Source organism: Hibiscus syriacus, unplaced genomic scaffold, assembly GCF_006381635.1.
Source record: "Hibiscus syriacus cultivar Baekdansim isolate YM2019G1 unplaced genomic scaffold, ASM638163v2 tig00006715_pilon, whole genome shotgun sequence".
Lineage (NCBI taxonomy): Eukaryota > Viridiplantae > Streptophyta > Magnoliopsida > Malvales > Malvaceae > Hibiscus > Hibiscus syriacus.
In genome coordinates, this window is record NW_024062107.1 from 3928 (window position 1) to 76016 (window position 72089).

At 33.3% G+C, this 72089-nt stretch overlaps 7 protein-coding genes and 2 pseudogenes across 8 annotated transcripts in view; 8 read left to right on the top strand and 1 right to left on the bottom strand.

The window, feature by feature from the left end:
* The first annotated feature begins 2798 nt into the window (after positions 1–2798).
* Positions 2799–6322, top strand: LOC120200976 (VAMP-like protein YKT61). The gene is made up of 6 exons (XM_039201680.1): positions 2799–2991; positions 3226–3323; positions 4131–4235; positions 4341–4406; positions 5792–5878; positions 6257–6322. Exons 1-6 carry the CDS (start codon positions 2799–2801, stop codon positions 6305–6307), a joined length of 600 nt encoding a protein of 199 aa, XP_039057611.1. The 3' UTR covers positions 6308–6322.
* Positions 6323–8892: 2570 nt separating this feature from the next.
* On the top strand, positions 8893–11334 carry LOC120200974. 2 transcript variants are annotated; one of them, XM_039201678.1, is made up of 3 exons: positions 8893–9188; positions 10577–10600; positions 10744–11334. In XM_039201678.1, exons 1-3 carry the CDS (start codon positions 8987–8989, stop codon positions 11043–11045), a joined length of 528 nt encoding a protein of 175 aa, XP_039057609.1. In that variant the 5' UTR covers positions 8893–8986; the 3' UTR covers positions 11046–11334. The 2 variants fall into 2 exon arrangements, with proteins under 2 accessions (XP_039057609.1, XP_039057610.1); XM_039201679.1 differs by lacking the exon at positions 10577–10600.
* Positions 11335–11481: 147 nt separating this feature from the next.
* On the bottom strand, positions 11482–13898 carry LOC120200980 (annotated as a pseudogene).
* Positions 13899–23425: 9527 nt separating this feature from the next.
* Positions 23426–23855, top strand: LOC120200981 (pyrroline-5-carboxylate reductase-like). The gene is made up of 2 exons (XM_039201684.1): positions 23426–23530; positions 23628–23855. Exons 1-2 carry the CDS (start codon positions 23426–23428, stop codon positions 23853–23855), a joined length of 333 nt encoding a protein of 110 aa, XP_039057615.1.
* A 14763-nt stretch (positions 23856–38618) lies between these two features.
* On the top strand, positions 38619–41013 carry LOC120200982. Its single transcript, XM_039201685.1, has 5 exons — positions 38619–38672; positions 38821–38878; positions 39135–39186; positions 39319–39474; positions 40940–41013. The coding sequence occupies exons 1-4, from the start codon at positions 38619–38621 to the stop codon at positions 39467–39469; spliced, it is 315 nt and encodes a 104-aa protein (XP_039057616.1). The 3' UTR covers positions 39470–39474; positions 40940–41013.
* A 3456-nt stretch (positions 41014–44469) lies between these two features.
* Positions 44470–47327, top strand: LOC120200979. The gene is made up of 2 exons (XM_039201682.1): positions 44470–44732; positions 46483–47327. Exon 2 carries the CDS (start codon positions 46521–46523, stop codon positions 47157–47159), a length of 639 nt encoding a protein of 212 aa, XP_039057613.1. The 5' UTR covers positions 44470–44732; positions 46483–46520; the 3' UTR covers positions 47160–47327.
* Positions 47328–52162: 4835 nt separating this feature from the next.
* On the top strand, positions 52163–54460 carry LOC120200978 (coiled-coil domain-containing protein 25-like). The gene is made up of 6 exons (XM_039201681.1): positions 52163–52379; positions 52502–52629; positions 52721–52824; positions 52909–52996; positions 53307–53368; positions 53989–54460. Exons 1-6 carry the CDS (start codon positions 52267–52269, stop codon positions 54139–54141), a joined length of 648 nt encoding a protein of 215 aa, XP_039057612.1. The 5' UTR covers positions 52163–52266; the 3' UTR covers positions 54142–54460.
* A 2293-nt stretch (positions 54461–56753) lies between these two features.
* Positions 56754–62097, top strand: LOC120200977 (annotated as a pseudogene).
* Positions 62098–63503: 1406 nt separating this feature from the next.
* Positions 63504–72089, top strand: part of LOC120200983 (protein PEROXIN-4-like) — a 9040-nt gene continuing 454 nt past the window's right edge. The window contains exons 1-6 of the mRNA XM_039201686.1: positions 63504–63520; positions 63686–63765; positions 63900–64019; positions 64412–64540; positions 65473–65489; positions 68765–68803. Coding sequence (XP_039057617.1) covers positions 63760–63765; positions 63900–64019; positions 64412–64540; positions 65473–65489; positions 68765–68803 — 311 coding nt within the window. The 5' untranslated portion in view covers positions 63504–63520; positions 63686–63759. The remainder of the gene's footprint in view (positions 63521–63685; positions 63766–63899; positions 64020–64411; positions 64541–65472; positions 65490–68764; positions 68804–72089) is intronic.

Below are 72089 nucleotides of genomic sequence, written 5' to 3' on the forward strand. Positions count from 1 at the left end.
TTATTATGTTTCAAACTCATTATTTTTCATCAAAAAAATTGACGGTTGTCTATGATGAACGTTAACATGATGGTTGAAATATGATAATCCCTTGAGATTTGGGATCAAATTTTATCATATCACAGTCAACAAGTAAACGTCCAACTCAGAATATCGTTAATTTTTTAACAGAAAATGATGAGTTTGGAACGTAATGAATAATCAGGTGACCCTTTTGTAACTTTTAATAGTCGAAGGACTCAACAAAATACCACTCTATAATTGAAGTACCATTTTATAACTTTTAATAGTCGAATGACTCAACAAAATACCACTCTATAGTTGAAGTACCATTTTATAACATTTAATAGTCAAGTAACTTAATAAATCAGTCTCCTATAGTTGAAGGACAATTTGTATACTTTACCCAAATTATTAAAAGTTTAATAGAATAAACTATCTACATGTAAAGTTCAATTAGATAACATATAATTTATCCTGTTTCTTCATCTGGTTATCTAAACAAAAACCTTTTTTTTCAGATTTTGGTGCTCTTGTGTTCAGCCACTAAATCTAACAACCCGAATGATAAAAAGATAAAAAGTGAAAAGCCATAGTTATAATCTTTGGATATTGAGTTCGAAAAATGATGAACAGTTAAAAATTATAAAATCGAATCAAATCGAATTAAAAACTTTGATAACCTTATAGCGCCATTTGATTTATCTTTTATTAAAAAATCTAAACCTAATCAAACATACCCCTGTTTTTATATTTTCTCATTTTCAAGTCATATTTTTAATGTTTGGGTAAATTACAAATTTGATAACTGAACTTTCATGTGATTCTTATTTTACTCACTCTACTTTCAAAATTTTCAATTTGCTCACTCAACTTTGTAGATTGAGTTTTTTTAGTCACTCTGTCTTTACATCACTAACATCGGGTTGACGTGACTTATTTTAATATTAAAACTAAACCACATAAGATGCCACATAAGATTTCTATTTAATAAATAAAAATTGATAAGACAAAAAAAATCTCATACAAAACCCTAACCCCTAAATCCTAGCAGATAAACATGAAAATTGAAAATTGGTTTTGCAGTTGCAAAATGAACCCTCTCACCGACGTTGTCGCAAATTGATTTTGCAGTCAATCACCCATGACTTGTGAGCATCTTATAGACAATTTAGAATCATAGTGCAATAAATTTGTGAGCTTGGTACTGATTTGGGAGAATTCGAGGTGAAATTGATTTGGGTGCTTGTGAAAATCTAAAGTTGTTTGTCAGCATCTTTTCGATGTTAACAGAGAACCCAAAACTATGTCGTTTTGGTATAAGTGTCCACGTCATAACGTTGTTAATTATTTAACGACGGAGTGTCCAAAAAAATTCAATGTATAAAGTTGAGTGAACAAATTGAAAATTTTGAAAGTACGATGAGTAAAATAGAAATCACATGAAAGTTTAATTATCAAATTTTAATTTACCCTTAATGTTTTTATACATTTTACTATAATTTTTAGTATCAATATGTATCTAATTTACTGATTAACTTATATGAATTGAGTATTATAAAGATTCATTTTAAATTAAAATTATCTTATTCACAAAACCCTGGTAGTCTTTCCTTTCTTTTGATCTAAATTTTTTCAATATTTTGTATAGTCTTCTTATTTCTCTTTAATTTTTGTTTAGCCGGCGACGACACCAATTTTAATATTAGTTGTCGACCGCTGGTAACTATTAGTTCTATTATTTTTTATATTATGTATTTTTTTTTTTTTTCTTGAATCTTTTAATTTTGAATAAGAATTTCTATCTTTGTGACATATTTTTTCCTCTATTCTTATGACACGCGTTTTCTCTATTTTTGTGGCACGATCTGTATGGTTTTTGGTACGTCTTTCTTATACCTTTTGGTCGTTCTGGTTCAAGCACAAAAATTATCACGACATTTATTTTCTGATTGATTTGTTGGGGTCACGTATAGTCAGATCCCTTCTGTCAGATTATTTAGTTCACTCACCACTCTTTTATCACTTCGTAAAGTGTCTCATTCGACAGAGACAATGAGTTTTTATGAAGTTTATTGTATTTTAATATTGGTTGTAATTCTTAGGGATGGCAACGGGCCGGGTTCGGGCCGGGTATTGGTCCCCCTGGTCCCCGTCCCGTCCCTGTTTAAAAAACACATACCCGTCCCCGCTTAAAAACCGCAGAGATTTAAACGGGGATCCTCATTGGGTAATCGGGAAAACCGCGGGAAACGGGTATTCCCGTTTAACATAAACGGTTATTTAAACGGGTATCGGGTCGGGTATCGGACCGGGTATATATATATATATTTAAATTAAATATAAAATTATATGTATTTTTTAATTTAAATTTAAATTTATTAATATTATATATATATATATATAATAATATTTTTAATATTTATCGGGTCGGGTATCGAGTCGGGTAATCGGGGCGGGGATTATCAAACCCGTCCCCGTTTAGCATAAACGGTTTTCCCCCGTCCCCGTTTAATTCGATTTTTGGTTTTTTCCGTCGGATTCGGATTTTTTTGCCATCCCTAGTCATTCTTAATAGAAGAATTTATTTTTCTTCGTATCTTTAAGTTTAATATTTTACCTTGAATATTTTATTGACTATTGTCTCTAAATTTTTCGACATTTAAAATTGCATGGTGCAGTTGGTTATTAGTAGGGAAAGAAAAATCCTCCACTTTCGTCTCTTACGGATCCGAACAAAGAAAAAAAGGATATTTCTGCAGAGAAGGAACAGAAGATTGTGATTGGTAGGAGGAAAGATGAAGATCACATCGTTATTAGTATTGAAATGCCACCCTGAAGGATCCGATCCCATAATACTAGCCATCGCTTCCGACGTTAGCCATTTCGGTTACTTCCAGAGGCCAAGCATCAGGGAGTTCATCGTCTTCGTCTCTCGAACCGTCGCCGAACGAACCCCTCCCGGCCAGCGCCAGTCCGTCCAGCACGAAGGTTCTTCGTTGATTCTTAATGCATCTGCTATTATCATCTCTGCCAATTAGATCGATAACACCGTCTTTGGATCTTTCGTGTATTATCTTGTATAATTGTATTATTGCATTGCGATCTTCATTTTTTGTCGATTTCATTTCTATTTTAGGTTTCAGACGATGATCCGGTTGATTATGGCGAGGCTATGACGAATTATGGTTATTTATTTATTTATGTTTGGTGATTTTGATGTAGAGTACATGGTGCATTCTTACAACAGAAATGGACTTTGTGCAATTGGATTTATGGATGGTCACTATCCGGTTCGAAGTGCTTTTTTGCTTCTCAACCAGGTAATATAATATCATGCGATCGTCCCTACTTATATTTGTGTCATGATTTACCTTGAGATTCAATATCATCCAATCTTATTGACTGCAATATTGGTATTTGCATTGATTGTGTATCTTTTAGTTCAATTATACAAGGTGTCATGGCCTGAGAGTGATTATAGCAGGAAATGGAAGGACATATTCATTGATGGTTATGATCTTTTATATATATATCTTCATAGACTCGATTACTGTAGAATGAGCTAAAATTTATCTGAGCAATAGTTATTGTCTTTTTGATAGTTGTTATATTTACAACAGAAGCTCCTACTCCTATATATTGGCCTAATTTCACCTGATTCAGTTACCACAAGCTCCACTCCTAAATTTACTGCACTGGGTTCTTGCCCCTTTTTAGCATGATCTGTTTATGATCCAGGAAATACATAGAAAGTGTCGATAATAGTTAAAAGTTTCCTTAAAATACTATTACCTTTTGATTTCTTTCCACTGGTAACTCATGTTTATGCTTGTTGCTTGCCACCATATATGTTGGATATGGTTGTTCTTTATGATCCGTAGATGGCTGGATTCTGTTCCTTTCTCTTTGCGTCTGATAGAAATAACTAGATGGACAGGGCCGATGGGTGGTGGTAGATGTGTCTGTGTGTATAATACATCGATAGTTGAAGTCTTTAAGATGATGTCAAGAGTCTGTCGATCGCATTCATCACATTTGGTATGCATTTTTGGTGTTCTGAAATATGTTTGTGAGATTGAATACTCTGTGGGTTTCTTTGGAAAATTTCAAAGGGTAATGTTTGGCAGGTGGTGGATGAATACCAACAAAGTTTTGGGGAATCATGGAGATCTGCACAAGCTGATAGCACTCAAGCTTGGCCCTATTTGGATGAGGCTTTGACCAAGTTTCAGGTGTCTGTTTTCTTCTCATTCTTTATGATGTGTTTTAATATGGGGTGTATAATTAAACTTTTCAAATTAATCTCACACCTTGCATGATCCTTTCACCGTTTTCAGGACCCTGCAGAGGCTGATAAATTGTTGAAAATTCAGAGAGAGTTGGATGAGACTAAAATCATCCTTGTAAGTATTTTTCTTTTCTTGTGTGTGTGCGGGGGGGGGGGGTGATTTTATGCACTTTTCTTTTAGCTTTCACCTATCATGCTATGCCATGCTCAGCCCCAATGATCCTTTTTGTTGATTATCCATACTTGAATCTTTTTTTCTTTAAGGTTTGCATATGGTTTGTTCAAGTGCATAAAGAGATTGTGTTTTAGGCCCCATTTAGCATCGTTTTTGAAGAGTGTTGGAGTGTCAAAATGTACCTTTGGAGTCATAAACACAAGGATCTAAATAGCAACTTGAGGATTACAAAGGAACTTTTGCCTGCTAATGGCTTAAATAGCAGCCTATTTTAATTCTGCTGAATTCTTTCATTGTATTCTCTTCACATGTCATGATTTCATTAGTATGCTTGTCGCCGGGCGATCCAGGTTAGGTTGATGTGTTTGAGTTACCAATTGAACTCATTTATCATGTTATCCGCCACATTATCAACCACCGTGTCATATCAGTATCGTGGACCACCATGTTAACACTGTGAACTGTCACGTCATCATTGTGAACCGCCGTAACGGTCAACGACGAAAAATACTAGTTAAAAGATCACATTAAATTTATTTTTTGAATTAGAAAACTACATTGAGAGAAAAAAATAAAACGAGAGCCACATTAGTTTTTTTTAAGTATAGTAACATTTGATGTATTTTTAACTTTATTTTATTAATTATATTTACCTAAAATTTTATTTATGATAATTCAAATACAAAAGTCTTGTGTTATTAATATGTATGTATGTATGTATGTATGTATGTATGTATGTATGTATGTATGTATGTATGTATGTATGTATGTATGTATGTATGTATGTATGTATGTATGTATGTATGTATGTATGTATAGTTTTTTTTAAGTATAGTAACATTTGATGTATTTTTAACTTTATTTTATTAATTATATTTACCTAAAATTTTATTTATGATAATTCAAATACAAAAGTCTTGTGTTATTAATATATATGTATGTATGTATGTATGTATGTATGTATGTGTGTATGTATGTATGTATGTATGTATGTATGTATGTATGTGTATGTATGTATGTATGTATGTATGTATGTGTGTGTGTATGTATGTATGTATGTGTGTATGTATGTATGTATGTATGTATGTATGTATGTATGTATGTATGTATGTATGTATGTATGTATGTATGTATGTATGTATGTATGTATGTATGTATGTATGTATGTATGTATGTATGTATGTATGTATGTATGTATGTATGTATGTATGTATGTATGTATGTATGTATGTATGTATGTATGTATGTATGTATGTATGTATGTACATGTTAACTGGGATTTGATTCATTGTTAATTCTTCTCTCAATCATGGGAATGAATGCAGCATAAAACTATTGACAGTGTGCTTGCACGAGGTGAGAAGCTGGACAGTTTGGTTGAGAAGAGCTCAGATCTGAGTGCAGCATCTCAGGTACATGTGTAAGATAATTATTTGATTTAGATTTTCTTCTTTAACCCGGTTCGATTTGGAACAAACAAGTTTCATATAAAAAAATCGAATCGAATTATAAAATTAGATGACTAAACCGAATTGAAGCTGAAGCGTAAGATAAAAAATTCAAACCGAATCAAATCGTATAGTTTAATTCGAATCGGTTTTTTTTTTTTTTTGTCAGCCCTACTTTTACTTTTTTTTCACCCCTCCCCACGTTCATGTTCTTATAGGAATTATTGTTGTCTTTACAACCCATCTTGGTTATTATTAAAACCATGTCATCTTCATCATCTGAATTGAGTTGAACAATATGTTGCTGCTAACATCAAACCTGTGTTTTGGTTGTTGGAACAGATGTTTTACAATCAAGCTAAGAAAAACAATCAGTGTTGTAGTATACTGTAAAACTTGTAGACAAAGATGGCTATGGCATTCACTTGTTCTACCATCTGAAGCGGATGGTAGGTCCATCTATCTATAAGTGTAGCATGCGATACGTCACAGAGTATTAAAATCTAGAAGGTCCAAACTATGAAAAAGATGTTACGATTTTGTTTCTAAAAGTATTCGAAAGATGACATTTTTAAATAAAATGTTGCAATCATAGAGCTGTTTTGTGACATTATATTAGTTTCATATGTTTGAAATTCTTTTTTTTTTGTTAGAAATAATCATAATATTGATAAAATTTATTTTATTATAAAATATTTTAGAAAATTGTCACTCGGTTATTCATTATATTCCAAACTCCTTTTTTTGCTAAAAATTGAAATTTATCTAAGTCGGACGTTAACATGATGACTGAAATAGGATAGTCGTACGAGATTCTAGGATCATATTTTTATCATATCATAATCAGTAATTTAGCATTTAACTTGGAATACCGTCAATTTTTTTAACGAAAAGGACGAGTTTGGAATATAATGAATAGTTGGATGATCAATTTGTAACTTTTAATAGTCAAGGGACTCAACAAAGCAATATTCTATAGTTGAAGGATTATTTTGTAACTTTTAATAATTGATGGACTTAATAAAATAGTACTCTATAACCAATGAATCATTTGTGTACTTTACATGTTATTTAGGTATTATCTATAGTATTAAATAATGAATGCCATTGTAATGTAGTAGTTACAAATATTTTAAACGTTACATGTAACTTGTTTTCTAAAAAAAATTATTTTTAAATTGTGGATGTTAATGTGGTGTCACGACGATATTGAAAATCGTTATGATTAGGGTTGTAAATGAGACGAGATAGATTGTGAGCTACTCGAGATCGACTCGATTAAGGTTCGATAAATACTCGGATTGAATGGACTCGATTCGAACTTGAACTCGACTCGAATTCTTAATGAGCAGAAACGAGCTACTTGATACTCGACTCGAAAAGCTCGTGAGCAGCTCGAAAATATAATATATTAAGATTTTATTTAAAAAAAAATTATTAATAATATTAATATTTATGTGTTGATTTTTTTTAAATACAATAAGTCTTTATATATTTATGGTTCAGGTTCGAGTTTGAGGATTCAATCTTGTTAAGTTTAAGAATTTTTTTTCATTTCGAGCTGCTCACGAGCTTCAGTTCAAGATTTCAAGTTCGAGTCGAGGAGCTTAAAAATTTTAAACTCGCGAGTTTTCGAGTCGAGTGCAGAAATACTCAAACTTGACTTGACTCGTTTACACCCCTAGTTATGATATAGTTGCAGTCGCAGTTTAATACTATGCATTGCTCGCAAGTTTTTTTAAAATAAAAAATATAGTATTATTTTGGGTAAACTAGATCTATGTCCACTTAATTATGAGTGTATTTTATTTTGACCATTATTTTTTTAATTTTGTCAATCAGACTATTTAAGTGTTGTCAATCAAGTCATCAACATCTATAGTTTAGTAGAGTAACATGTGTGGGTGTTAAAAAATTAGTATAATTACACATTTAATTCTTATATCTAATCACTTTATCAATATATTCATACTTTTAATTTAATTTAATTCAATAAATATAATATCTAATTAAATTTAGGTTTTGGGGTTTTACGACTTTTAAGTTTTAAGTTGAATTTTGCAAGTTTTGAGATTTAGAAAAATGTAAACTAATGAAGTGAACAGAGACGATGAGACAAGCTCAACGATATATTGAGTGGTTGAAGAAAACGTGTTGATTATGACGTCAATGTGACAAAGAGATGAAGTTGTAAATCTTAATCTCTAAAAAAAAGATAAAACCAAAAGATAAAAAGGAAAATATGAAATTGATGATATGTACATGTCAATAAAAAATAGTCCACTTCAACACATATGACTATTATATCATCCTTTTATTTATGATTTAATGTTCTATAGGTTAAAATATGAGTAAATTAAAATTTTAGTGATTAAAATGAAATTTTTTAAAATTTACCGACCAAAACAGGAGTAAAATTAAATTTGAGTGATAAAATTTATAATTTAATCTTGATTGTTTTTGGTGAAACCCGATTTTGAAGCTAAAGGTCTAGTACCTACTTTTACTATCTGAACTATTAGTTTTGATATATTTTAATACTTAAAATGTTATTTTTTCTAAACCATATTTAAAGTTTAATTTTTATTTCATTTTAATACCCACCATTAAAAACGTAACGTGTTTAGTGCCTAAACTATCCTTTTTGGTACGTTTTAGTACATAAACTTTTAATTTTTTCAAAACTTAATGATAAATTTTGGATGGAGTACTAAAATGAAACAAAACTAAAGTTTTTAATGATAGGTACTAAAATAAAATAAAAACTAAGCTTTAGGTATGAATTTAAAAAATTAAAAGTTTAAATACTAAAACAAATTAAAACTGATAGTTTAGATATTAAACACGTAATTTACACTATTTTATTTTATTTTTTTGGGTGAAAGAAGCTAATTTCTAAAGGTTAATGGAAAAATGACATGAGAATGAAAACATTAAAAAGCAGTTGAAGCAGTAGTTTTCATTTTTATAGTCACCAATCAATGCACCCCTGTTTAGATCTCAGTGTTCCATCAGCACTATAAGAGAAAGAGTGAGAGAATCGAAGTAAAGAGATAGAGAAGATAGTAAACCATGTCAAGGCGATCATCACCAGGGACTTGCTTGAGGCTATGCCTCGTAAAATTTGCTGTAGTTTCAGCTATTGCAGTTTGTGGACCAGCTCTTTACTGGAGATTCAACAAAACTACTCTCAAGCTCACTGATTCCAAATCTTCTTGTCCTCCTTGCAACTGTGATTGTCCTCCTCCTCTTTCCCTCCTCAACGTTGCGCCTGGTATCGCTTCCCTTTTTTGTGATTCTGGATTTACTGTCAGATTTTTTATTTACTTATGGATTGCCCATTTGAGGAATTTGAAGTTTTGATCTGCTGTTTTGTTGCTAACTTTGAATTCTGAGATTTGGGTTTGAGTTTGTTTGTTAATTCTTTGTGAAGTTCCTGTTTCTTCGATTTGGGGTTTTGATTTGTTGCTGCTGCTTGGGTGTTGATTTGCGAGTAAACCCTAATTTGAATTCGGATTTGTGCTTGCTTTGCTTAATCATATGTTGAGTAATGAACTCAATCCCACATCTGGGATCTCTTGTGGGACAAAATTGTAAGGAGTTTCGAGTTAAAGTGAACGATGATTAGGAGTAAGATTTTATGTTAGAGTGACAACTTATAATATTTTTGGGCTTAAGTATTCTTTAATTAATATTACGTTTCAACTTTAGATGTTTATTTTGATCAAAAAAATATTTTAGATACTTAAATGAAAACTTTAGGTACTTATTTGTGAAGCTTATTTTTAGTGGCGAATTTATAAAACTTTAGAGGTCGAAAATAAATTATCAATAGAAAATACAAAGAAAATATCTATAACATACGATAATTTGAAATTTTTATGGGCAACTGCTGGGTGTCTCCTCGGTCCATCACTGATGATGACTCTGTTAATATTAGTATTACATTCGTGCACCCAAACGAAGAAGATGGAACTCAGTCGGTATTGTTCTTTCTATCCGAAGAAGGTTGATCTTTACAGAATGAAAATGGCTAGAATGGGTAAGGAGAGAGCATAGGCAACCAAATAGATGGTGGTATCTGAAACATGGAAAAAAGAGTGATGGTGTCCGGAGATAGCACGGCGGTTACGTGTTGAAAAGCCGCTGATCACTTAATGAGAGAAACTATGATTACTATATTTAAACACTCACAATAACCGATACTCGATCGATGATTTCTCACTTTGCATTATCAATGGTGATCGACATTTCGAGATTGTAGGGCTTACTAACCATACAATAACATGTCGTAGAAAAGAGTTATGGTTCCCTTTGTCCTGTTATTTTGCTACTTTTCGGTATGTAGGGAGATATAAACTACACACTCTCCGGGTTTTACATCTAGGACGATGAACTGGTCTTTACATTTTCGGGTTTCTTTCACGCCTGACATTACCTCTTCTCTTGTGTTTGGACTATATTACCTTGTGATGATGATCTATCATGTCGAATCCGCAGCTTATGCATTTTCGCCATTGATTTCCTCCTTTTGTGTTTCTGCTAGTTTCGATGGCACTGGTTGTAAAAGTTTGTGTCAAGTGTGCATGTGTCTGCTACTCGAAACTGTAGTTGTCTGAGTGAATTACTCATCTTTTTTGTGCTTTTGTTCTTTTTCTGTAGGATTGAGCAATCTCTCAGTCACAGGTTAGAGTTTATTTTATCAACTCAAGTCGGTTTTACTTATGACTTATTTCTTCGAATTCGACTTTTTAACCTATATCGAGTCGTTGCCGTTTCATCTGATGAACCAGAATCATGTATGCCTGATATGAACTATGATGTCACAGATTGTGGAAGCAATGACCCTGATCTCAAACAAGAGATGGAGAAGCAATTCGTGGACATTTTGATGGAGGAGTTGAAGTTGCAGGAGGCTGTTGCCGACGAGCATTCCCGTCATGTGAACATCACCTTTGGTGAGGCGAAAAGGGTGGCTTCCCAGTACCAAAAGGAGGCTGAAAAATGTATCTCGGCCACCGAAACCTGCGAGGAAGCAAGAGAGCGAGCCGAGGCCTTGCTAATCCGTGAGAGGAAAGTTACAACATCGTGGGAGCAAAGAGCTCGACAAATGGGTTGGGAAGGGGAATAAACTGTCATACTACTGTGTGGACATATTACTATAAGATCTTCTCTTTTTCAGATTTTCTGCCTTGCATCCATGAGAAGATGAGATTACAATAGTTACATAGATTCCCGGCCATAGACCGAATGTCGGAAAACGTGGTGGACCGTAGGAATGGCAATGGAACGAGTCAAAGTCCGCCGCCGATTCATTTTTGGTATGCTCTGTTCTATTTCTCGTCTCTTTCTTGCTGAATGTTTTGAGTTCAACTTTGTAATATTATACATGAAACCCTATGAATATCGATAGTTCAAAATACGAATCTGAATCGGAGACTGCATATCTATGATCCCTATGAATTTATAAATCTCAGAGAAACAGATGAAGCCCCGGCGGCCTCTCAATGGGGGCAAGAGGATGAAACTATACGTGTTCGGATTCATGATTCCTTCTTCGAAGCACTTCACTTCGTCTTCAATCTCAAGCATTTACAATGGTTAGTCTCTGCAATGCTTGGGGGTAGACGTAAGCTCTTTAGCCGGCTTCGTGATCGAAAGCTCCTCCATCGCTTTTATGAATTTGCGTAGATGCCTAATGTACTCCGGAAACATTTCGAGGTTGCAATGGCCACCACCTTCCACCCATAAAGGATCATATTTCTCGTTAGCGAGTTCCCTCAATCTCTTTCCGTGAGAGAAATCGACAATGTCGTCTTCCGTTCCCTGCGAAGGTGAACCATTGATATCATTCGACAAAGATGGGGGACAGAGACATGAACATCACTTACATGAATAACCAGAACCGGACAGTTGACGTGCCGGATTTTGTCGATGTTCTGCAAATACCGATCGGAAAGACCTTTCAAGTTCCAATCGAATACGAAATGACATAAGGACGTGTTACGGTGAAACTTACCTTGAAGATATCGAAGCAGAACGTCATCTTGACCGGATATAAGACCCGAAGGCCGGAAAGGATGGCGCTGTGAAGAACGCCGCCACCGAGTTTCTTTAAACGATAAGCTAAATGGAGAGTCGGTTCCGCTTCCGACGGATTGGCCATACACAATCAAATCTTCCTCTCCATATTCGTTCTTCAAATAATTGTACACTGCTTCTACGTCATGATATGTGTTTACTTCAGATGGCTATATTGAAGTTGCACGAGAATTAACAAACATTTTCAAGCAATTCACAATATAAAAAAATAAAAAAAATAAGTGTTCTAAATTACTAATCCATAAATCTCATATATCATTGTCCGATCAGACATCACTGGCAATGGTCGAAATATTAGATTATTTAAGAAAAATGTAAAGATTTATTAGGTATTTAAACTCGAAATTTAACATGAATCAAGCGACTTTAGTGATTAAGGGTTGTTGTTATCCTTGAAATTCCGAGTTCAAGCACGTATGTAGGGATATGAGCGTTCATTGTCAAATAATTTAAAGTTTTTGTACAAATATTATCTTGTATTCACCCTAAATTAAAAAAAAACTCAAAACTTAAAAAATAACTTCTAATTTGTCTAATATTTAAACTTACAATGACTTAAATTGTAATTAGACCAAAAATTTGAGAACATAGATTTATCATTCTTTAGTTCGACCCTTACTTGATTAAATATTTAATATTTTTTATATTTTTTAAATTTAAATATTTATTTTTACATGAACCAAAATACTATTAAATCAAAATTATATCGAATATACAAATTTTAACATGAGCTGGGCCTCTTGGGCCCTAAGGAGCTCCATCCCTGATACAAATCTTTGACCGCCTGCTCTCTATTAATTGACATTTTTTAATGATGGTTGATGAGATTATCTTAAAATGATAGCGTAATAATGTCACGTGTCAAACAACTATTGGTTAACGGATTTTTTCTAATCACTGTAAGTAGGATAACCTTAAAATGCTCACGAAATGAAATTTTAGGTATTTTAAATGGTAACGAAAGAAACATTAGATACTTACTTCGATAAAAAAAAATAAAAAAGAGATATAATTTAGGCGCTTATTTTTTTTAATTAAATTATATAAATACAAATTTGAACAATCTTGAAAGAGTCGCTCTACTTCGCTTGTGGACAATCCGTATCCTGAATAATCATAACTACAAAATCAAAAGTAAAAATGATAATATAAAAAATAACATATGGGTAGAAGAATTATGATTATGACGATATTTTACGGTCAATTCCTTCTTATTTAAGCGTAGAGTCATGATCGATGATTTCAATGAATTAAAAAAAGATGATAAACAATGAAACGATCTTAATCCTAAGAGAAAAAGCGAGAGAGTCTTCTCTATTATTTATCATGTTCTTCGGTTCATTGATCATCGATAGCAACTCTTTATCCAAATTTAAAAAAAAAAAATAAGTCATTATATGCGATAACAATTATAATTCTCTCATCATCACAATCACGAATTTAAATAATTGTAAATTATTAGAATAAATCGTTATATAACGATAAATGTGTCGTCTACGATAATATATATTATGTCCGCGATAACAATAAATACAACTTAACTAAAAATGTAGTCGTAATTGAAATTTAAATCCCTATCGAACCTCATGATATTAACCCGAAGGTGGGACCTGAGCTCGTTGAAGAGTTCATGCATCTGCCCTAAATCAGCAGCATTTCCATGTGAATACAACAACGTTAAACGAGCGGCGAGGTGTTTCCGAAAGGTGGCGACGATCTTATTACCACCTTTGGTATCGAGCAAGTGAACATCCATGTTCTTGTCGGCCGGCACGCCTTGAAGAACCAGCCGCCCATCTTCATTCTTGATAAACTCGTACGTTGGTGGGTCTGGTGGGAAGAATGCAAATCTTGCCGCCACGTTCGACTTCACATTCCCCATGTAAAACCAGACCGACCAGAAGAAGAAGAAGAAACCAAAGTTGTTTGTTTCTGTTTTGTTCAAGATTTGGAATTGGACAAGACATGCAATGAAGATGAGGGTTCTTGTTTTTCCAATGGGGACGACGGTGAGAAGAAAATTAAGGAATGGAAGAGAATTGGGATCCGATATAAACGGGTGTCCCTCCAACTGTGCTAATGTCATTGACTTGAGATTATCATCTAAAAGTTTGGTTTTAATTCAAACTATAGGGTAAACCACCTATTCGGTATTTGATCTATAAATATATTTGTTTTGGTCATTCAATTATTTTTTTTAACAATATCGTATATAGGGAGGGACCCATGTTACAGGTGGGAGGGCAATGGTCACTCCAAACTTTGATGGTCTAATTATCTTTAAGTCATTAATAGTTTTGAAACAATTGCAATTATTTTTCGGGTAAATTATACCATTGATCATTTAACTATTTAGCCCTTTTACTTTTATCACTGATCTTTCAATTTATCAATCAGCCCACTAAATTATTTAATTATTCTCAATCAAGCCACTTGCCGGTAAAAGTTAACACATGGCACTGCAGTTGGTCCATGTAATTTACATATTTTCTCAATTTATTCCAGTTTTTAATAAAATAAAATAAATTTAATCCTCCAATCGAATGATGTCATGTGTTGTGCCACATGTCACCATTTTGTTGGAGGACTAACTTTATTTTAATTTATTAAAAGTATGACTAGATTGAGAGAATATATAGATAATATAGACCAAATGAGTGATTATACCATAATTTTTCATTGTCACCTCACCTATTCTATTAACTTTTACTGGCAAGTGGTTTGATTGAGAATAATTAAACAGTTTAATGGTGTGATTGACAAAATTGAAAGATCGATGGTAAAAGTAAAAGGGCTAAATAATTAAATGGTCGATGGTTAATTTACTCTTATTTTTACACTATTTCAATTTTGACAATATGACCGCATAACTATTTAAGTAATTTAAATGTAAACACTTATTTTTGAAAACAAACTACGTAATTGATTCGACAATTATTGATTAACGACAAGTCAGAGGTTCACATCATCTGCAACATTTGCTTTTAATGATAAGGGAATGCATTGAAACCATTTAAATAGTCATATGGTCATATTGCCAAAATTAAAATATATCGGTCATATTCACATCAACCCGTAATTAAATGATCATTTGAATAATTTACTCATTTTTATAATAGGTGAACACAAATAAAATATTAAAACGTACACGTCAATAAAATAAATAATAACAAAAAAATCAAATTTTTAGAATAAACACGTACTAAAATCATTTACTTTTTAAATTCTTTTATGTATGGTACTTACTAAAGATTTAAATTAAAATTATCGTCGTGTTTCGTTACGTTTCATTTATTAAAGGTAAAAAGGTAAAAGAAGTCTCTATACTTTTAAAAGAAAAAAAAAAACATTGTGACCTTTTTGTATAATTTTTTTTCATTGTTACCTTCTAGATCAAAAAAGATTTCAGTGTGGTCATTTGACCAATTTATTCGTTATTGACCAACAATAGTCTTTCATCGTTAGGATGCTTTAAGCCAACCATAAGTTTATGCAAAAATCATCTCCTTGATTTTTCCCCTTCCCCTTCCCCTTCAACAATTGTTCATACAATTGAAATCTGATTATTTCCGTCTCTACCAATAACCACAAGCAATATTCCATTTGTATTAGATTAAAAAATTTATTTGATTTATTCGACTCAAACTTGAAAATTCATATACTTATTACTAAAAAAATTGAGTTATTCGAGTTGTATTTTACAACTCGAGCTTGAAATTTTTTTAGTCAAGTCGAGTTTATGAAATTACAACTCAAAGTCATTTCGAGTCGAGTTTTTTTAATCTAGTCGAGTAAAAAATATACTTTTGAGTCGAATCGAGTTTTACTCACCTCTAAACAAAATAATCATTGAAGAAAGTAAAAGAAAAAAATTAATCATACAATAAATAAAAATTTAATCAAATTAGAAATCGAGTAATTTCAATGGAGAATTTGGTATAGAATCGTGGGTTAATGAAGGATTACCGGAAGTTGGTTTTGGGGTTGCCCTTGCGCCATTGAATCCCGTCCGGTGACCGGGCCGACGATATCGGACTCTGGGGCGGTGACTTACACGGATATGTGAATTATATTCAAAGATAAGTGGTGCAAGTGGTAAGATTTTTAATAGTATAATTTTGGTTTGGTCCCCGAACTAATAGATTATTTAGAAATCGGTCACCATTTGTCATTTGAAAAACATCTCGACACCATGCAATGGCGTCGCCACCACATGTTAAAGCGGCTTATTGGTCACCATGGGAGACAAATTTCCCTCCAGCAGTCATAGATAAAGTTCGGCAGTTGTCGAATTTTACCACCACCCTCCGTCATAAGAACCCGCCGTCGAACCCTTTACTATATCGGTGGCGGAGGTTTCGATTCCCACCTGTCCGTTCGCATGGCTTTGAGCGTAAAATATATTTGAAACCTCGTACTTTATTAAACATGAAAGATATATATAGTTCAAATGACATATCGCTCATATTGACTATAGCCTTATTCCCCTTTATTGAAGATCAAAGCACATGGGGATTTACACGTTGAGTTCTCCCCACATGTCCACCCCGAACAGCCTGATCTTCCTCTTGATCTCAACCTTGAACTTCCTCTCAGGGCTTTCACCTTCGAGTCGAGGCCTATCCGTGAAAATGACTTCATCATTCTCTTTAAGCCCTTTCTCCATCGAAAACTGCGGCCAACTGATACAGAAGTAGTTCCCCATCTCTTCGTTTGCATGGAATCTGCAGAGAAATATCCACGCCTGCCCTAAACTGTCCTTAACGTCCATGAAAAACAGCCGACCTTCTTCGTACTCGAAGAAGGCCGCCACGGCGAGAACCGGTAACATCATCATGCGTCGCTGCACTTCGCTTCGGGTCAACCGGCTCGCGAAACTGATCTCCCTGCCATGCCCCCCTTGGTTCTCCATGTCTCACAAAGCGTTGAAGACTGATCTTTGAAGGTGTTGTGTTGAGGATCACGTTAAGATGAAATCCGTTTATGTATTTGACGAAGAAAGATGTCTTTTGGACGTATAGGTATACTCAGATGCCCACTTTTCGTCAACCGGTGAACAAACACTACTTTTCGTCATCGTTCTTTTAGTTTTAAACGTTGAACCTGCTGCATTCTATATGATATCTTGAATTAATATGAAAAGTGATGACGTGCAACGGGTAATACGATGGTTTAAAGTTGTTTACTGGGATGATAACGGTGATGAATTGATACATCGGTTGTAATTCCTTCTGTTGTAGGTGGAGGACTGTGTGTTCGGTAAGATTTTGATTGAGATGTTTTTGCAGTGAAGAAGAAATAGAGAAAGGGAAGATAATAAGATCTCTTAGTTATATACTTACATAGATATTCACTTGCAGGATATCAAACAAGTTTATATCATTTAAATAGGTCTCAAGTTCGAAAAATTATTTGATGAACTTGGTTCAGTGCACGTCATCCGTGGTCCAATGAATGACACCCACAAATTTTTAAATAATTACTCAGTTATTATTTATATGTAGGAAATATGTGATGAGTTACCTTAAAAAATAAATGATATGTACAAATATTATTGGTTGAGACCACGGATGATATGGGGAACCGAGACCATATAATAATTTCTCTTCAAGTTCATAACCTTGGACGAAATTATGTGTAAGGTTGGGGCGCCATTGCCCCCCCTAATTTTTATTATTAAAAAGTATATAAAGATAAACATGTATTTAAATTTTTAAATTTTGGTTTATTTTAATTATATCCTCTCAATTTTTATTGTTACTTACCTTACATCTCTTGGATTAGAATCTTGACTCCGTCCTTAAGGGTGAGCATTCGATCGAGTCGAGTCAAAAAATTTCGAGTTATTCAAGTTGACGAGTCTTATTTTACAACTCGAACTTAACTTGAAATTTTTTCGAATCGGGTCGAGTTTAAAAAATTTGAGTCGAGATATTCGAGTTTCTATACTAATTTTATTATAATTATTTACAGTATTGGCAATGATTTGTTCCAATTTTTTTGACTTTATCTAAAGCATTATATATATATATATATATATATTATTCTTTCATATTATAATTTTATTTAATATATCAAATACAATTTAAAATTATGATATATTCATAATATTATATTTTAAAGAAAGTATTTTGAGGGTAAAATATTGAAGAGAGTATAAACGAGTCAAGGAATTGATGAGAAGAAAGAATTTGCAAACAATTGTAGTTGAAATACCAAGTTGAGTAAAATGCAAAGTTTAGGGACTAAATAAAAATATATTGTATCTTTAGTTAAAAAATAATTCCCAGCAGATTCTAATAAAAAGTGACTTAAAATAAATCACAAATTAAATGAATAAGGAGATTATGAAAAATTGAAGGACTAAATTGAAAAATAAAAAAAATTGTTATCAAAAAAGGAATTGAAAGTACACATGTATTCTACTATGGCTTAGGAGCATATGGCTCAAATTTGATAAAAAAACTTAAAATAAATGTCGAATTTAAGAAATAAGAAGATTATGAAAAATTAAAGGAATAAATTAAAAAATTAAAAATTATTATCAAAAAGATGAATTAAAAGTACACGTGTATTCTATTATGGTTTAGGAGCATGTAGTTCAAATTTTGTAAAAATAGACTTAAAATGAAGAGGAATTGAAGAAATAATGAAATTAGGGACTAAATCGTAAAACTATCAAAATACTGTGTCAAATTTTTGGTTTTTCAAGTAACTCAAAAATTCAAAATTTCAACTCGACTTAAACTTGAAAACCAAATTTATAATTCAAATTAACTCGAATAACTCAAAATAAAAAAAAAACAGTTTTTGAGTTGAGTCGAATTTTACTCCCTCTTATATATTCTTATCTAAACTCTAAATAATTTGGAAGATTAACGGGGCACCAAAAGAGATACCAAAGAGAAAGAAGAGGTAGACAAGTTCTATTCTATTGAAAGATAATGTTATAAATCATTTAATTATCTTTTATTCCTATTTTGATTATTAAAATTTAATATTTTTTTATTTAATAGCTCAGTTTTTAACCATGTTTATATGGTACTAATTAGCTTATTTGAGTTTGCTTTTCATTAGATATGAATATTTGATCGAGTCTAGTTTAAATTTTTTGAATTAGTTGAGTTTATGAGTCTTATTTTATAAGTTAAATTATGTTTATACTCTTGAGATTGTTGTTATCCCTTGAGGTATTGGATTCGAGCACCGCGAATGTATGGGTATGAATGTTCATTGTGAAATGATTGAGAGTTTTTGAATAAATATCACCTTATGTTTATCTCGTAATTATAAAAAATATTGAGTCGAATCAAGTTCTTCAAGTTAAGAGATTGGCTCGAATTTCAAAATCATTCCACTAGTGACTAATTTTTTTTGAATTATTAGAGTTGTATTTTATACTTACATTTTATTTGAAATTTGTAGAGAGTCCCAAAAGATGAATCTTCCATCATATCATCCTAAACCCGAAACCGATTGAATCTTTCATCAAGTGATTACTTTTAAACCAATCTTTTCTTTTCTCAAACCAAAAGACCCAAGCGTTTCATATCCTCTCGCTTTCGCTCGAGACCATCGTTCCTCTCCCATTGGTCTAGCTCTATTTCATACCCTCTCGATCGGACTGAACATGAACCCATTCTTAGATGGATCAGTGCATTTGGTGGTGATAAACTTATCATGCTTAGAAGGTGAATGTAATCTTATATAACGATAATGCTTGAGCTACCTTCGTTCCTTTCCTCTACTCTAGCTTGCATCCGGTGCAAAATACTCTTTGCTACTTGCTTGACAGTGACAGAATCGTCGAATTGACTATAAAAATTCCTTTTTCTCCTTGTTCTTATTTGTCTAGATAAGATTTAACCAAATGGCCATACTAGACCACATTGTATACTCCTTGAGACTCTTGTTGTCTTCATGTGCAATTGTAGTGTTAGATACTAGACTTCATTTCAATGAAATGCTATTTTTATTTTGTTCAGGAATGGGTTGGCCATGGTCGATCTATCTGGGTGATGCCTATTGTAACATCCCAAATCAGGGTCGGTGACTAAATTGCAATTTTTGAAAACTATGTGCTCAATTTCAAAATAAGTTAAAAGTTCATAGATTTAATTGAAGAAATTTGATGTTGGATTTAATAGTAAAGTTGGAAAGTAACAACGATATTGTGGTCTTTTCTAAGAGAAGATTTTTATTCTCTCTTTTTAAGGGATATAAAAACGTGAGAAATGAGGAAATGTATCTAGAGTTTTCTTCTTCAGTTTCTTCTTCTCCCCATAAGCCTCAGTTAAAGGTGAATTTAATTTCAGCTGTTTAATTCTTGGATTTATAAGTTGATTTTGATTCTTTGAGTATTATATAAGCTTAAGAAAAGCTTATATAAGCTTAAGGAAAGCTTATATAAGCTTTAAACATCAAGAATAGAGAATTAAAAAGGAAATTATATAAAGGGTGTAGAAATGAACTTTTGTTATAGAAAGGTTTTTGAAGTTTTAAAGATGGATTTGACTTGTCAAATGGTTAATTAAGAAGTTAGAAGTGATAGAATTGAATTTAGAACACATGGAAATTTTGATGAAATTCTTTTATTCAAGAATTATGGTGAATTATGAGAGATGGTGAAGTGTTATAGTGTTATAAGAAGGTTTACATATGTATAGATAAGTTTTAAGGTATAAGGAGGGGTTAATAAGTAGAATTTGAGGACAAAGTAAGAATTTTCGGGCTCAAAATGTAATTTCTGGGTTGTGTGCATCGATGCATCTTCAATGTGTATCGATGTACTCTCAAATAAATGAACATCGAATGCAAGTAGTGCATCGATGCATAAGGAGTGCATCGATGCACCCCCTTAAAATGAAAACATCGAAGGTGATTGGTGTATCGATGCATGGGTAGTGCATCGATGCACATGTTAAAGAATGCATCGATGCACTGTAGAATGTATCGATGCACTTCAAAGGGGAAACAGAAATATACCTTTCTTTTGGTATAAGAAATGATAGATTAGAGTATATCAATTGGATATTGATATGTATCAATGTGTGATTGTGTAGATATCGACTGAGAGCAAGTTCCGTAATGATTGAAAGGTTAGAATTGATCAAGAAGAGAAAGAAAGCCATAGGAGTAATTGATAGCAAGTGAGGCCAAGGTGAGTGCATCTTATTACATCGAATTATATGGAAATTGACTTGTGATAAGTCTATTTCCGATAGTATAGTGCATGAAGTATGTGATTAATATGAAATGTATACATACTTGATTGTATGAGTGTATATATATATATGCTATGTGAATATATGGTTATGGAATAAAGTATATAATAATACAATGTTATTTGAGTTACTTAACAATGAGTTATAAGATTACATGCATATGTAACATAAATTATAAGATAAGAAAATATGTGCTTACATGTTTTTGCGGATATATATATATATATATATGAATAAGATATGATATATGTTTATGTAAAACCATGCAAAGTGATATGAGAAGTGAACTACACGATTATGTGATCATATGAGAATGAGATAAAGAGTCATGAGATATATGAAAGAGAAAGTATAGGTGATACGTGAAAGTGAATCATATGATTATACGTATATGGATGACATGAATTGTATGTATGTACGATTATATGTGACTACATGTATATGTGAAAGAAGCTATGAGATTATATGAAATGTGATATGAAAGTGTATATATGAAATGATATAAAGATAAATGCCCATGGTATATGATACGAGAGCGATAGGTATAGTTGGCATGCCAAGATTCGAGGGTTTACCTATGTTCTACGGAACATATGGACAGAATTACCTATGTCTTTCGAGACATATGGACAGTATATCTATGTTCTAAGGAACATATGGACAGTTGTCGAGGTTCTTTATGACCTCTGGATAGGTCATTCGAGACAAAATTTCATAGCCCTTAGTGGGACCTCATACGAGCTGTGGTGACAGCATAGTGCACAACCTCTATAGACTCACATATCTACAGTTCTCACAGGTGTACATAGACTCACATATGTATTTTGTGATATGAATTATATGATATGATATGTGTGTGTTATTATTGTATATGTTATAAGATATAGGATATGAACATAATGGATCATATAAACAAGAGAATATAAATATGAATAGTGATAATATGATAATGATAGGAAAGAAGATAATTATGTATGTGTGTATTTGATATATATATGAATGGATATATGTTTGGGTATGATGTGATAGCAGTAATTGTTCATGCATGATTACAAGTTATAGTTTACATTATATGTTTATTGCCTCACTAATTCATACACTTAGCGTGTGATTGTTTCACACGTAGGTTACAGAAGCGAGAAGAGAAGTGAAGAAGAGCAAGACAGGTCAGCATCTCCCTTACAAAATTTCAGATCAGAAAATTGATGATTTAAATGTGTTTGGTTAATTTGAATATAGTTGGCATGTACTAATTGATTGAGTTGAATATGCTCTGATCGATTTTAGGTAATTTCGTCAATTATGTAAATAAACCGCTTTTATTTTAATGAAAGTTTTAAATTTTCTTTGAATTTTGTCAAGAATCAAAGTTTGAAAAGTCAATGTGACACCTCAAACTCGTATTCGGGTCGAGTGCGGGTTGGGGGTGTTACACCTATACTACAACAAAAACAGAGTTTTAGCGGTGTTTTTTGAGTCCTATAGCGGCATTTTTAAGCGTCGCTAAAAGCACTTGTTGCGATACAAAAAACGTCGCAAGAAGCACTAGCCATACTTGCGCCGCAATAGGTAAAAATCTATAGCAGCGTTTTTGGAGCAAACGCCGCAAAATGTCGATATCTATAGCGGCGTTTCTGATCAAACACCGCAAAAGGTCACTATTTATAGCGGCATTTTTGGAACAAATGCCGCAAAAGGTCAGATCTATAGCAACGTTTTTGGATACAAACGCCACTAATTACCATTCTTTGGCTAAGATTAATAGATTTTGCATATCATGTAGCTTTATTTAATTAACAACAACCATACATTTTAATTAAGACACAAGTTATGCAGAAAATACTTAACAACAAAATAAATTAAAATTTATAAACATTCAAATTAAATGTAATGTACTTTTGCATTGTTCTCTAGAATTTAGTCTAGGTTCTTTCACTTTCAATTAAAAAATATTGTTCACTAGAATTTATTAATTCTTGGTTGCGGTCCACTTTTCCCTCATTAAATGCTTATAAGCGAATCAACTCTAAAGTTATAGTCAAGGATTCAAATAGCGGTCCACTATCGGAATATGATTCTTCTAAACCCACAAGTTTTTTTCGCAATATTTTGTCGTATATCATCTTAGTGACCAATGCATGGCAATACAAATATGAAATATCTTATCCTTTTCGAGTGTACAGTTATGAGCTTGGGAGGATCTGCAACAGAACAGGATGGGGTATTAGTCGGCAAATTATTCGGATCAGTTGGCATGATATGGAAAGCTGATGAGAAGCTGTTTGATGCTGTCACTGGCCTTAGGTATCAGTAACCTATACCATGCCTCAGTCCCTGCATGCTATTATTCGATGCAAACCCTTTCCGTTTTTTGTTTTCTTTTGCAGGTTCTTGGAGCAGCTTCCATGGCTGTTCAGTCCGGGAAGCACCCCGGTCAGCTGAAAGACGATGTTACATCTCCCGGTGGGACGACAATCGCCGGCATCCACGAGTTAGAGAAGAACGGCTTCCGGGGAACATTGATGAACGCGGTAGTGGCTGCCGCTAAGCGTAGCCAAGAACTTTCCCAAGAGTTGAAAAGACTCCGACCTATCAAAATAAAGCACGTCTCATGAAAGTCATCCATATAAAGCACGTCATGAAAGTCATCCATAAATGGTAGTTGTTTAGGAGCTGAGTTGTAAATGTGGCCGGGAGCAACATCGGTAAACTGTTAACCACCACATGCGGTGGTGGGCTCTCTAAATTCGGATAGTCGGTTTAGTTCTAAAGGCTGAACAGTATATAACTATCTATACCTATTAATATCCATTGACATACAAGATTGCATTTATCCAAGAAATTATTAATCATACTATTAAGGGTAAATTATGTGTTTAGTACCTAAACTATTAATTTTAATCCGTTTTAGTACTTAAACTTTTAATTTTTTCAAAACCATACCAAAAGTTTAGTTTTTTATTTCATTTTAGGTTCAAAACTTTTAAATTACCCGATAAATATAGTTTAGGTTTTAAATGCATTAAGTTTTTAATTTCGGGTACTAAAATGAAATAAAAATTAAACTTTAGATATGATTTTAAATTTTTTAAAATTTTAGGTATTTAAATGAATCAAATTTGATAGTTTAGGTACAAAATATATAGTTTACTCTATTATTAAACATGCTTGATATGTCCATATTGTCTTAAAAATAATTATACATTACATTAATCAAGATAACATGACAACTTATTATAATGATACTTGAATATGTTGATTCACTTTAGTGGTTAAAAAGAGTATTATTGTCTTTTAAGGTATTAAATTTGAATAGATGCGTCTGTAAGGTATGTGTTCGTTGTCATATATTAATTATGAGCAAATATTATCTTGTAATCAATAGGGGTGCTTAATGAGTTGAACTGCTCGTGAGCAGTTCGAATTTGACTTTGTCAAAATTCAGTAAAAACCTGATTTGGGTTGATTTGACTCGAGACTTTAACGAGTTGAATCAAGCAAAGCCTAATTTGACTCGATAAGTTCGCGAGCAGTTCTTTAATTTTTTTATAGTATTTTAGTAGTTATCTTAAAAAATGATTTCATTAAAAAATATTAAGTTGCTGATAAATAATAAAAAAGATGACAAATTATTAATCTATTAATTTTCTAATAAACAAAAATAAAATATTACATTTTTAATTAATATTTTAAGACATTCAAAAATCAAATCTTATAGATTATTTTAATGTATTTTTGGATTATTATTTTGAAGTTTAGACTTTAAAATTGTTTCAAGCACCGTTTTGATAATTTTTTGTTAAATTTATTGATTTACGTTTATATTAAGCTCTATACAGTACTAATAGATTTTTCCTATACTTAAAAAGATGAGATAAAAATTTCAATGAGCTTAACGAGCTTAATGAACAACGAGTTTAACGAGTCGAGTCAAACAAAAAGTTTTTCTAACGAGCACGAGTCAAGTGAAAATTCAACGAGCTAAACGAGTAACGAGTCGAGCAATAAAATTGTGGGTAAACTACACATATAGTATCTAAACTATCGGTTTTGATATGTTTTAATACCTAAACTTTCAATTTTTCAAAATTATACCTAAAATTCAATTTTTATTTCATTTTAGTGTATTGCTGTTAAAAACAAAATATTTTTAATACTTAAACTATCAGTTTCGATCAGTTTTAGTACATAAACTTTCAATGTTTTTCAAAAGTTAACGTTAAAACTAAATTTTAGGTATGGTTTTGAACAGAAATTAAAAGTTTAGGTACTAAAACAGATTAAAACTAATAATTTAGCTACTAAATGCGTAACTTATCCTAAATTTTTTAACGAGCATGAGTGAAATATTTCTCAACTCGAGATCGACTAACTCAATAAGTACCCCTATATTAATCACTCTAACCTGTTAAAAAAACTCTTAAATTATCCTATTTAATATTTATTATTTGAATTATCATATACAAAAATTTAAATGCTTAAATATATCATATTTCATGTTTTTTCTTTTTATAAATTTATCGTAAATATAATTAAAAAACTCGAGATTCTTTAACAATAAAATTCACGTGCGATATTTTTCCAAGGAAATCCTAATCGAAACTTCCTATAAATACCCCTTTCGTATCCTTCATCTTTACCCTCTTGATTTCTTCGTTTCCTTCGTGTATCCGCTGTAAATGAGACGAAGCAGATCGCAAATTACTCGAGATTGACTCGATCAAGGCTCGATAAATACTCGGATTGAATGGACTCGAGTCGAGCTCGACTCGAATTCTTAACGAGTTGAAACGAACTACTTGATACTCGACTCAAAAAATTCGTGAGCAGCTCGAAACTATAATATATTAAGATTTTATTTTTTTTTAAAAATAAATTATTAATAATATTAACATTTGCGTTGATTATTTTTAAAAAATACAGTAAGATTTTCATGTATTTAAAATTCATGTTCGAGTTTGAGACTTCAATCTAGTTAACTTTAATATTTTTTTTTCATTTCGAGCATTTTCGAGCTGCTCACGAGCTTCAGTTCAGGATTTCGAGTTCGAGTCGAGTTTAAAAATTTTAAGCTCGCGAGTTTTCGAGTCGAGTCGAGCTCCATTTCAGAGTTTTCGAGTCGAGTCGAACTCAGCAATAGTCGAATTCGACTCGGCTCGTTTACACCCCTAGTGTATCCAATGTCAACCGCCGTTCTCCGCACCGAAGGCTGTCTCCGCCATCGGTTTCGCCGTGAAACCCTCGACTTGGACCGTCCAATTAGATACCTTAACCTTAGGATGATTAAGGCGAAAAACCGAAAGGGGAGTCCCCGTCTAGGGTTTCAGTCGAATAACAGAAGGCGATCCGAATCCATGGTGGCGAAATCGCCGGGTAAGAATCTAGTGATGGGCCAGGTCAAGATCTTGTAAAGCGGGGAGACCTTGACCACCTAGGCGGAGAAGAAGACCGATCTCGGAAGGATCAATAGATCGAGGGTTGATGAGGAGTTCGATTTGGCCTTAGGTTCGACGAATCAGTTGGGTCCAGATCCGGAAACGATGCAAAAACAAATCAAGCTAAAGGAATCCAAGATCGGCGGTTTTTTTGCCGGTTCTTCCCTCGTTTCCCCGCCGCCACCCAGCTCGGTTCCGGTCCCCGGTTTTCTGGGAAGAACCGCTAGGGCATCGCCGTAATTTTGCATACATCGTCGAAAAGCTGGATTTAGCTTCACTTCCATCGCAAAATCCGAATCCTGAGTTGAACATATTCTTCCTTTGTATTTTTTCCTGAAAGGAAGAATGTTGAGTGCAAGCCAAGGCAAAAGAGTAAGAGAAGCACTGTACTAGACTACCTGTACTTTCTCTTCTTCTCCGGCCGGGTAACCGTCTGATTATCGGAAGGAGGGAATTGGGTTTCGTGTTCTTGTTTTTCTTCAAGCTTAAGGTTAGTTAGAATGCGAAAATTGTTCCAAAACTCTTGGTTTCGAGCAAGATTTTCCAAAAAGATTAGAGGGTTTTCAGATTTCTATATGTACCGCCAACAATTTCGTTTTGGTTTAATGACCAACGATTTCGTCATATATTAACATTGTCGCAATCGTCTTTCGGTTGGGCCTCGGAATTGGACTTCGACTTAAAAAATGTAGATTGTAGTCGCCACCGATCATTTATTTAAAGATAAATGGGTTGATCGGATACCCTATTTCTTACCTGATCTGCGTCTTACCAGAAATGTGGCGGGCTCGGGAGTCGGTTACGGTCAAGGAAGGATTAGCACCCTTGAACCGCCCTTTCGGTACTACGTAATTTCCAGTTGTCTTAATTAAGAAAAATAACAAGTTAAATTAAAAGATAAAATAATGATCCAAAATTACTTACCTTTGACGGATTTACAAATATACCCTTTAAAAGTCAAAATATGAGTTAGAAGAGATGAATAAATGATAAATAAAGTAAAACAAATAAAATAAGGAGATTAAGTAAGAAATAAAATAAATATAAAATGAATAGAATATATAAAATAAAAAACAATAACACTAATATATGCACAGCAAACAACTAAATAAAAATAAAATGATAATGCAAATAAATAAATAAAACAAGTAAAAGAATATAAAAACATAAAATATAGGATAAATATAAAAATAGATAAATAAATGAGTAAAATATAAAAAAAAAAGTATATATATAAGTAAAATAATAATAATAATAAAAAAAGAAAATCAAAAGTAATATATATATACATGTAAAATAGGAAATATATAAATATATATATATATATAATAACACTAATAAAAAAATATACATATATAATAAAATTAATAGAAAGTAATATGCATATATAACAAGAATAATAAAGTAGGAAAAAAATGATTTAGGGGGGAGAATTAAATATTTTAAAAAAATGAACACGCCTCGGGGGTAGATCTAGGTTCGAAACTTCAAAATTCCACCCTTTTTTAGTCATCGGCGCAACCCACTTTTTGGGTTATTCGAACCAAATCTCAAGAAAAATAACGTGCACATGCGAGAAATGAACGAACCAATGTAAAAAAGATGCTACATTTTATTTCCTTTTCGAATCGTTTACAACAACTTTGCCTTTGTATTTTTCGTGCTTTCCTCTGTGTTTTGTGTGTAAATCGTGTCTTTAAATGGTGAGTTACAATGGCTATTTATAGTGCTTGTGGATCCTATCTTTAGGAATTTAAATAATAGTAGAACTCTATCCTATTTTTAGGAGTTTGAATCCTAGCAAAATTTTATCCTATTTTTAGGAGTTTGAATCCTAAAATTCTATCATATTTTTAGGAGTTTGAATCCTAGTATGACGAAAAATGTGTGTTGACAGCTGCCCCTCTTTGCCCATAGTCGTGTAACGGGGATAGGGCAAAGATTAAAAGACACACTTTTCGTTCAGTGGAGTTGAAAATTAACTCTGATGTTTCAATAACTCCCTGTCGAATTGAGTTACGGATGACTCCTCCATCGTGAAGTCGAGTTCATCTTGAAATGATATGAAATTAAAGCCGTAGTTCGGAATTTGAATCGGCACGTGGCTTCCCGTTACCCTTCGGTCTTCTTCTCGGTTTAAAGACCTTGGATCGGAATTGAACTCAGAAATCTTCATTGACAGATAGCTTTTTCTTGACTTAAGCTATGTTGTTTGAAAATGGTTGCTTGTCACTAAGGCACGGCTAACCCAGGTCCTCTTCTCGACTTGAAAACCTCGACTGCAACCGGAAAGTAGTGCGATTGATGTGTCATCGAGCTGAATGGAGTCGAACTCGACAATTTTGATGGCAGATAATCCTTCTTTGAGTTGGATATCCTTCGTCGTGAAGTTGAAATCCAAGTAAGTAGCATTGTTCCAAGTCCAATATCCTCCGTCGTGAAGTTGAAATTGGCTCTGGAACCGGGAAATTGTTTGTTGACAACCAGCCGTCCCTTCGTTGTGAAGTTGAACTTGTGTTGTCTCGAGTCCAATATCCTTCGTTGTGAAGTTGAAATTGAATCTGAATGAAATTTTGTTGACAAGCAGCGGTCCCTTCGTCGTGAAGTTGAACTTGCGTTGTCTGGAGTCCAATATCCTTCGTTGTGAAGTTGAAATTGGCTCTGAGATTGGGAAGTTGTTGTTGATAAGCAGCGGTCCCTTCGTCGTGAAGTTGAACTTGCATTGTCTGGAGTCCAATATCATTCGTTGTGAAGTTGAAATTGGCTCTGAGATTGGGAAGTTGTTGTTGACAAGCAGCGGTCCCTTCGTCGTGAAGTTGAACTTGCGTTGTCTGAAGTCCAATATCCTTCGTTGTGAAGTTGAAATTGGCTCTGAAATTGAGAAGTTGTTGTTGACAAGCAGCGGTCCCTTCGTCGTGAAGTTGAACTTGCGTTGTCTGGAGTCCAATATCCTTCGTTGTGAAGTTGAAATTGGCTCTGAAATTGAGAAGTTGTTGTTGACAAGCAGCGGTCCCTTCGTCGTGAAGTTGAACTTGCGTTGTCTGAAGTCCAATATCCTTCATTGTGAAGTTGAAATTGGCTCTGAAATTGAGAAGTTGTTGTTGACAGGCATCGGTCCCTTCGTCGTGAAGTTGAACTTGCGTTGTCTGAAGTCCAATATCCTTCATTGTGAAGTTGAAATTGGCTCTGAAATTGAGAAGTTGTTGTTGACAGGTAGCAGTCCCTTCGTCGTGAAGTTAAAATTGCGTTGTCTGGAGTCCAATATCCTTCGTTGTGAAGTTGAAATTGGCTCTGAAATTGAGAAGTTGTTTGTTGACAACCAGCCGTCCCTTCGTTGTGAAGTTGAACTTGTGTTGCCTCGAGTGCCACGATATCCTCCTTCGTGGAGTTGAAATCGCAGATGGCCCCTTCGTTGTGAAGTTGAGCCTTGACTTGAATATCCTTCGTCGTGAAGTTGAAATCCAAGTATTGTATGTTGCGGGTGGACACAATTCCCTTCGCCGTGAAGTTGAAACCATGGAGACCCCTTTATTGTGAAGTTTGGCTTCGAGCTAGATATCCTTCGTCGTGAAGTTGAAATCCACTCTCGAGCAAATCGTGTCGCTTTGAGTTCAATATCCTTCTCCGCGAAGTTGAAATTGACTCTAGCTAAAACCTGAAAAAGTTATGCATATATGTGATGCTATGGATGCAATGCTCTTAGGTGTGCCTAAAATGCATATGCAACATATGTTATCTTGGGGCTCTAAAGAGAAATCTCGATCTTCAGTTGTCTGTCTGGAATCTTGATTCTTGAATCTTCAAATTTTGATCCCTGATCTTGAATTCTTCAAATGTTCAAATCTGATGTGCACATTCTATTTTTGATTTGAGAAATGCTTCTCGACCATCTCAAGTATGTGCCTGAGCTGAGTGTAACGGTTCAGATGATGCTTCAAAAGAATTTGTCTTGAAAAAGATAGAATTCGTTTCAAGGGAAACGATCTCAAAGATATCTGTTGTTTCATGAGAAACGGTCTCAAGGGAAACAAAATTATGTTTTAAGGGAAATAAATTTGAAGATTTTGTGTTTCAAGAGTAACTGTCTCAAGTGAGACAAAATTTGTTTTAGGGGAAATAAATTCAAAGGTTTTGTTTCAAGGGAAACTGTCTCAAGATAGACGAAAATTGTTTCAAGAGAAACTGTCTCAAGAGAGACAAAACTTAGTTCCAAAAGAAACTGTCTCAAGGGAGACATAATTTGTTTCAAAGAAAACATATTCAAATATTTTGTTTCAAGGGAAACTGTCTCAAGAGAGACAAAATTTATTTCAAGGGAAATTGTCTCAAGATAGATGAAATTTGTTTCAAGAGAAACTGTCTCAAGAGAGATAAAATTTGTTTCAAGGGAAATTGTCTCAAGAGAGACAAAACTCTTCTAGTGAAAACGGTCTCAAGCGAGACAAATCTTGTTTTAAGAAAAACAATCATGAGTGAAATAAATCTTCTTTCGAGTAAAACAGTCTCAAGTGAGACAAAGTCTGTTTTAAAAAAGCAATCTCAAGTGAGATAATCATCTGCATTAAATGAGACTGTCTCAAGCGAGACAGAATTTATATTGGAAATGTCGAATCTGAAAATGAATGTCGATCTTTCTGTCTGTCGAGTTGGTTGAAGTGTAGTTTCTTGCTGCTGAGCTAAGCAACCGACATCAATCTGTAAAGGTGCTTTTGAATCGAGTATCCTTCGTCTTGAAGTCGAACTTGACTCTAAAGCTATAAAAATTATGTACGTGGAAAGAAAATGATAGATATGACGCTCTAAAATGTATGCATAAGATGCATGTAACATGAATTGGTTATATTTTATCTCCTGAAAAAGGTCTGATAATTCGCATTAGGATGTTGAATCCCCAAAGATGCCTCAATATCAAAAAAATACCCCAATATTTGATGTTGAATCTTCAAAGATACCCCAAATGTTCCTCATTTCTTGCTTCATCATTGATTCTAAGCATGAGCTTTGTGTTTGAGAGTCACATGTCATTTACCAAGATCCACTCTAGAGAGACTGCCTTGTTTGAAAAAAAATGTTTTTCTTTCTCTTTTATTTTCAAAGTCATGAAAATATCAATTAAAAGAGTTTCAAAAAATGTTTAATCTCAAGTTTTAAAAATATTGCCCCTATCACGGTTTTACAATTGAGACGAATCATAAAACTAGAGTTCATCGGATATCAAAGAATTAATTACAATGTTAATCCTTCAATAAATTATAGCTATTTGACAACTGCCAAGATCCAAGCTATCTTTGGGAGATAGTCAAGTAAGGAAAGGATAAAAAGTCTCAGGTTATTGTGTTTGGTCAAAGGTTTGGCATTTGATGCTCAAAGGTTTGACATTGGATGCTCAAAAGATTGATGGGGTAGCTTGCAAGCTCCTCTGCTGGAAGTGTTCCCTGACTCCCAACCTTTGTTGTCACACTCGGATTGTGCGATGCCTTATCAAGGAATTTACGTGATCGCCTTAGTTGCACAATTTTTATATTCGAGCCGCCTTTTCAGGTTTTCAACTCGAACCCTCCTTTGGTTTCAAGACGTTATTCAGGATTTACGTCTTGAACCGCCCTTTGTTATTTTTTCTACCATGCATTAATTACATTGTTTTTTTGCAAACAAAGATTAATCCTGATGGGCGGGATGAAATCTGAAGATAGTATCTTCTGTTTAGAAATCCATGTATGATTAGAAGGGACTTTTAAGGCATGTAATGTAGGCCAAGGCTCATGGTTATGAAAGAAAAGGATAAATAGGCCCAAACAAGTGTTTCAGGGTGTTGAACCAAGGATCAATTCATTCTGATGCCTTCAATCCTGTCTTGCTCAATTGGATCTGCTCATATGTGTTTCTCTGGATTTTCTCTGGATGTTCCATGATCTTTGAGTGAAGTGATTCAGAGATTCGGGAATGATTGTGCTTGATCAATCTCATAGTTTGAAGCTTGATGTGCCATTTGTCTTTAGGGAATCTTTGCATGTGCTTTTTGTCCCTTTTTCTTTTTGATTTTTGCTTTTTTTTCTTTTGTTATTGTTTCTCTTTTTCTTTGTTTTTTGCTTTTTTGCTTCTTTTCTTTTTTGTTCTTGATTGGATCTTCGCACTTTCCATTTGGTCCACCTTTTGGTGTCTCCTTTTGATTGATGTCTTCACTCATGTTAGCAGATTTCTTCCACCTTGCCCCCCAATGTGGAGGGTGATCCTTGGTTAGGGTTGAATCAGAAGAAAAATACTACAGGCTCAAAAGGGGACACAAGCGATATATATTTTCTCCTGTTGTAAAGGGATAAAGAAAGAAAGCCGTTCATCATTTCATACTTGGAAGTCCTCACAGAAGAGGTATCCCCAGGGGGATAGATTTTCAGGATTAATTTCATTCACATGAAAACAGTGTAGTTAATGCGTGATAGAATTATTTCGAATGAATTGTTTTTTTGCTCCTTGCTCCCAACATATCTCAATGTTCAGGCTCCCGGCGAGATGCCCCAAATTGTGTCTTAGAAGAATGCTCATGTTCAAATGAACAACTCAATGCCTTGGGTATTAAAATTTCAATTTTGAGTCTAATGGTGTGACTTTATTTGACTCAAAGAAAGGTATGGGTGTATAAAAAAGATAAAGACAATGTTCAAGAATTTCAAAGGGAAGTTATGTCAAAATTTGGTCTTTTTGGTAATGATCAAGGTATTTCATTTTGGGGTTTGAGACATGATAAGAAAGGTCTAATCTTTTCATATGTCAAAAATCTATAATTCTTGAAGAGTTAAAAGAATCCTTAATTCATTTAATATTCGAAGAACTAAAGATTAAAATTTGTTCAATTGCTCCACCTTAGAAAGTATCATAAATTCAATCGTTTAAAAGATTAAGCAAACATGAAATATCAGTGACGTGTTCAAACAAAACAATCCTCTAAGTGCAAATGGTATATGCCATGCCCCTTCTTCGGCTGTCAATGCCCCTGAATCCATCAGGTTTTGGATCTTGCGCTTCAGCGCCTTATAGTTCTCAGAGGAATGTTTGGAGCATCCTATGTGGCAACTACAAATAGCTTCAACATTGTAGCCCTTAGGATATGTGGACTTTTTTCTCAGATCATCTTGGCAGGTTTAGTCGTACAACCAGCTGATTGGGCTCATTCGTTGTGATAGTTTTTTATGATGTTACAATCTTGCTTCTATGTGGTGTCATGTGGTTAAAACCACTTCATCGAATTCTCCATGAAGAGATTTCATGATTATGAAAATACTTAAAAAATGAAATGTATATGCAAAATGCAAAAATGCATGAAATGTTCGAGGCATTGATCCAAAAACATGTATGTTATTGTAAATAACCTTTATTGGGACAAAAGGGTTTTATCTTTTAAGAGACAATAAACATATTTAAAGGTACATCCGTACTAAATCCTCTAGGCCCAGAACCGGTTGACTAGTCATTTGCCTTCGTCTTTTACCGGTTGAATAACCTGTCGAACCGCTCCGTCCTCTCTGGATGAACCATGAAAATGTTGAGTTTTTTTGTATTGGTTCCCAAAAAGTGTCGAATGACTTCATCTCTGCCTTTCATCCTTTGCTGAATCTGAAATTCCATTGAAATCCTCCATCAAAGGGATTATTCGAAGTTCATTTTCTTGTTTCTTGAATTTGTCGACAATGACTTGCCATCTTGTTCTTGTTGTCTTTGAATGGACTCTCGAGGTCAGTAACCTTTTTCTCGTCTTGCCCCTGCCACCTTTGTCAACCCATTTTTGAAAAGTTAACTTTTGATGTACTTGATTGTGGGCACCATGAATGTGACACATAGTTGTCTTGCAAATTGTCCTCATTTTCTTTCTGAGCCCTTTTCGGACCATAGCCGGACCCCTGCGTTCTTATCTCTTGTATTACAACCCCTTTGTCCATTAATGCAGATTATTCATGTTTTAACAAACAAGTTTTTGGTGGATCAACACCTCTTTTAAATGATGCAAATAATGAAAACAAAATAAAAGAGAACAAAAGTAAAATAGAGTTAGTGAGATAAATCAAAACAATAATAAAAACGAAAAATCCTACCCCACATGATATCTACCCCGCATGCTTTAATTCCTACCCGGACATGATCTCTATCCCGCATGCTAATTTCACACAAATCCTAACCGCATATTTGTCTAGTTCGCATGCTTTGAACAGAAAGTAAAGCAGGAAATAATTCCGGCATCCTAGGGTTTGAAATGAGGTTTTGGGGTGGGCTCTAATTCTCCATCATCTCCCGGTTTAGGTTCTAAAAAAACGGTACCCGAGTTCTTCTTGTTGGTGCCCCCTTTGGCTTACCAGACCCTTAGTCCTAAACCCATCACAGGCTTGTATGGACTAAGTTAAACTCGAGAGGAAACATTCCCTTATGCCCACACGGAGAATAAATTCACACGAAGGCATAAGGTATATGTATCCCGAAGGCTACTTGCTAGGCCCACACGGTGAATAAATTCACACGAAGGCGTCGCTTTCACCCCCACTTAAAAGGAATTGGAGCTCGGGTATAGAGCCTTAGATGAAAAAAAAAACTTTGAAGGCTGAAATCATGAGAAAACGATTAGTCCAACTATTTACTCGAAAATATAATCAAAAGTAAGTAAAAAGGATCGAAATATTACCTTAAAATTTAAACTTACCCTTTTCGTTAAAAAGACAACTGGAAATTACCTTAGCCTGACTCACTTACATGTGTCCCCAGCGGAGTCGCCAAGCTGTCGCAACCGTCTTTCGGTTGGGCCCCGGAATTGGGCTTTGACTTGAAAAATGTGGATTGGAGTCGCCACCGATAATTTATTTAAAGATAAATGGGTTGATCAGATACCCTATTTCTTACCTGATCTGCGTCTTACCAGAAATATATCGGGCTCGGGAGTCGGTTACGGTCAAGGAAGGATTAGCACCCTTGAACCGCCCTTTCGGTACTACGTAATTTCCAGTTGTCTTAATTAAGAAAAATAACAAGTTAAATTAAAAGATAAAATAATGATCCAAAATTACTTACCTTTGACGGATTTACAAATATACCCTTTAAAAGTCAAAATATGGGTTAGAAGAGATGAATAAATGATAAATAAAGTAAAACAAATAAAATAAGGAGATTAAGTAAGAAATAAAGTAAATATAAAATGAATAGAATATATAAAATAAAAAATAATAACACTAATATATGCACAGCAAACAACTAAATAAAAATAAAATGATAATGCAAATAAATAAATAAAACAAGTAAAAGAATATAAAAACATAAAATATAGGATAAATATAAAAATAGATAAATAAATGAGTAAAAATATATAAAAAAGTAAAAGCATATATATATAAGTAAAATAATAATAATAAAAAAAAGAAAATCAAAAGTAATATATGTATATATACATGCAAAATAGGAAATATATAAATATATATATATATATAATAACACTAATAAAAAAACATATATACATATATAAATAAAATTAATAGAAAGTAATATGCATATATAACAAGAATAATAAAGTAGGAAAAAAATGATTTAGGGGGGAGAATTAAATATTTTAAAAAAATGAACACGCCTCAGGGGTAGATCTAGGTTCGAAATTTCGAAATTCCACCCTTTTTTAGTCATCGGTGCAACCACGTTTTGGGTTATTCAAACCAAATCTCAAGAAAAATAACGTGCACATGCGAGAAATGAACGAACCAATGTAAAAAAAGATGCTACCTTTTATTTCCTTTTCGAATCGTTTACAACTTTGCTTTTGTATTTTCCGTGCTTTCCTCTGTGTTTTGTGTGTAAATCGTGTCTTCAAATGGTGAGTTACAATGGCTATTTATAGTGCTTGTGGATCCTATCTTTAGGAATTTAAATAATAGTAGAACTCTATCCTATTTTTAGGAGTTTGAATCCTAGCAAAATTTTATCCTATTTTTAGGAGTTTGAATCCTAAAATTCTATCATATTTTTAGGAGTTTGATTCCTAGTAGGACGAAAAATGTGTGTTGACAAACATGACAGCAGATATCGCAGTTCATGTTGGTCACATTAAGTAATTACAACATGAATAATGGAGAGGACAGTAAACGAGGTGAGACATATAGTTATTTGACACCGATTCGATCTACCTTTCGATAAATATTCGATTTGAATGAATTCATCGAGTTCTTAACTAGACGAAACGACTTATTTGATATTCAACTCAAAATATTTATATATTAAAATTTATTTTTTTAAGAAATTAAATTATTAATAATATTAATATTTATGTGTTTATTTAAAAAATATAGTAGAATGTTTTCATCTACCTAAATTTTAGTTTTAGGTTGGAGTTGAACTTCAATCGAATTAAATTCAAGATTTCTTTATTTCAAAGCTTAGGCGAGCTTTTTTTTTCGAATTTCAATTCATAATTTTGAGGACAGATCAAGCTTAAAAATTGTAGCTTCACGAGTTTTCAAGTCGAGTCGAACTCGATATTATCACATAATTATATGTCATTATTCTATTTATAACTTAACACTTAAATAATTAAAATAAGATTGAATTAACAATTTAATAAATTAATTAATAAATCTTAAAATTTGATAATCAAAATAATAATAAAAAAGTTAATGATAAAATTTAAGATAAAGTATTTAAATGGTCACTCTATTATATAGTATTACTTTGTTAAGTTTTTCGATTATTAAAAGTTGCAAAATGATATTTTGACTATAATACGTTGATTTATTGAGTCTCCTAAATGTTAAAAATTATAAAATGATCATATGACTATTTGTAAGTTTCAATTTCATTATTTTCTATTAAAAATTGACATCAGTCTGAGCTAAACATTAATTAATTAATTGAGATATAATAAAAATATAATCCTACCATCGTAAACGACTATACAACTCAAACATATCTGAAATCAAATTTTATCATATCCTAATATATATGTTAACCTCTGCTTAAACAATAATTTTATCATATCCAAGCATCGCAAACAACACCCTATAATTAGATTTCACTATTTTATAACTTTTAATAATCTAAAAATTCAATAAAACAATATCGGAAAGGATATTTTTGTATTTTATCCTAAAATTTATAATTTAGTCCTAAATATAAAGTCAGAGCCTGAGTAGGGATGACAAACGGGCGGGTCGGTGCATATACTCCTCTCTCATCCCCATACCCACCTAATATTTTCAAATCCACCACAGCCCACCAGCCATGATGGATAAAATTTTTCAAATCTACACCCGCCCAAGCGGGTAAATTCTCAAATTCATCCCTGCACCCACTACCTAACTGGATACGTACCATGCTAGACCTGCCTGACAGCAACCTTAAGTTATACATAAGCAACAAACATAAAACAAACACGTCCATTAAGAAACTTAATAAAATAAACAAATGATTATCTGAGTTAAGTGTTAACATAGATCTTAAAGTGCATAAAACACTATAATATAATACATAATTAAAGCCTAGAAACATAAATGATAAACATATAATATTTTTGTTTTTTGACACACATAAATGACAAACCCTAAAATTATACCTAAATTTTTCATGGTTTAAAATTTAATGGGTATTTAGTGGGCTTGCGGATGTGGGACGAGTAAGGTCTCAAACCCATCATCCGCCTACTAGCCGCGACGTGTAACACTTTCTAAATCCACACCTACCCATTACACATTAAAATTATATCCATCTTTGTCCTAATTGAAACGGATATAATACGAAATTTACGAAATTATACACATTTGTCATCTCTAATCCCTAGAGGGGAAAGGACTTGAAAGGCGTAAAGCGAAGACATTTGCCGCGATATAATTTTCAGTATTTTGAATTGGGCCTCCTAAACAAACCAGAATTTACGTACCAAATCAAAAGCAGAAAACTCCCTATTCGAAGCTCTAATCCAAAGCAATGGCTACTTCACCATCTCAGCAGGTTGACACTTCGTCTCTTCCTCCGCCTGCGGCAGAAGAAGCCGAATCTCCCCTCTCTTCCCTCATTTACGATTAATTCTCTTTCATCTGTCTCACTTTGTCCGGTTATTACTTTTTCTCCGCTTATCATTCCAAACTGCTTTCCGTATTCTCTTTCGTTACGTGATTTCTCCTTTCAGCCATCGCATGTTATAAATATTCGCGTCGAACAAATGCATCTCGTTATTGTTTACCAGCGTGATTCAAATCGTTTATGAAACGTTGTGAAAACGTGAAGTTCTTGGCCTGAAGCGGTTTTAAATTGGATAATTAATTGTTAATTTCTTGAGATCGTATGTCTTCCTCGTATTTTTTGTGTGGATTCTGGACATTTTCGAGGATTATAATTGAATACACAAATTTCACTTCCATGAACGCGTCCTTGCAATGCTTTTACGATTTTATTTTCTCCGATCGTGTTGTTTTCCTTATATTTGTTTATGCTCGGTTACAGATTTGTCACAAAATGTTCAGATGACAATGGAGAATATGCTTAAGATGATAAAGTGAGTGAATCGTTCTTGGTCATTTCATCAGTAAATAATAGCAATGTGGAACTTAATTTGGGAATAATGATCAAAACTCTGTTATTTCTCCTAACATTATATTCTTTTTCCCTTTCAAATAAATTTCTGCAGTGAAATTGATCAAAACTCTTCGGGAATAATGGAAGAGGTAGAGAAGTGCAAAGTCTCTGCTCTTGAAAAGAAGAAAAGTTTGGAGGAAGAGAAGGAACGGTTCCAGAAAGCTGCATTCACTGTTTTGGACATGCTGAATAGCAGAGAATGAGAACTGTAAGCTCTATAATTTCCATCACCACCTTCATATTACTCTTATGGAAAACCTGATAACCGAAGATGGGTTAATATTGGGCATAAATAAATGTCACTCTACCATTATCATTGAAGCTAAAAACACAATGGGTAAATATGCATTGCCTCTGTCACAAACAGTGGACATATACAAGTATCCATTCATATGACACATGCAACTGTCTTGCAAAAAAAAAAATCTTTAGAAATGTCATGCGACATAGCCTACATAGGTAGAATAATCATCAGTTAAACAGATCAAAATATGGATAACTGATAAATTTTAGGGAAAATTACGCGTTTAGTACCTAAACTATCAGTTTTAGTTCATTTTAGTACCTAAACTTTCATTTTGTTCAAAACCATGCCTAAAGTTTAGTTTTTGTTCATTTTAGTACCCATTCAAAATTTAATGTTAAGTTTTAAAAATATTGAAAGTTTAGGTACTAAAATGAACCAAAATTGATAGTTTAAGTATTAAATGCGTTAAGTTTTTAATGGTGGGATACTAAAATGAAACAAAAACTAAATGTTATGTATGATTTTGAAAAAAAAAAACTAAAAGTTTAGGTGTTAAATGGATCAAAACTGATAGTTTAGGTACAAAATGCGTAGTTTACCCTAAATTTTATTTTAACATTTAGACAATGAATAAGTGATCATTTTCTCTCAAAGCATTAAGTTCTTCAAGTTCTGAGCCATCTGCCATAAGAATAGTGCTCCCTCTCTTTCCGAGTTTCTTTTCTGCATTAACCAGATATAACCAAATTCAGCGTCCTTCGTTGATGATCACTTATACCTATTTTATTTTTTATTCGTTAAGTGTAGAGTATTCTGGTTTCCTCTCAATTAAGGGGTTGTTTGTTTACTTCAGAATGATTAAGCGCTGAATCATTCAGAATGTACTTTGATACTGAATCATTCAATACCGTTTTGTTGAATCAGTCAGCACTGAATCATTCAGAGGTGCGAAACAAACGTGCTGAATACTGAACGGTTCAGCATTCAACACTGAATGATTCCATTCAGAGCCAAACAAACAGCCCCTAAGTTTACTAACTTCCCGATCATGTATTGATGAAATTAACTTCCTCTTAAGTGTTTTTAATCTATGCTCTATATTGTTGTGATGTGAAATGAAAATGTTCTTCCCAAATAAATCAGGTCGAGTTTTAGAAGATGGAACCCGTTAAACACGGGTTGGGTCGGTCATAAAATCCAACCCAATCCGATTCATGTATATCTCTAATTCAGGTCTATTGATCAATGATCAGAATGTTCCTTCATGGTCATATCTATGGTAGATATGCATCAGTTGTTCATGTGCTTTCTTTAGACTAGAAATAAAAGAGGTTGATAACCGAGGTTCTAGTTAAATTATTGATCTCTCTTTCCTAGATTCGGTATATTTTACTTTGGAAAATTAATAGTTTCATACTTACTGTAGAATTTTGTCGAATGTATAAAATGATAAGAGTCAAATCCGTCATCTTAGAGAAATCGAGGCTAAAGGGAGCAAATACTTACGAACCTATCACTATCCCGAGACATTATCTTTTAGGCTATTTGTTTGATACAGAGTGAAGGATATGTTTTTACTATACTCTCTTCCTATCCAGTTTCAGATTGATAATCAAGGCATCTTCGTTGCTTCTATGTTTTTACTTTTAGGGTAAACTACGCATTTAACACCTAAACTATTAGTTTTGATCCGTTTTAGTATCTAAACTTTAGTTTTTATTTCATTTTAGTACCCGCCATTAAAAGCTTAATACGTTTAGTACCTAAATTATTAGTTTTGGTCTGTTTTGGTACTTGAACTTTTAGTCTTTTTAAAACTTAACATTAAATTTTGAATTGGGGTACTAAAATAAGTCAAACTAAATTTTAAGTATGATTTTGAAAAAATTAAAAATTTTGATACTAAAACAGATTAAAATTGATAATTTAGGTATTAAACGCATAACTTACTCTTCTTTTAAGTTCTCCGATCATTATGAAATATATTCTCGTAGAAGAAATATCATATCTGCTCGGTTCCATGCTTTGTTATATCACCTTTAGATTTGTAAATTTCACGAGATAAAATTATAGTGTGTTAAGACTTAATAATCGAAATTGATCAAAGAATTTAATTTATTTAATTTATTTGTTCGATGCTTAATATTTAATTTATCAATCTAATGGATCAATTTGGATATTCCGATTATCCAAACGTGGTATTATTGTTATTGTGGGTCCAATGAGTGTATACAACTATTTGTTAAAGGGTTTTTCGCATGGTTTTCAGAACCGGACCGGTTAGCGAACCGGACATGCTATCGGTTCACTGGTTCAATCGGTTGAACCGGTCTGACCGGTCGAAAGAACCAGACGACGTCATAATTATTTAAAAAATTAAATAAAAATACCAAAAATATTTAATAAAAAATAATTTTTTATATCACAAGTCATATTCAAAGCAAGTCATAACATATATAAGTTAAAAACCATAAAATCAAGTGAAACAAAATGATTCAAATTAACTACAACATAATATTTAAGGTAAAACATATTAAATAATAAATATAATTATATAACTATAATTAAAAAATAAATTTGGGGCTAAAAATCATAACAAAATGATATTGTTTGTTTAATTTTTTTTTAAAAAATAATCTCACATTGCTAAGAAATATAGAAGAGCATCCCAAAAGTCTAAAGAGTAAAAATATGAGAACAAAACAATCTCACATGGCTAAGAAACATAGAAGAACATCCCTGTTGAACTATGTTTCGATATAACAATTTAAGGCAAAATGATTTTTGGACTTGAATTGAATTTACAAAATGTATTTGGACTTAATTGAATTTATGAAGGGGTATCGATTCCCTATGAAGGGGTACCGATTCCCCCCCATTCTGGGCAACCTTTTTGAGTATAAAAATCATCCCCAAACGGCTCCAAAACATCCCCAACGGCTATATACGACTTCAAACTCATTCCAAGCTATAAATACAAGCTGAGGACACTTGAAGAAGGAAGAGAACAACTATCCAAGCAATCAAACACAAGAGAAGAGTTTTTCAATCTTATTTCATCTTTCTCTTGTAAATATTTTGTTCTTGTGAGCTCAATCTTGTAAACACCTACCTTAGAGAGGTTTTCTTGTTTACATTTCTTATCTTTTGTAAAGGGGAAAGGTTCTAGCTTAGCCCGTGTAAAAGCTAGGGAAAGGTTCTAGTTTAGCCCGGAAAAACTAGGGAGTTTGTAAGGTTACTCTTTATCCTCAAAAGAAAGAACAAATTAGTGAATTTGTTGGAAAATCCTTGGTGAGGAGCTAAGGTAGTGGACGTAGACTTTGATTGAGAAAGTCGAACCACTATAAATCGTTGTGCAATTCTCTATCTTTCAATCTCCTTACTCCCTAAACACAAAACCGTTCCGACTCCTCTTTGCAAATCGTTCCGGTTGTCGTTTCGAGCTTCCGAAAATCCTAACAATCCCAACTAACTTCTATAAATAATAGAGGTAATTTGGCATTCAAAATCATGGAGCCTTTTGGTGAGCATTGAGTGAATTATTCTTTCACTTCAACCAAGCTCGAATTTTAGGCTTCAATCGAGCTTCTAATTTTTTTTTGAGTTCAAGCCTTTTCGAGTTCAAGTTTCAATATTATATTTCGAGTTCGAGTTGAACTTGATAATTTTTAGCTCGTGAGTTTGAGTTGAGTTGAGCTTACTTTTAAAGTTTTCAAGTACGAGTCGAGCTCAGCAATACTCGAGTTCGACTTGGCTCGTTTAACAAATGACGTCATTTGGTTTAATTTAAAAAAAACAAAATGGCGGTTTTTCTCGGTTTTTCCGGTTTTCAGCCGGTCTGGTTCGAACAATTCAACGGTTCCGCCCGGTTTACTAGTAGCGGTTCAACCGATGTAGATTGAACTGGACTAGGCAATGGTTCCCGGTTGAACCGGCCGGTCCGGTCCGATTTTCAAAACAATGGTTTTTCAGATATTTAAATTATAAAAGTTTAACTCGATTCATACTCAAAAAATATAAGAAGTTAGTCAAGTTAAATTTGAAAACTGAATAACTCTATTTTTTACAGAAATTTTTTAAAAAAAAAGCCTTAATTATAAAATAAGTATCTAAATTATAGTTCTTTTCATGAATAGATGTCTAAACTATTTTTTAAATGGTCTCAGTGTATTAACGTTACAAACATTACCACTTTAGGCAATGACTTTAATTTCCTCTATTAAGTGACACGTGTCATAACCTGATAATTTTAAATTTTTTATTTAAAATCAAAATTTTAAAATTATATATTTTAAAAAAAAATTAAAACACATAAATTTTGAAATAACTCCAAAACTTTGAAAATCTTCATTTTAACCGCTAAACCCATGTCGGCCACCGCCCTTTATCGTCAATGAAGCTCCACTTGACCTCACCTCCCTTCGACGACCAAAATCCCTATGAAATTGTGATCGATCGACGACGAATTGACATTTTATACCCTATGAACCCTAGGATGAAAATCGTGATCCCATGCGATTCTGATGGTCAATTAACGACAACTACGACGTATATGGAAGTGACTACGTTGGCGGCAGTGTCGTGGCTAGAAAGGGCAGCAGCGTTGTCGTGGCCAAAAAGGGTAGCGATTACGGGTTAGGGTTAGGATTTGAGGATTTAGGGGATTTTTTTGTAATTTAAGATAAATTAGGTTTTGTTATAAATATAATAATATTTTAAATAATTAAAAAATAAATAAATTTCAAAATTACCAAAACGCTATAGTTTAGGTACTTATTTCATATTTACGCCTTAAAAAACATTTATCGATTGAGTGATTAAAAGAACTAACTTTGAAAAGTTAATAATGAAATTGAAAAAAAATGAAAGTTAAGTGACTGAAGAAATACAATCAAAGTTGAATGATAAAAAAGTAGTTTACCCTTATTATTATCCAAATCAAAAGCAAACCGAATTGAAGCATTTTATTGCTCTTGGTCCGTTTGAGGTCTCCAAATTTCAAGATTTCAATAGACAGCAGCCGTGAAAGCATGGCAACAAGCAGCGGAGAAAGTCGGCGCCGGAAAATCCTCGAAAGAGGATCCGATCGCTTGACTTTTATTAAGGGTCATCTCCAAAACCTCCCTCCTCATCCTCCTCACTCTGAAAACCAAATCGACATCAGCCCTCCTCCGCCTCCGTCGGCCCCCCTCCACCCGACTTCCCAAGTCAAATCGCCGGTACTCTTTTCTCGCTCCTCGCCGTTTTCATTTTTATTTATCTTTTCAGTTGATTATGTCTATTGAGGATCAGGGTTTTGTTGAATATTAGCAATTGAAAGATTGAAATGTAGGATGGTAGTTGGAGTTAGGATTTGGGAAATCTAGTCGAAGTATCTTCTATGGTTTAGCTTGTTGGGTTCTGGAAAGAATTGAGATTACTTCTAGTGTTAAGCATCCTTGATTAATGTCTGAGGTTCTGAAATAACGAATAAATGTTCTGAAAGATACTAATACCTATGTTTTTTGATGGATTCATGTTCCTTTGATTCTAGTACCAATAAATATTCCTCAATTCTTATTTTTATGTATCTTTTGAAGGATTGTACTCGATTCGGTTTGTTATGTCTTTATACTTTGATGGGTCAATTAAGAATGGAGGTTTAGTTGAATCCTAGCAATTGAAAATTTGGTTTACAAAGGTAGCTAAACTTTCCAATAGGAAAGCTAGTCAAAGTTTCTTCCAAGGTTTAATGTTTTGGGTTCTGGAAAGCACCAGACTTGCTTCTCATATGCACCATCGAATATTCCTCATTGGTGTCACCAAGTTACTGAAATAACGGATAGAAGTATCGAAAAATGCTAATACCAATGATTTTATTGATGGATTTGTGTTATTTTGATTCTATTTCTAGTGCTGATAAATATTCCTCAATTCTTATTTTTATGAATCTTTTGAAGGGTTATACTCGTTTCGGTTTGTTATGTCTTTATACTTTGGTGGGTCAACTAAGGATTGAGGTTTAGTTGAATCCTAGCAATTGAAAAATTGGATATATAAAGGTAGCTAAATTTTGAAATAGGAAAGCTACTCAAAGTTTCTTCCAAGGTTTAGCGTTTTGGGTTCTGGAAAGCACCGGAATAATGAATAGAAGTATCGAAGTTTCGGGTCAAAGTTTCTTCCAAGGTTTAGCGTTTTGGGTCAAATTTCCTTCATTCATGTCACCAAGTTACCGAAATAATGAATAGAAGTATCGAAGAATACCAATACCAATGGTTTTGTTGATGGATTCCCTTTTCTTCTCCCTTCCTCTATTCAGATTTTTATTCATCTTTTGGAGGTACGTTTCAGTTTATTATGCATTGATAATTGGATGGGTCTGTTAAGGATTGATGTTTAGTTTGATTCTTGCAATTGAAATTTTGGATTTAGAAAGGGAGCTTAATTTTGCAATTGGGAAAGCTAGTTAAAGTCTCTTATGAGGTTTAGCTTTCTCGGTTCTGGAAAGCATTGAGCTTGCTTGCTTCTCGTAAGTGCCACCAAGTTACTGAAATGATGAACAAAAGTTTCGAAAGACTCAAATACTGATGGTTTTTTATTTATTTTTCAACGGATTCCATGTTCTTTTGATTAATTGCTTTCGGGTTTTTGCTAATTCTCTTCTTCTCTCTCCTTCCATACTGATTTTTATGCATCTTTTCAAGGGTTGTTTCAGTTTATTATGCATTAATAATTGGATGGGCCAATTGAGGATCAAGTTTTAGTTGAATCCTGGCAATTGAAAATTTGAAATTAGGATGGTAGCTGAATCTTGCATTTGGGAAAGCTAGTTTCTTCTCAGGCTTAGCTTTTCGGGTTTCCTGAAAGCATTGAACTTGCTTCTCATAAGCACCCTCAACTATCCTTGTTTGATATTACCAAGTTACTGGAGTAATGAAGAAAAGTTTCGAAAGATATAGTACTTTGCTTTCGGTTTTTATTGCTATGCAGTTTCTCCCGATGTCCATGATGAAGCCTCTACTTCTGTGATGCTAAAACATAATCCTTGTTCTGATACTAATCAGAGTCAGCCCAGTACTTATAATGGAATTGGTGAAGGATCAACATCCCACAGACGGGATAGAAGCATCGGGCCTTCAAATGATTCTGCGTTGAATACAAACGGTCAAGTGAATTCAGTGCCGGTTCTATCAGATGATCAAATTTCATCGATTTCCACATCAAGGACAGTACATCGTTCAGAAACACCAACTCGAAAACATAATTTTTTCACCCCTAAGCAAATAAGTTCTGCAATTGATGCATCTGGACAAGCACGCCTCTTATGTTCAGTGATTGTGGTCGTCTTAGTTGTTCTGGTACGTTTGGGGTTTCCTCTTCTAGGAAACAGATCCATAGGGGGCGTTATCAGCTTCAGGCCAGTTTACTTCGTTCTGTTGACCAACATAACACTCGTGATGGGGCGACTTCTTTCCGGTGATCGCGTAAGTTCTCGAAAAGTCATTGCGGGAGAGAACAAACCCTCCTCCGCCGATGACAATAATTGGGCCGAGCAATTAAGCAAGACGTTGGAGGTAGGATTGGTGGCAAAGAAGGCGATCGATGCATTGTTCATGGATTGTAGTGTGTATCTCATAATTGTCGTATGTGGCCTCTCATTCTCGTGACAATTTAGCGAAGCATGTTTCTTTCTGTTAGTTCCTTTATGTGTTGGGGATCATAGTGTATCCTTTTGGCCATAGTGTTCTTTGGTGTACTTGCCAGTTGTACTTTTGTATTTCAATGCCATCGTAAATGCAGTTTAGGGTTTCATTTCCTTTGTTTCCGATGATAAATCGAATGATGCATTTAGTACCTAAACTATTAGTATTTTTAGAGTAAACTATACATTTAGTACCTAAACTATTAATTTTGATATGTTTTAATATTTGAACTTTTAATTTTTTTTCAAATCATACCTAACGTTTAATTTTTGTTTCATTTTGGTATCCCACCGTTAAAAACTTAACGTGTTTAGTACTTAAACTATCAATTTTGGTCCGTTTAGTACCTAGATTTTCAATTTTTTTCAAAGCTTAACGTTAAATTTTAAACATGAGTATTAAAATGAAACAAAAATTAAATTTTAGGTATGATTTTAAAAAAATTGAAAGTTTAAGTATTAAAATAGATCAAAATTGATAGTCTAGGTATTAAACGTTAATTTACCGTAATTTTTATATTAAATTTATCATTAAATTATTAATTGATATCATTGTAGTTCTGTAGTTCCATTCCACCCGGTGATAGACAAGATCCATGAAGTGTTTAAGGAGATGGAGCGAAGAACGAAAGAACTGGGCCAATTCGTTAGGCGAAATTCGCATTGCGTGATGTAAACGAAGAGTCGAAAGTCAAGAGCTTGAGGGTTTACAGTGAGAAGTTGGCAATCAGATTGGTTCTTCTCCATGGTGGCTGGGATGAACCAAGATTTAAGTGCTTGTCGAAGATCGTCGAGGTTGTTTCAGTGGTGAGGGATGCTAACAGATTTCACCAGATACCGATATGAACGATCAATTGAAGTAATAACTGGTATCGATACGAACGGTGAAATTGTTTCCGGTGAGATTAAAGACGGTAACAATGACACTGAGATCGGATGCGATATACATTTAGATTCAACAACAATCGTTCAATCACAAACCGTGCAGGCCACTGCCCCAAGGTATGAGCCAACCTAAAAATTTGGTTCGAACTCGTTGGCCTTTGCCTTTACCTTTCACATAGGGATGGGAATAGTACCCGAACCCGGCGGGTTCCAACCCGACCCGACTCGATTGGGTCGGATTTTTTTAAAAAAAATCGGGGTCGGGTCGGGTCGTTTTTTTATGTGACGTTCGGGTCGGGTTTGGGGTGAAAAATATTACCCGACCCGACAAATATATAATTTTACCTTATATATTTAGGAATAATTACAATAATACCATTCTATATATTATTTTTTTCCAATTAAGTCACTGTTTTTATTGAATAAAAATAATTTTTTATTATTTCTGGTCGGGTTGGATCGGGTTTTTAAGTTATATATCGGGTCAGGTGAAAACTTGTTTTGGTCTGGTCGGGTGGACCGAAAACCCGACCCATGCCCATCCCTACTTTCACATCTAATCCTATCTACAAAATTTTGATTCGGATCGGTTTGGTTCGGGTTTTATCTCAGAAAGTCAGGTCGTATTCGGTTCGGTTGTAATCCACTCCTAAACTTGGATCGGATCGAATTTCGGGTGGAGTATATATATTTTCAGGTCGATTAGATTAACCGAAAATCTAACCTAATCCGACCTATACCCATCCCTACTTGCATGTGATCAAGGGAAGAGCCAACCTAAAAATACCAACATTTGGTTCGAACTCGTTGGCCATTGGCAATAGCCTTTGCCTTTGCCTTTCACATCTAATCCTATCTATAAAAATGGTGGGATAAGTCCCCTAATTTCTCCTTTTATTTGTCTTTTCATTAACACCCTATTTGCTTCATCACCATTTGCTTTGGTGGAGATTTGTGCCATCCACTAATTTAAAAAGAAAAAGAAAATTAATTTTGTCGATTATTAATTAGTCTAATGTGACCTGAAAAATTTTAATTTTGTGACCTAGATCCGATTTATTCAAGTAATTTTTTTTAGAAAATTATTCGATTTTTTTAGATTTTATTTGGCGGGTCGGGTCAATCGGGTCGAGTAGTTTTGTACACCCTTATATAAACCTATTCTCCATTTTATGTAAGGTATAATGTTAAAATTATCCTCTTAATGTTTATTAAAATTAGGGGTGAGCAAAACTCGACTCGATTTTTTTTTTAATTTTGAGTTATTCGAATCGATTTATTCAAGTGATTCGATTCAACTCGAATTTTCAATTCGATTTTTGAGTTCGATTCGAGTTGAGATTTTAGAATTTTGAGTTACTCGGAAAACCAAAAATTTAAATAAGTATTTTGATAATTTTACGATTTAGTTCCTGATTTCATTATTCCTACTTCATTTTAAGTCTATTTTTTTACTAAATTTTAAATACATGCTCCTAAATCACTGTAGAAAACATACGTACTTTCAATTCCTCTTTGATAATATTTTTTTTTAATTTAGTCCCTCAAATTTCTATATTTTTCAATTTTGAGTTCGATCTCGTAACTTTTCTTCATGCCCTCGAGGAATCTAGCCACTCTACACAGGTAAGCCTTGATGAAACCGTGGTGTTCATGCTGTTAACGACATGACGATGGAGGATGTAGTCATCAATGGCGTCTTCAATCCTGAAAGCTGTTTCTCTTACAAGCTTCACCCATGTAATAACACCGGTGGAACCCTAAAGATCTCTGGCCGCCATTGCATCTGCTTCTTTTAAGAAACATGTGATGAACTCGAGCTCGACCTTGAAGATGTCTTCGACTTCTTCGTGGACGCCTCTGAGCAACTCGACGTCTTGACTCAGGAAAGTGGTTAGCTTCTCCGTCGCCAAACTCGCCGCCACCTCGGCCATGGAAATATCATTCAGATCTTCGATGAAAAGTTTATGATTTTTGGGGTTAAAATTGTTGAAACGAAGACTCTGTGTACTGGAAAATGATCATTCTTTTGGTGTCTTCTAGTATTCCTATTTTCTACTCACACGTGGATGAATTTTTCTTAGTCCTTTCCCCACTCCACAAGTTTAGAAAATGGTCATTTAATTATACATATAATATTATTTTATTGAGTATCTCGATTAGTAAAAGTTATAAAATGATTATTAAAATATTTATTAAGTTCCAAACTAGTCCTTTTTATTAAAAATTGACGGTATTGTGAGTTGAAAGTAAACTTATTGATTAAGGGTGTTGAAAAATATCCGATCCGGTTGAGCCGACCCGTCAATCCAAGCCTAAAAATCTGAGTAATTCTCTAAAAAAAATACTCAAATAGGTCGAGTATCCGACCCGTGATTTTTCTCGGATAATTGGGTCAGGTCTGGACTGAAATTTGTTCATAAACAGGTACCCTGCCTGACCCAATAATTTTAATATATACAATTTAAAATTAAATTTAAATTCGTAAATTTTTCTTAAGTTTGTATTATGTATTTTTAAGTTTTGAATTTTCAAAAACATTTTATCAATTTATCAATATGAGTTTAAAGAATGAAAAAAAATCACGATCGATTTTAATATTTTGAATATTTTCTTTTTGATATATATATCCTTAAAACTAATTTTAAATCATTAATTTTTATGTATAGATTGTATATTATGAATTTTTAAATTTTTAAGTATTTTCTATGTGCTTTTTTTAAATAAATTAAAAAATAATATATATATATATAAACTGGGTACATGTAACTCGAAAATATGGGTACTTGAATTTTAAGGGTATTGGACTTAACGGGTCGGGTACTCGGCTTTGAACACCTCTATTGTTGATTGTAATATGATAAAATTTGATCCTAACAATCATGTTAACGTCTAGCCTTAGTCCACTGTCAATTTTTAACAAAAAAAAACGAGTTTGGAACATAAAGAATAGTCTAATGACTATTTTGTAACTTTTAATAGTCGAAAAATTAACAAAGTGACATTATGTAGTCGAAAGATTATTTTATAATAGTCGAAAGACTTAATAAAATAATACCTTATAGTTGGAAGATCATTTATATACTTTACCCTAAAATTTATACAATCTATATATTATATGATTTACTTTCGACATTAAACGTTTACACCCCTGACATCTATGGTGTTCGAATCTAAGTCAAAGACAATCATCCTAAACCAGCTTGTTCCATTTGCAATCGTTAGAATTCGAACTACTTAAGAGATCTAATATCTCGTTTCACTAAATCAACTAATTATTGAAACATTATTTTTGAATTGAGAGACTAACACTTGATTAAATTATGTTAATTTTGTGCATAAATTTAATTCAAATACGACGCAACTCATGAATACTTCTCACAAAAGTTATAATTCTTTTAAAACATTATTTTATTAAAATTAACCTATACATTTTCTATCCACTTATTCTAAAAAATAAAAATAAATTCTAAATGATTAAGGGTAAAATATACAAATGATCCCTCATCTATAAGGTATTACTTTGTTGAATCTATCAACTATTAAAAATTATAAAAATGATCCCCTAATTATTGGATGTTGTTTTGTTGACTCCCGACTATTAAAAGTTATAAAATGATCACTCGAGTATTCATATGTTCCAAACTCATCCTTTTCTGTTTAAAAATTGACTATCATCTGAGCTGAACGTTAACTTGTAGACTTGGATATGATAAAATTTGATCCTAGAACCTGTTGAATTGTACTTTATTGATCGAATCTCTATTTACATTATGTCGTCAAGTCAGTACTTGAAAGCAACGACAATGTTAGTAAACATCATTAAAATATAATTTTATCATATCTCGTCAACATGTTGACGTCCAATTCAGACCAGTCAATTTTTAATGGAAAATGATGAGTTTGGAACAATATGTCGGGTGAGCATTTTGTATCTCTTAATAGTTGAGGGACTCAACAAAATAACACCCTATAATCGGAGACCATTTGTGTACTTTACCCAATAATTAGTCAAAGTATAATCCCACGGCATCAATAAATATAGTACTTAATTAAACTTTTCGTGGTATGAGATAGGCTGGTAGGCGTTTGCAGTTCCTTAACCGAAAGGGAAGGGAGGCAAACCCTAATCTCGTCTCTGTCTTCCCAAAAGACGAATCGAAAGGGGAAATCTTGAAGGGGAAAAGATGGTTTTTTACTTCAAATCCCGACCAGAAGCCGGCGATTACACCATCTTCATGGGTTTAGACAAGTACGAAAACGAGGAGCTCATCAAATACGGCTTCATCGAAGATATCTGGTAATTTGCTCGTTTGATTTCGCCATTGTTGCTATAAAAGAAAGTGAATTAGGTTTCTTTTTCCCCTTCCTTCCTTTAGAATTACATATTATCGGATTTTTCTTCTTTTTGTTTATTTACAGGTTTCATGTGGATAAAATGTCTTCTGCCCATGTTTATTTGAGGCTTCAAAAGGGTCAAACCATTGATGATATAAGTGAAGGTTTGCTCGAAGATTGTGCTCAGCTCGTCAAAGCTAATTCCATCCAAGGTTTATTTTAATTTCATCATTCTTTTTTTCTTTTTCTTTTTTGTAGAATTGTAATTTTAATCTGTTGCAATACGATTTTATGTGAGGTTAGGGAACAAAGTGAACAATATTGATGTTGTTTACACTCCATGGTCCAATTTGAAGAAAACTCCTTCCATGGATGTTGGCCAAGTTGGCTTTCACAATTCCAAGATGGTAAACCTTCTTTGTTACATTGATTATTGTCAAAATATTTTGTTCTTGTTTAGGTTTGTTTTCTGATTTCATCATGCGATTTAGGTTCGGACAGTGAGAGTGGAGAAGCGTATAAACGAGATAGTTAACAGGTTGAACAAGACTAAAGTCGAAAGGAAACCTGATTTGAAAGGTATGTGAATGCATGCGGTTTCATTTTCTTCTATGAAAGATACTCCATGTAATCCGGGGTCTGGAGGAACCTGGAAAACCATTTGATGAACTGAGGGAAAGTGTCCCTTTACGGTTTGCCTAGGGAAAGTGTCCCTTGCTTTAGCTACATCGTACCCTCAATATTTTGTTCTTTGATTGGCATACGCAGCAATGTATATTTTGCCTTTTGCATCTTCAATTCTACCACTCATTTAGTATATCGAAGTTATAATTCTTTTATTTCTATCTTTCAATCAAACTGACGCCACTAATGTACTACGTTGTTGCAGCTGAGAAAGAAGCAGTGTATGCAGCGGAAAAAACAGAGAGAAAGCTACAGCTGAGAGAAAAAGTGAGCCCCTTTTCTCTTTGATTACCTTTTTCCTTGTTTTGTCAATTTGATATTGGCTACATTAGCTTATGGTTTGTACGGGTATGCTATCAACATATCCTTACTGGTTGTAGCATGAAAGCAAAAATTATCCTACTCGATTTGATATTGGCTGCGTTAGCTTATGGTTTAAACGGGTATGCTATCGAACATGGTTATCCTTACTGGTTGTAGCACGAAAGAAAAAGTTATCCGACTTGATTTTTCTCCAGGTGAACAAATAGTTAGCAGACTTGTGACGCTGAGGCAGGAGTGAGATGATCCATAAAGAATAAAACATATGGAGACATAAGGTTCATTTAGTTAAATATGTGCACAATAGTGTAGTTTTATATACATGGTAATATATGTAGATTTTTGCTAGCATACAAATATAATAAAAGGCTTGGGGTCTGTGATACAATATTCGGACTTGTGTTCGGCACCTTTTTTCCCTGACTGAATAGTTTAGGGTAAGAATTTCTTGTGTTTGTACTCTTTGGATTTGATGTTTTACAATTCATGCACCCTATTCTCGTGTGCACAGATGCACCCGTTTTTAATTGCATATTGAAAATGAAACCATTTGATTTCTTTGGCAGAAACGACGAGAGGAGCTTCAAAGGCTTGAAAAGGAAAGACTAGCAGAAATAAGAAGTTACAAGGGTCTGATGGTCTCTGAAAAGATGACATCAAACAAACAAATTGCAGGCACAAGCAAGTCTCTCCAGGAACTAGAGGAGGATTTTATGTGAAAATTATTGGTATTTCATCACCGACTATGAATTCTTATAGCTGCCAGATACTTGCCGTCCTTCAAAGAAGGGTGTTTTCTGTTACCTCATTCGGGTTATTACCTTCATCGATTTTGATAAGAAAAAGGAGAATGCAAATTGTAGAACGAAGTCAAGCTCGAATGTGGGTGAGATGAACTTCTGCAATAGGTGCCATGGATTCTACTGAACACTATTCGAATATCCATTGTTGCTTAGGTGTTGCTTCGTTTTCAATTTATGTTCTATTCTGAATGCAAATTTGTGCATGATCATGCTATATGGTAGCATGGATTTGATATTCTTGTTCTTGTGACGGTTTTACACCATAAGCTCACTCTTGTGCTTATGGTTTTCAACATTATTTTTCTTGAATTCGTTACTTGGGAGTCTGCCGGTTCCGGTAACTGGATACGTGTCGTCTGAGCTAATGTTGTGTCGTCTGAGCTAATGTTGGGTCGGCTTGATGAAGGGTGTGTTTGGTTTAACTACATCTAGGTCCTTATCAGTTTTGAAGTTAATCAACTTCAGCCTTGACCTCCTTTCCCCACCCAAAAAATCTGGTTTAATTTCCTTTGGTTTCAAAATTAGTTAAATGAAGCAATAGTGGTCTTTTTAAACTACTTATGATGTCCTCCTAGATTTTGGAATTAGACAAATTAAGTTTCGGCTCCCAATTCGTTTTTAAATCAGACATATCGTAAGTTATTCGAGATCGATTGATTCAAAGTTTGATAAATCCTCATCTTGAATTAACTTGAATTGAGTTCGAACTCCACTCAAGTTCTTAACGAGTAGAAACAAATTACTTGATACATTCGAAAAGCCCGCGAACAACTTGAAAAAATAAACTATTAAAATTTTAATTTTTTTTGAAAAAATAAATTATTAATAATATTAATATTTATGTATTGATTTTTCTAAGAATACAATATAAGGTGTTTATGTACTTAGGTTCAAGCTTGAGCTTCAATTTAAGAAATTTTTTTTCGAGCTTTAATTTATGATTTCGAATTTGAATTGAACTTAAAAATTTTAGAATCGTAAGTTTTCAAACCGAGGAGATAGACTCAATAATACTCAAACTCGACTAAACTCGTTTGCATCATTATACAAAAGAAATTCCAATTAATACAATCTTCGCTACAAATTTTAGTGGTTGAGATTATATCATTATTACCTTTTATATTATCAAATTTTATTATAAAGATTCAAGATATATAATAGTTTATCATATCATAATAAAAGATGAAATGTTAAATCTACTAAATAAGGTTATTAAATCAAATTATAATACTATAAATAGAGTAAATTAAATTGAGATAATCATTTTTATAATATTAAATTTGAATTAATTAATTAATCAAATATTAATGATTATAAAAATATGTCAAGACACATATATGACCTAATATAATATTATGATCAGATCAGGTTTTTAGTTAGTTCGAATCTAATTCGAGTATTATATTCCTCCATTTAACACATGATTTGATTTGATTTAGAGAGATTTAATTTGATATGAAATTCAATTCGAAATTTAAAATTAAAATTCACTTTTGACTCTATAGAAATATAACATAAATTCTATTTTTATTTAGTAAAATAAAATTGTAAATGAAAAAATAAAAGAGATATTATAATAATTATTCTTAAATATATAGAAAAAAACTATATTATTATTTCGAGTTAATTTTTTTAACCTAAACTCAAATTTGACACTCATCATTAACAATACTCAAATATTAATAAAATATAAATAATGAATGACACATCATATATAAATATTAATAAAATAAGTCACGATGATTAAAATTGGAGCAATTTGATGATTAAAATTATTTTTTTTTAAATTTAGTTATTAAAATGAGAGAAAAAAGATAGTTGAGTTATGAATGATGTAATTTTCCCATTTATAACAGTATTAAACAGAGTCAAAGGGTCACATTGAGTTATTTTGTGAGTTCGAGGGCCAAATTGAAAGCTAAAAATATGATTTACTTGACGTGTCACGTCAGCACAAAGAAATGGAGACATTGGTCAACGATAAAAAAATGTTAGTCAAATAGCTACATTAAATTCTTTTTTCGAGTCGAATGACGACATTGATCCAAAAAAAACATTAGAGGCCACATTAAATTGTTTTTGAAAGTTCGGGGGCTTCTAATGCCTTGAAGCCTAATAAATATATACCATAGAAACATCAATCTTAAACCAATTCAATTACTATTATATTTGAATTAACCTTAATTTTTAGAATAAACAACTGTAGATATTTTTACTGATGTTAGGATTAATTAATTACCTCAATCATTAGAAAACAAACAAATTAACCGTACAGTTAAAAAAATCTGAAAAACGACATCGTTTTTCATAAATCACTGAATACAGTTATAAAATATAAAAACTTAAAAGGAACCGTCGGATGTAAGGGGTCAACAAATCGAACGGTATCAAGAGAATTACATCTAGAACGCGTGGCAGATGGTGGTTGGGCTTTCCTTTTTTTTATTTCACCTCCCAAATAATTGAAAAAAGTATATAAAATAAAAGGAAAGTGGATATTTTTTCAACGGAAAAAGGAAGGAAAAAAAAACACTATTTGGTTTGATCTCAGAAATTAAAGGTTGAAGGCGAGAGAAGCGAGGAAGAAAAGGAGAGACCTGCGGAGTTTGGATTCTTTGGTTTACTTGTTAAAAGATAGCTTTGAGTGTTCCAGACGGTGACCGGAATCAGCCTTCCGTTCGCTGCGATCGCGCCGGACGGTGATCGGAATCAGAGTAATTTTGTTTCTTTGTTTTCGGTGTGTGAGTGAAGATGGTGAACTCTATGGTGGAGAGAGCTACGAGTGGCTTGCTGATCGGGCCTGATTGGGCTCGGAATATCGAGATCTGCGACATGCTTAATCACGACCCTGGGTATGCGTCGCTCTGGATTCCAAATTTCTCCTCTCTTCTCGGAAGTTGTTATTGCTCTTTTGATTCAATCGATGATTGCGTTCAATTTGATTATGAATAATGAATAATGAATAATGAATAATGAATATGAAGACTGTGAATCTAGATTTATGTATTCGAGTTGCTTTTACTTTTACTTATTTTAAAATAATTATCCTCTTGTTCTGCTAGTAATCAGCACGTAAATTTAAAGGGAGAGATTTGGTTCAGGAAATTTCAGGATTGATTAGTTTGTTTGCTTTTTCCTTCTTTGTTCAACCTGTAATTTCTTTCATGGATGTATTTGATAATAACACTGCTTTGAAGTTAGGTTTGTTGATTGATAAAGGATTTAGTTCCATGTAAATTTGACCGGTTATAGAGCTCAGCTACTTCGAAGTGAAAGCTTACTGGATTTTAGTTAGTTTTACTTGAGCAGCGTAATGGTAATTATGTTTTATACTGTTGTCTTCTGTTAATTATTTTTGGTCGCTTTTGCTGGTTGCTTTTTAGTCATCGTGACTTCTTTGAAAGTAGAAAGGCCTATAAGTTTAGTTTTATGGTTTTTCTCCCTCCAGAGGATAAACACTAGAGGGCAACAGGGTTTATATCTTTTAAGTTTGGATATTTTTTGCTTTCTTAAATCTAGTGGTGAAATTTTATGATTATTATCAGGCAAGCAAAAGATGTCGTGAAAGGAATAAAAAAGAAGCTTGGAAGTAAAAATCCTAAAGTTCAACTCCTTGCACTAACTGTAAGCTGCTAATAATTTTTTCATTGATTTCCACTAGTCTCTGGATATAATAATCACTTCTTTTTTGCCTGTTATGTCACCATTTCTGTAATTGAACTAAAATTGTTTAAATTTGGTTGACTTTCTATGTTCTAGCTGCTAGAAACTATCATTAAAAACTGCGGGGACATTGTCCATATGCATGTTGCAGAGAAAGGTGTTCTTCATGAGATGGTTAGAATAGTCAGGAAAAAGGTAGGGGTCCCATATTGTAGTTATTTTCTTCTTGTAAAACTTGTTCTCAGTTTTTTGTTGTTCAATTGTAGCCCGATTTTAATGTTAAAGAGAAGATATTGACTCTGATCGACACTTGGCAAGAAGCTTTTGGAGGTGCAAGGGCAAGATATCCACAATATTATGTTGCATATCAGGAGTTGTTGGTATGTCTGCTTAGAGGCCTCTCATCTTAAGTTGTATGAGTTTATGACACATGCTGCATTTCTTGCGATGCAATTCTTCATATGATATTCTTCATTTGCGACTTACTCAAAACACATTGATATGCAATGAGTACTTCTACATAATGTGGCCTTTTTCCTTTTCCCCCCTCTGAAGCAAATTGGTTTATTGTTCAGCGTCTTGGGGCAGTATTCCCACCAAGATCCGAGAGGTCTGCACCCTTACTTACTCCTCCTCAAACACAACCTTTGTCTTCTTATCCTCCAAACATTCACAATTCTGATCAGCAAGACACAGCTGGGTCATCTGCAGAGTCAGAGTTTCCATCCCTGAGGTATTTGCATTGTTGTTCCTCAGTTTCTTAGTGGTATAAAAGCATGGTTGTTTTTGTATTTTGCAGTATTCGTATTCAGCTTCATGATGGCCTAGGTGTCTGTGTGTGCGTGTTTTAAACTTTCTGGATAATGACTTTGTAGAATTTGTGCTGCAGTAATATGGTTATGCCGAAGGCTGCTGCCGTACTAAATTATTGTTTGTCTAATGAACAAATTACGGGGCTTACTGAAATGTGCTTTTGATAATTGCTTCATAAGGATAAGAGTCCATTTTATTTTCCCATATGAATTATTTAGTATTTTCTCTGTATTAAAATAATTGTCAAAGCGAACTCTTTATTCACTCCTTAATGTATTGGGTGAAAAACTTCCTACTTTTTTCAACTTCATTTTGGTCATCACATCAGTGCTCCCTGTCCTTAGCTGGTAAACATGACTGTGGTGTTGTCATACCAAGGATTATCCATGTCTCCTAGAAATAGAGCAGTCGGGACTTTCCACAGACTAGAGCAGTTATAATAGTTGAAACTATATGAATGTGTCATATTAATGGTAGTGAAATTACATTGCTATACTTTTAGTCTTTTAACAGGAGTTTCATTTATCAGTTTGACAGAAATTCAGAATGCACGAGGTATTATGGATGTCCTTGCAGAAATGCTAAATGCAATAGATCCAGGAAACAAGGAGGTATTTGTTCACAATTTGATATGTATGAAAAATTTGTTTGGCTGTGCTCATCTGTGTAAACTTATGTTTTTCCAGCTCTTATGAAAAATCTTATCTAAAGTTTACATGAAGTTTCAAGCTGCTAAATCTGAAGATATAACACTGTTGTGATTTCTGTAAGTTCATTTTCTATTTGCATTTTTACTGGTCTTTCTTCTACCATTTCAGGGACTTAGGCAGGAGGTGATTGTGGACTTGGTGGAGCAGTGTCGTAATTACAAACAAAGAGTTGTACATCTTATTAATTCAACATCGTAAGGAAACCTTCTTTTACTTAAACTTCCCTGGGGCCCTTTGTACTTACCATAAGTTGGTGACTTGATGTTATATTCTTTTTCCATGGATGTGACATACTTTTCTGCATGGAACTCTCTTTTTATTTTGTGGTCCTTAAGGCGTCTGTGTTAGTATCATTTGTCAAAATACATTATCAAAATGAGATAGGGAAATCATGTGTTGAGGTCAAAGGACTTCATTATTTTATTAAATTGTATTCTATTTGTTGCTATGGTGATTACAAGCTGGAGTAGTCTAAAGGAATTCATTTATTTATCAAAATCTTTTTCCCTAATCTATGCCAATGAGTTTCTTTTTGGGCGTCTTTGTATAAATTTGTGTGATATTTTCAGTTATTATGCCATGTATTCTGTATGAGTTGCATAAGTAGTTAGCTTCTATGCTCTATGGAATTTTGTAAGAAATTGTCTGAAATACTTTTTATATTTAAGACACATATCACCTTTTGGTTAACTATTGTAGGGATGAGTCACTTCTATGTCAAGGTTTAGCATTGAATGATGATTTGCAGCGCTTACTAGCAAGGCATGAAGCAATAGCTTCAGGAACACCTTCTCAAGCAAACAATCCTAAGCTTGAACCTGCAAGAGAACCTGTAAATGTTGACGGTCCACTAATTGATACTGGAGACAGTGGCAAGCAGTCCGAGGGGAGGTAATTAGGCTTCTTTGAACTGGATTGCTTATGCAGGGATCTGGGATTAAAATTATTGGTATTCTGTATTTTGTTTATTACAGCAAATTTTAGGAATATGCTTAGAATTATAAGTTCTGTATCTTACATATGCTGCATTACACTTCTTTTCCTAAGGATTACTGGTGGTAACCAGTCTTTTTCTCAGCATCTCGGAACTTGGTTACAAGTTTCTTTCATATATTTGAATCATTGGTTTTGAGGAATCCTCGGTATGATTTAGTTGCTGGGCTTTTTGAAATAAATTGCATGATCGCAGGTGTCTGGTTATGTTAAAGTGACAATCTTTTGAACTTTTTAGATTAGAGTGATTAGTAGTGTATTTACCTCTATCGGGAATGACTGAGTTACTTATCAAATGTTAGGTTGCCATGATTGACATTGAAATTCATTTAATTTTGGGTTATCTAAACCCTGCATGGCTGCATCTTATATTTTCAGTAGCTCGAGTTTAATTAACAGGATTTTTTCACAGATCCACTTCAAGCACACCATTTAATCAGTTACTGCTTCCTGCTCCGCCTGCAACTAATGGTTCAACTCCACCCGCTGCCAATCCCAAAATGGACTTGCTTAGTGGCGATGACTTCAATTCACCAAAGGCAGATAATTCACTTGCCCTTGTTTCTTTGGGAGAACCACAACCACAACATGCAAGTCCTGCATCGCAGCAAAATGCCCTCGTTCTCTTTGACATGTTATCCGATGTTAGCAACACCTCTAATTCCTTTAACACCCGGTCTTCAGGTTTGGCCGGACAAACCAACCTTTGACTCTCAAATTCAGCAGCAGCAGAATTTTCATGTGAACGGAACTGCACCAAACATGGCATCACCTCAATATGAGCAGACATATGCTCAAGGCACAGTTCCGGCCTGGAATGGTCAGCTGGTTCAGCAGCAGCAGCCCCCGTCATCTGTCAATGGTTTGTTTCTAATTATAATAGGCTTCTTATTGCACAAGTATATCATTTACTTTCATCACAAATCCCTAGGGGCGGACACATTTAATCATGGCATGCCACATGCCATTCTAGGAAATTAAATAATGACATTCTAGGCATCTTTGGGTAGGTTTAACTATATTCTTGCTTCCACTACATTATCTTATGAACCTTTCTTTTCTGCACGCGGAGAAGGTGCCCCGGGTAGTGATTCGCTTCCGCCGCCACCCTGGGAAGCACAGGTAGCAGACTCTAGCCCAGTTGCAGGTGCTCAGCATATGGGAAGTGATCAGATGGCGGGTATGTACATGCAGCCAACCACAACCAGTCATTTACCGACGATAAATAATCATGTGGCTCCAGGATACCAGTTTGCTGGTTATCAGCCACAGCCGATCCAGGGCACACCACAGTATATGGGCATGCTTCCGCAGCAAATGCCAGCGGGCCAGATGGGTGCAATGTACCCCCAGCAAATGCCAGCGGGCCAGATGGGTGCAATGTACCCTCAGCAAATGCCAGCAGGCCAGATGGGTTCAATGTACCCTCAGCAGCAGATTTACGGCAACCAAATGGGAGCATATGGGTACGGTCAGCAACCGTATCTCGATCAGCAAATGTACGGGCTATCCATCAGAGACGACAATGCCTGAGGAACTCTTCGTACCTGGTTCCCACTTCATCTTACACTCCACCGAGTAAGCCGTCGAAACCCGAGGACAAGCTGTTCGGAGACCTCGTTAACATGGCGAAAACTAAATCGACAAAACCACTCCTGGAAGAGCTGGTAGCATGTAAACCTGGGTTAGTTTCTCCCTTTTTACATATTTTTTTATGACTAACTCGTTTCTTCTTCTTTTTCCCATTTTCTCTCCTTAAATATCTTTCCTATTTATATATTTGTTGAATGTTTGTCACACTCCCTGTAGAGAAAAGAAATTAAACATTTAAAACGTGTTTGTTAATCCTATTAAATTTTTATTTAGTATAGATTTTTTAATAAAAGTGTTGAATATGATGCATATATGGATTTTTATTTTAAGATTCCGAGTTCGAGTATCGTTGAAATGCATACTTATTTTGGTTTAAGTCGTCTATTCGGTTATAGGATTTTCTTCCGGTTATCAATTCGATTGTACATTGAGCATGGACCAAGTAACTTTAGTGGTAAATGAATTGTTGATATTCTTTGAAGTATTAGGTTCGAGTATCAAATATGTTAAGGGTGTGAGCATTTAATGTCAAATGATTAAGAGTTATTTTAAGCCGATATTGTTTTGTACCTCATATTGATAAAAAAAATTTTGATTGTATATTGTAATATTGTAATGATAAATTTAGGTGGTACATTTTAAGTTTTTATTTAAAAATGATGATGATTTTTATTTTTAAATATATCTTTTAATACTATATATATTTTTAGATTATTTATTCAATTTCATATATAAGACAAAAATAATGCATTATCACATGGGTTGTCATATTAGTGTATGGTGTAATTTTTAACAATTTCGTTAAATCTTAATTGAATTTATTCCAATTGACAAAAGAAAAGAAAAATATTGAAGGTAGATTAAATAAAAAAGTTGGGTTAAATTGATAAAATTATAAAATTAAGGACCAAATTTGTGGTTGTGGTTATTTTTTTCTAAAAAAAAAGTTAAGCAGAGAAAGTTACCATTCCATTTAATTTAATGGCCAATGCTTTGATCGGTCTTTGATCGAACTCGAATCCGTTTGGTTGAATCGGTTTTAAGTAAGAACCGGTTCAATCCATGCTCAAATTACGGATAGATATTTGATTCAAACTCGATAAATTTTGATCGGATTAGATTTTATAGGGTCAGATTTTTTAAAGTATCAGGTTCGAATTAGATTTAAGTTTAATATAAAAAATTATTCAATCTAAAAAGATTAGTATAATTTACTTTTATATATTTAAAAATTATTTAAAAAGATTAGTAAGTTTAATATAAACGTGACACGTCACTTAATAGTTTTTTTAACAGTATACGCATAAAAGTGTAACAAAAAAAATATTAAGCACCTATGTTTAACAAAAAAAAATTTAACTACAACCGAACTCACTGAACCGGCGGTTTTTTTATATTATTCTTTAACCCATACAACCAGAACCCACTGAACCGACCGTTTTTTTTGGGCTCAAATCTCATCATCAAAATCAAACCACAGACCGATTCACATTTCATTCTCTCTTCTCAGGGAACTTCATCAGGTCAGATTCTAATAAGCTCGATTTAATCTTTGTTTTGTTTTTTTTAATTATCTACTTGATCTGATCTCGCAAACCCTTAGGGCTCGATCTCAAACAGTAAAAATTTCTATCCATTTTCAGTGGAGAATTCTTAACATAGTTGCTTTTCTATTTTCAATTTTGCAGCAATCTGCCAAATCGATTCAGAAATATATTAATTTTTTTGAAGCATCTTTGGATTTCCTGGAAAGCGACGTGAAATGCAGGTTAATCGATGTTTTGTAGATTTTGATCTTGATATTTTATGGAATAGATGGAGATTACCTAAGAATTCAGTATGGGTTCTCCTTCGAAGAACAATTCTCGCCTTGATTAATTTAGTTGAAATCTTTGTATGAAGGCATCAAGAGCAAGATTGTTTAAGGAATACAAAGAGGTGCAGCGAGAGAAGGCGGCCGATCCCGATATTCAACTTGTTTGTGATGATTCCAACATATTCAAGTGGACTGCTCTTATTAAGGTTGTTCCTAAACTAAAAATGGAGGAAAAAGGAAAATTGTGAACATTATTGTTGACTATGTTCACTAGACGATTTTTTCGCATTACATATTCGGATATGAAACAGTTTTCTTTTAGAATTGAATATACTTGTGTCTAGAGACATACTTGTATTCAATATTCTCCTTTGAATCCTGGGTACATTGTTGTTTTGATTTTTTCTGAATTATGTAGCCTTCTTTTGTATAGGGACCGTCGGAGACACCGATCGAAGGCGCAGATATATAACAGTTTTTTTTAATTGAATATACTCATGTCTAGATACTTACTTATATTCGATATTCACCTTTGAATCCTGGGTACATACATTGTTGTTTTGATATTGTCTGAATTATGTAGCCTTCTTTTGTATAGGGACCATCTGAGACACCTTACGAAGGCGGAGTGTTTCAGCTAGCTTTTGCCGTTCCTGAGCAATACCCTTTGCAACCCCCTCAAGTTCGGTTCTTAACAAAAATATTTCACCCCAATGTGCATTTCAAGGTACGATTTCCTTTATCTACCTGAATATTGATTGCATAAAAATGAATGAAAGAAAGATGTGCTAATGCTTAAAGATAGCAATAGCATCTCAGTATCTGATTCATATTCGATGACTTTCCATTCTATTTTTCGGGGGTAAATTTGAGTACTTACTTGGAAGCCATAACAAAATAAAAGAACTTGATGAAGTATTTAAGGTTATACACCAAAATATGTATTGGTTTTTGCAAAATTGTGCGTTTACTATGAATGTATTTCTTAATGGTAGTATTCAAGGTTGTCAATAAGAACCGGTTCTCTCCTAAAGATCGTACGAGGCTAAAAAAGATTCTGCTTTCATTTAGTAAACTTTGTCTTCTCCAAGTTGGAGCAAAACCTTAGTTTTCATCTATGACTTTGTTTTATGGGTACCAGTGTTAACTGAAATATGCTCAAATGATTGTTTTGGTCACTGAACATTCAAAAATTACAAAATAGTCATCAAATTTTGAAAACGGTTACAAAATGGTTGTTAAATTTATCCAGCTGTTATAAATCATCATTAAATTTTATCAAAATGGTCATGAAATTCATAATGATAATTTTGTAACTTTTGAAAGTTCAGTGACCAAACGATCCTTTGAGCAATTGTTCAGTGACCTCTGGTGTACTTTACCCTTGTTTTAACTACCAGATTTCAAGGAGTAATTTGGTCATAGTGTCAGAAAATGAGAATTAAATTCGGTAACGTTACAATCTTCTATATGAACAAATAATCTGCTCGAGAACTTGTTTTACTGGTGGAAGAAGGTCGAGCTTTGTCATCCATTTCATTGCCATATATATTATTCGAATCCCCCTTCCATTAAGTGTACATATTATTAATATGTAAGATGTATAACTCCATGTTCAATTAAGAATTTGGTCCATATTTGTTAATATGGCTTCTACAGACGGGAGAGATTTGCCTGTATATTGAAGAATGCATGGAGTCCTGCTTGGACACTTCAGTCTGTTTGTAGGGCTATAATAGCTTTAATGGCTCATCCAGAACCGATAGCCCGCTAACTGTGATTCAGGTAAGTTTGTGTTTCTTTCCTGTTTTTAACATATGAATTTACCTAGGGTTGTAAAGATTACTTTTAATATCAAATTGTTTTAGGAGTATTCTTTGACTACCTGAGATGTGTATGTATATTGTTCTTCTTTCTGATGGGCAATGGGAAAAAAATGTAAAGTTAACCAAATAGCATGCCTATGCTGAACTGAAGAAACCGAAAAGCGAAATGCATACCTTATTGACCCACCTGAGAACCTCTCAACGGTGTCCCGTTTTCTTTGTTTTCCCGTCCCATTCCTATTTTTCCTCCGGCCTTCCGAGCAATCAGTAGATATGACCGAAATAGTTAGTGTTTTCTTGGGGTTTGATATATTAGTACCTGTATAGGCTATATAAATTCTGTGCATGTTTAAGCTGCTTTGATGCTCGATATCATCGATGAACACTTTTCCTACTGGACAGGCAATCTTTTAAGATCCGGTGATACGAGGGGATTCCAGTCCATGGCAAGAATGTACACCAGACTTGCTGCCATGCCCAAAAAAGGGTGAACCCTAATGGTGGTGCTGTGAACCGTATCAACCGTAAGAGCCGGTTATTATCCGCGATTCACTGTTGTACTTTTCGAATGTGATTTTAGGTATAGTTTCTCTCTGTGGAGTTTATTTTCTGAGGATAATGAAACAGCACTGATGTGTTCATTTATGTAGGTCATCAAGCAGGCATTATCCCAAGGGAAATTGAATTGTGTCTGAAATCTAAATAAGATTGTTGCAATTGCAATTCTAGTTGCATACATTCTACCTTTATAATTCCATAAATTTAAATCTTCATATTTAAAAATATTTTAATTTAATCTTTTTTTACGATATTGTCGAACCAAACGAGGTCATATATAAACTGTTATTATACCGGGAAAGTAATATATAGTATTTTATAGAAGAATAAAACTTAAATTGATAGAATTCTTGTTCTTCGATTAAGTTAAGGTGATTACAAACTAATAAAATTTTTAAATATAAAGAGTTAAATTAAATTTATTCTGATTATAACCAAATTAATAAAGTCTATAAATGTTTAGTTTAAAATTATTTTCAAGCCAAATTAAATCCATATAATATTTAATGGTTAGTGACATGTTTATAATAATTTTTTAATCGAGTGATTAAAATGTAAGTTTAAACTATACTCACCCACTAAAATCAGGTGTTCGATCCGGATCGGTTCGGATTAGTCAAACTAAAACCTTAAGAACCAGAAGGGCAACAAAAAAAAGATGCAATAAGTAAAATGTCCCCTTATCATATGAAAATTGTTAGTTGATTAATTGTCAATGTTTCATACGAACGTGACAAGTCCATATACGATGCCACTTCAACAAAAAAAAATATTTTTAGAGTAAATTATAATTATAATTAATCACACATATATTTATAAAATTACATTTAAAAATAGTTCAAAACATTTTATGATGATGTGGCATCACATGTGAACCTGTCACGTTAATAGGAAACATTGATCGTTAATCAACTAACGATTTCCATTCATTCAGGAAATATTTTGTTTCAAAATAAAACCCTTGAGGGACTAAAATACTAAAAAATATAAGAGACAAATAATTATTTATATAAATGTTGGAGGGTAATTTTGTCATTATGCCTACTATAAATTACTATATTCACTAAAGCAAAAATACGGACGCATGCATGCAAAAAGAAAAAGAAGAAGAAGAAAGTCACCGGAATTGACATAAAGCTACAAACAACACTCTCCGGCCTAAAATATATATTTGATTATATCGTGTTATGGTGATTGTTGATATAATAGATAATGATGTAGAAAATTTAAAAATATTTAGGATTATAAATGAGACGAGATAAAGCGTGAGTTATTCAAACTTATAAATACTCGATTCAAATGGACTTAAATTGAGTTCTTAACAAACCGAAACAAGCTACTTAATACTCGACTTGAAAAATTAGCTAGTAGCTCGAAAAATAATATATTAAAATTTTAATTTTAAAAATTAAATTATCATTAATATTAACATTTATGTGTTGATTTTTTTTAAATATAATATAATATTTTCATGTACTTAAGATTTATGTTCGTGTTTGAGCTTCAACCGAGTTGAATTTAATAGATTTTTTATTTCTAGCATTTTCAAGCTTTAATTCATAATTTCGAATTTAAGTTAAATTTAAAAATTTTAAGCTCGTAAATTTTTTACCGAGTCGACTCGAACTCAACAATAATCAAAGTCCGCTCGACTCGTTTACAGCCGCTTGTTACTGGGGCAGATTAGCTCATTAAAAGAACATTTATTTTGAGTTTCACTGTCTAATTAGCAGATTAGCTCATTAAAAGAACATTTATTTTGAGTTTCACTGTCTAATTTGATACATAATTGGGTCTTGTGTGTGTATGGCTGTAATGGGAGAAAAGGAGGGGATGATTTTTTTCCCCTGATGTATCCCTTTCCGGGCTTGAACGATAATTTTATGGATGAGCATGAGTCGGGTTGAATAAGATTTTTGGTTCATCCGACCCGACCTGAAAATAATGACTCCTCCATCCGAAATCTGACCCGACCCGCACAATATATACTCTCCATCCGTCGGGTTTAGATCTCATGCCCATCCCTATATAATTTCATAAAGTCGACTCAAAAATTTTTTAAATCAAATTTGAGTTATAAAAATATGATTTGAATAACTTAATTTTTTTTAGTAATTAATATATTGGTTTTCAAGTTCGAGCCGAATCTCTCGATTCTACATGATATATACATATCACATACGAAAAGATATAGAATAATATATGTGTATATCATATATGACTTTAGAAAGCTATTTAACCTGAAATCAATTAGTACCGTAACATTATAAATATTTACAATTAAATTTAAACAGAAAGTCGAACAACTTGAGTTATAAAATATGATTTGTCAACTTGACTAACTTGAAATTTTGTGATCCGATTTGACCCGACGAAATATTCATCTCTAAAATGTATCCGAAACACAAAATTATTTAAATTGAATAACTTTAAGAAAGAATTTTTTTTTTAAATGATCGAGACGTAAATACATAATAATATATGTTAAAAAACTATTCATATTTATATGTACTTATAAATTATAAGCAGAGAGAAGCATATGATCGATAAGATTTTGTCCATCCAAGTCATATATTGCATGTAACAGTGTCATCACATGTGTCCTCGTTTGTTTAGACTCGTACGAATCAAATTACTTTAGTAGTTAAAGAAATTATCGTTATTTATAAAAATCTCGAATTCGAGCACTACAACCGAGGTGATTAAACGTTTATCGTAAAATGAAAGTGACAAGCAACTAACATTGGATATATGGGGAAAGTGTATATTTGGACACACTTCCTTTCCAAATCGACTCAATATTATTTAATTTTGGAAACAACAAATGGGATTTAATATACTTATTCTACAAGTAAAGGCTTCAACTTTTATTTATTTATTTAAAGACTTCAACTTTTATTTATTTATTTTCACACCCAACACGTCACAATTAACAAAAGCGCTTATATTGACTTATTCTATGTGGTAATTATCTTACATATTAGTGGTAGATTTTCTTTTCGCAGACGAGATTTTAATGTTGTCATGTATTATATTTAAATAAGATACGTAATAACGAACTAACTTATCTCAGTGGTTAAAAAAATTATTATTATTTTTAGACATATTCGAGTATAGCAGTTGCAGTGGTTAAAATAAGACGCGTAAAAACATTAAGTTTTACTGGCGAAAGTTTTTTCACCGTTAGTACATGAGTTTTTGTATTTACTGCTTTAAGCCCGAACCTACCCGATAGTGGATGAACCTTCTCTCCTATTTACCCTAATCTTAGGGTTAACAACACTTACCCCAATTTATTAAACCTTAGGGTTTTTTCTCAAACTAACCACGCTCTGTGATGGAGACTCCATCGCACGCTCCAATCGAACGTTGTTTACGTGCTAAGGCATCTGTGAGACCGCAGAACGACAGTGAATATTAAAAAAAGGAAAGGAAAAAATTATGTATTTAGTATCTCAATTATCAGTTTTGATCTATTTTAGTGCTTAAATTTTTAACTTTTTCAAAATACATAATGTTTATTTTTCATTTATTTAGTATCTCACGTTAAAACTTTAATAAGTTAGTACCTATTTTTTTTCCATTAGTACTTATATTTTAATTTTTTCAAAATTAACGTTAAATTTTAAACAGATGTATTATAATGAAAAAAAATTTAACTTTAAGTATAATTTGATAAAATTAAAAGTTTAAATACTATAACGGATCAAAATTGATAATTTATGTATTAAATACGTAATTTACTCAAAAGGAAATTAATGCTGAGGAGAGGAGCGTGGAGAAAACGCGCTGAGAAAGTGCGCTTTTTAACTATTCCAATCTAGGGCAACACCATAATGGAAATGCGATAAGAACCGAACCTCATTTCCACGTGGATTAAATCCATTGGTCCTTTTTCCCAGCATTTGTTTGCTCTCTAAAATAAATATAAAAAATTAACATTAATATTTGCATATATTGGGTACACCCATAGGTCCCTAAACTATACTCAAATAATCTTTTAGTCATTAAACTTTAAAATATTACATAAAAGTCACTAAATTTATTAAATTAATACAAATCACAATATCAGAAAATTATTGTTATTTTTTACCAAACTGTTATAAAATGATCATTCGTTTTATTGAACTATTATGAAATGAACATTAGATTTTGTCAAATTAGTACAAGTGATCTTCATCACTTTATGATAATATAAACATCAAGATGATTATTTTTAACAACTTAATATTATTTGTAGTTTCTAAAAGTTCAATGGCTAATTTATGATTATAGTTTAGGGGTCTATGATGTATTTTACCAATAGATATTTTACAGATGATTTTAATACAACAACAATGACCCTACTTTCAAGGCAAAAAGATGAACTCTTTCTTGTCTACACTCCTCTCTCTCTTCTCTCTCTAAAAGAATCGACAAACCTCTCCTTTGTTAAGCTTAGGGTTCTCAAACTTCGCACTCAAATTTACACAAACTGCAGATCTCTTCGGAAAGATTCGATCCTCTTCTTGATCGATCAATGCTCTTTCTTTTGATACCGTTCTCTCGATTGGCCGTGAAGAATCGAATCTGGGTTGGTTTTGGATTTCCTTAGCAGGTACCTAATTCAAAAAAAAAAAGGTATCTTCTTCTCCGATCTAATCACAATTCCGAGTCTGGGTTTCTTTTGTTTTTGATCTTTCGTTTCTTTCGATTAATATGAGGTTAAGCTGAGCTAGATCTTTTTTGTTCAATTATCTGGGTCTAGTTTACTGTGTTTGTAGTACGTTAAGTATAGCCTTTATTTCCATTTTGGCATTTTGGTTTCGCTTTATGACTTCATATTCCACTTTTATGGGATATTTTATGTGTTTTCTTCCATCGGTTCTCTGGTGCTAGAAATTATGTTCACTGTTCACTAGCTCGTGAATTCGATAGTTTTGAAACCCTAGATAAATTTTTTCATTTTATGGATCATGTGAGTTTTGAATATCAAACTCGAAGGCTTCGAGGTGAGTTCTAAAGTTGATTTTTTTTTGCTTTGATGTAGAGGGATTAAGACTTTAGTTCATGTTATCTGATAAAACCCTAGCATGTGTTTACCTTTATCGGTGTTAATTGATGATTTACTTGTGTTATAGATGGTGAGCTTTGGTTTTATTTTATCAGGATGTTATTAACACATTAACTAGTAACTGCACATGTTTATGTTTGATTTCATTGGGAATTAGGGTTTCCAATTTTGTTCCCTTTGAATAGTATTCACTCATCTGCTGTAAGTTATTATTTTATGTAATAAATCACCATATATAGGGGCTTTCCAGCTTCTTATCCTTTTAGTGTATCCATTTTACTGTTCGAATGTTATTTCATCTTGAATTTCCAATGAATTATGAAGTGTGTGCTTCGGTTCTTGTGGCATACTTAATATCTTAGGATTCATGCATATTGATTACATTGCTATGAATATTGTATTAAATGCTCATGACATATCTAATTTTGTTGCATGTTGGTGTTATCAATTAGTTAGTCACACAAAATGGAGAAACTACTGTGGTCGAGGAAGCTCACAGTTGCAGTTCTAATCTTGTCGTCAAGTCTGTCGAATCACCCATAGAAAAACGACTCAATATCCAGAGATCTCGTCAATGCTGAGACATTGATACTAGGAAGTGTGAACATTTTCTATCCGGTAAGCATGATCCTTAGCATTCAGTGCTCTTGTATATGTTGCAGTTCCTCAACTCTATTTACTACATGTTTGTGCTCAGTAACTTCATAGCTTGCTTGTCTGAGTGTGCGCTTGGTGACTTTTTCCACGCTTTTGGGAACGGATAAAATGTTCGGACATTCTAGTTATAAATTAGTGCATTAGTGGAGGTATTTTATTATTTGTTAACATATTGTAGGAGA

Coding starts and splice junctions, on each gene's coding strand:
- LOC120200981 (XM_039201684.1), top strand. CDS start 23,426: ATGAGCTTGGGAGGATCTGCAACAGAACAGGATGGGGTATTAGTCGGC. Junction 23,531..23,627: donor ATGAGAAGCTGTTTGATGCT/GTCACTGGCCTT, acceptor TTTCTTTTGCAG/GTTCTTGGAGCAGCTTCCAT.
- LOC120200978 (XM_039201681.1), top strand. CDS start 52,267: ATGGTTTTTTACTTCAAATCCCGACCAGAAGCCGGCGATTACACCATC. Junction 52,630..52,720: donor CAAAGCTAATTCCATCCAAG/GTTTATTTTAAT, acceptor ATGTGAGGTTAG/GGAACAAAGTGAACAATATT. Junction 52,997..53,306: donor AAGGAAACCTGATTTGAAAG/GTATGTGAATGC, acceptor ACGTTGTTGCAG/CTGAGAAAGAAGCAGTGTAT.
- LOC120200982 (XM_039201685.1), top strand. CDS start 38,619: ATGGCTACTTCACCATCTCAGCAGGTTGACACTTCGTCTCTTCCTCCG. Junction 38,879..39,134: donor TCTCGTTATTGTTTACCAGC/GTGATTCAAATC, acceptor GCTCGGTTACAG/ATTTGTCACAAAATGTTCAG. Junction 39,187..39,318: donor AATATGCTTAAGATGATAAA/GTGAGTGAATCG, acceptor AAATTTCTGCAG/TGAAATTGATCAAAACTCTT.
- LOC120200976 (XM_039201680.1), top strand. CDS start 2,799: ATGAAGATCACATCGTTATTAGTATTGAAATGCCACCCTGAAGGATCC. Junction 4,407..5,791: donor ATGAGACTAAAATCATCCTT/GTAAGTATTTTT, acceptor GAATGAATGCAG/CATAAAACTATTGACAGTGT. Junction 5,879..6,256: donor ATCTGAGTGCAGCATCTCAG/GTACATGTGTAA, acceptor TTGTTGGAACAG/ATGTTTTACAATCAAGCTAA.
- LOC120200974 (XM_039201678.1), top strand. CDS start 8,987: ATGTCAAGGCGATCATCACCAGGGACTTGCTTGAGGCTATGCCTCGTA. Junction 9,189..10,576: donor CCTCCTCAACGTTGCGCCTG/GTATCGCTTCCC, acceptor CTTTTTCTGTAG/GATTGAGCAATCTCTCAGTC. Junction 10,601..10,743: donor GAGCAATCTCTCAGTCACAG/GTTAGAGTTTAT, acceptor ATGATGTCACAG/ATTGTGGAAGCAATGACCCT.
- LOC120200979 (XM_039201682.1), top strand. CDS start 46,521: ATGCTAAAACATAATCCTTGTTCTGATACTAATCAGAGTCAGCCCAGT.